This window comes from Mesoplodon bidens (assembly GCF_964165515.1).
Source record: "Mesoplodon bidens genome assembly, chromosome: 18".
Classification (NCBI taxonomy): domain Eukaryota; kingdom Metazoa; phylum Chordata; class Mammalia; order Artiodactyla; family Ziphiidae; genus Mesoplodon; species Mesoplodon bidens.
The window spans coordinates 40,181,716-40,253,563 of NC_138175.1; the positions used below are offsets into that span (position 1 = coordinate 40,181,716).

Genomic DNA, 71,848 nt, shown 5'->3' on the forward strand with positions numbered 1-71,848 from the left:
AAGAAAGCTGGAGGAGCAATTCTCATATCAGACAAAATAGACTTTAAAACAAAGACTATTACAAGAGACAAAGAAGGACACTACATAATGATCAAGGGATCAATCCAAGAAGAAGATATAATAATTGTAAATATTTATGCACCCAACATAGGAGCAACTCAGTACATAAGACAAATACTAACAGCCATAAAAGGGGAAATCGACAGTAACACAATCATAGTAGGGGACTTTAACACCCAACTTTCACCAATGGACAGATCATCCAAAATGAAAATAAATAAGGAAACACAAGCTTTAAATGATACATTGAACAAGATGGACTTAATTGATATTTATAGGACATTCCATCCAAAAACAACGGAATACACATTTTTCTCAAGTGCTTATGGAATATTTTGCAGGACAGATCATATCTTGGGTCACAAATCAAGCCATGGTAAATTTAAGAAAATTGAAATCATATCAAGTATCTTTTCTGACCACAACGCTATGAGACTAGATATCAGTTACAGGAAAAAATCTGTAAGAAATACAAACACATGGAGGCTAAACAACACACTACTTAATAACCAAAATATCACTGGGGAAATCACAGAGGAAATCAAAAAATACATAGAAACAAATAACAATGAAAACACAACGACCTATGGGATGCAGCAAAAGCAGTTCTAAGAGGGTAGTTTATAGCAATATGATCCTACCTTAAGAAACAAGAAACATCTCAAATAAACAACCTAAACTTGCACCTAAAGAAATTAGATTAAGAAGAACAAAAAACCCCCAAAGTTAGCAGAAAGAAAGAAATCATAAAGATCAGATCAGAAATAAATGAAAAAGAAATGAAGCAAACGATAGCAAAGTTCAATAAAACTAAAAGCTGGTTCTTTGAGAAGATAAACAAAATTGATAAACCACTAGCCAGACTCATCAAGAAAAAAAGGGAGAAGACTCAAATCAATAGAATTAGAAATGAAAAAGGAGAAGTAACAACTGACACTGCAGAAATACAAAGGATCATGAGAGATTACTGCAAGCAACTCTATGCCAACAAAATGGACAACCTGGAAGAAATGGACAAATTCTTAGAAATGCACAACCTTCCGAGACTGAACCAGGAAGAAATAGAAAATATGAACAGACCAATCACAAGCACTGAAATTGAAAATGATTAAAAATCTTCCAACAAACAAAAGCCCAGGACCAGATGGCTTCACAGGTGAATTCTATCAAACATTTAGAGAAGAGCTAATACCTATCCTTCTCAAACTCTTCCAAAATATAGCAGAGGGACGAACACCTCCATTCTCATTCTACAAGGCCACCATCACTCTGATACCAAAATCAGACAAAGATGTCACAAAGAAAGAAAACTACAGGCCAATATCACTGATGAACATAGATTCAAAAATCCTCAACAAAATACTAGCAAACAGAATCCAAAAGCACATTAAAAGGATCATACACTATGATCAAGTGGGGTTTATCCCAGGAATGCAAGGAGTCTTCAACATACGCAAATCAATCAACGTGATACATCATATTAACAAACTGAAGGAGAAAATACATATAATCATCTCAGTAGATGCAGAGAAAGCTTTCAAGAGAATTCAACACCCATTTATGAGAAAAACCCTGCAGAAAGTAGGCATAGAGGGAACTTTCCTCAACATAATAAAGGCCATATAGGACAAACCCACAGCCAACATCGTCCTCAATGTGAAAAAATGAAACCGTTTCAACTAAGATCAGGAACAAGACAAGGTTGCCCACTCTCACCACTATTATTCAACACAGTTTAGGAAGTTTTAGCCACAGCAATCAGAGAAGAAAAAGAAATAAAGGGAATCCAAACTGGAAAAGAAGAAGTAAAGCTGTCACTGTTTGCAGATGACATGATACTATACATAGAGAATCCTAAAGATGCTATCAGAAAACTACTAGAGCTAATCAATGAATTTGGTAAAGTAGCAGGATACAAAATTAATGCACAGAAATCTCTGGCATTCCTATACACTAATGATGAAAAATCTGAAAGTGAAATTAAGAAAATACTCTCATTTACCATTGCAACAAAAAGAATAAAATATCTAGGAATAAACCTACCTAAGGAGACAAAAGACCTGTATGCAGAAAATTATAAGACACTGATGAAAGAAATTAAAGATGATACAAACAGATGGAGAGATATACCATGTTCTTAGATTGGAAGAGTCAACATTGTGAAAATGACTCTACCACCCAAAGCAATCTACAGATTCAATGCAATCCCTATCAAACTATCAATGGCATTTTTCACAGAACTAGAACAAAAAATTTCACAATTTGTATAGAAACACAAAAGACCCCGAATAGCCAAAGCAATCCTGAGAAAGAAAAATGGAGCTGGAGGAATCAGGCTCCCTGTCTTCAGACTATACTACAAAGCTACAGTAATCAAGACAGTATTGTACTGGCACAAAAACAGAAATACAGATCAATGGAACAGGATAGAAAGCCCAGAGTTAAACCCATGCACATAGAGTCACCTTATCTTTGATAAAGGAGGCAAGAATTACAATGGGGAAAAGACAGCCTCTTCAGTAAGTCATGCTGGGAAAACTGGACAGTTACATGTAAAAGAATGAAATTAGTACACTCCCTAACACCATACACAAAAATAAACTCAAAATGGATTAAAGGCCTAAGTGTAAGGCCAGACACTATACAACTCTTAGAGGAAAACATAGGCAGAACACTCTATGACATAAATCACAGCAAGATCCTTTTTTGACCCACCTCCTCCTAGAGAAATGGAAATAAAAACAAAAATAAACAAAAGGGACCTAATGAAACTTAAAAGCTTTTGCACAGCAAAGGAAACCATAAACAAGACCAAAAGACAACCCTCAGAATAGGAGAAAATATTTGCAAATGAAGCAACTGACAAAGGCTTAATCTCAAAAATTTACAAGCAGCTCATGCAGCTCAATATCAAAAAAACAAACAACCCAATCCAAAAATGGGCAGAAGACCTAAAGAGACATTTCTCCAAAGAAGACATACAGAATGCCAACAGATACATGAAAGAATGCTCAACATCATTAATCAGTAGAGAAATGCAAATCAAAACTACAATGAGGTATCATCTCACACCGGTCAGAATGGCCATCATCAAAAAATCTACAAACAATAAATGCTGGAGAGGGTGTGGAGAAAAGGGAAGCCTCTTGCACTGTTGGTGGGAATGTAAATTGATACAGCCACTATGGAGAACAGTAGGGAGGTTCCTTAAAAAACTACAAATAGAACTACCATATGACCCAGCAATCCCACTACTGGGCATATACCCTGAGGAAACCATAATTCAAAAAGAGTCATGTACGAAAATATTCTTTGCAGCTCTATTTACAGTAGTCAGGACATGGAAGCAACCTAAGTGTCCATCGACAGATGAATAGATAAAGAAGACGTGGCACATATATACAATAGAATATTACTCAGCCGTAAAGAGGAACAAAACTGAGTGATTTGTAGTGAGGTGGATGGACCTAGAGAGTGTCATACAGAGTGAAGTCAGTCAGAAAGAGAAAAACAAATACCATATGCTAACACATATATATGGAATCTACAAAAAAAAATGGTCATGAAGAACCAAGGGGCAAGATGGGAATAAAGATGCAGACCTACTAGAGAATGGACATGAGGACACTGGGAGGGGGAAGGGTAAGCTGTGACAAAGTGAGAGAGTGGCATGGACATATATACACTACCAAACATAAAATAGATAGCTAATGGGAAGCAGCCAAATAGCACAGGCAGATCAGCTCTTTGCTTTGTGACCACCTAGAGGGCTGGGATAGGAACGGTGGGAGGAAGGGAGATGCAAGAGGGAAAAGATATGGGGACATATGTATATGTATAGCTGATTCAGTTTGTTATAAAACAGAAACTAACACACTATTGTAAAGTAATTATACTCCAATAAAGATGTTTAAAAAAAAGAGTGCTTGTTAAATGAGTAAATATTATTAATGATGATGAAATTTTTGTCACTGTCCTCTGCAAACTCCTAGAATTTGTAGAACATGTTCATGCATTTCATTGCACCTGAACATACAGCATCTTCCCCAGCCCCCACAGTGTCTCTGGGACTCAGGTGGGGCTGCTGGCCTGGCGTTCTTTCCACAAGAAGAATGAGGGCTGAGGAAATTACCCAGCCTTCTTTCCTCAGGGACTGTCATTTTTTGTGTGTTGATTGAGATGTCTTGGAGAGGCCCGTTCACGTTACTAGAGAGCCATCTTTTGGACAGGTGGTGCCCGTGCCTCCTCAGAGAGTACCCCCTCTCCAGGGTCTCCCTGAAGATCTGGTGAGGCACACAGGCACCCACTGATGTGGGGCTGCTGCAAAGCAAGGCAGGCAAAGCATCGGACATGTTTTAAGAGTGAGATGGAAGTTGTTAGCTCCCATTTTAATTTAACAAGCCCAATTTTATAAATAAGAGTAAATTTTCCCAGGCTATTATTTCTAATTATGCATTTACATCAATTCACATTATGCGGTTGATGAAATGTTAATACCAAAGGCAATTTTCTGCTGACGGGTGGCATGGAGGAGAGCTTTCTTCACATTTCAAGTCAATATTTTTGGAAATAATTACCGAGTTGCTCACCAACGTCTGCACTGACTAACCCAGTAGCTGCGTCTACACAGCCCCCAACTGGAGACACTAAGAGGGGAAATCCCCCAACGGGGAAAGGAGGAGGAGACCGTGGACACGAGGAGCTGAGCCAGGGACCCTGGACAGCTCCAATTGCTGGCCTCTGCTGGCAGAACAGGCTTCCCTCAGCTCTACCGGATACCAGAGCTGTGCACTTGGCTTATGTTACTAAATCGCTCCAGAACTCAGACTTTTCATCTGCATAATGGGAATGATAATAGTAACTCTCCCATAGGGTGTTAACGCATTCATGCCTTCATTCATTTATTTGTTCAGGAAGAATTTATTGCAGATCTACTCTCTGTTGGTACCCAATAAATGGTAAGAATGATTATGAGGAAAAGAAGGAAACACACTGGACTTCCTGACAGACCAGGCTGGTGGGTGCCTCTCCGTCCTAAGTGACAGCACATCTCAGGACTGACAGAGCCTTGCAGGAAAGAGCCAGAGGCCCACCCTTCAGCACAAAGCCCCAGCAACTTCACAGAGCTTCTTTCACAATAGAGGCAAATGCTAGGTGTGGGAGACCTCAGCATGGTCCAGGGATGGCCAGGCCAGTTACTGAGACAGAGATGACCACCAGGTTCACAGCAGACCAGGCTTGTGGAGGGAAGTCATGAGCCTCAGGTGGACATCATGAGGATTCTTTGTGACATCTACATGGAAGCCCACAAAGACAAAGGACCGCCTCCATCTGGGCCAGAGAAGAGGGCCTGGGACCAAGTTCTGAGGACTCCAGCTCAGCAGCTTGGCAAAGATGAGCAGCCAACAAGGAGACGGAGGGGGTGTGGCCAGAGCAGTGGGAGGGAAGCCAAGAGATGGTGTCGCAGAAGCCAAGGGAGCAAGTGCTTCAGGGAGAAGAGCATGCCCAACCATGCTGAATGTGCTAGAAGGTCCAGATTAGGACTAAACATTGTCCCTTACACTAGAGAATTTTGAGGCACTGAGGTACCTTTTTGGGAGCCATTGCAATGAAGGAAGGGGGTGAGGCCATGCTGAGAAGCACGGACACAGACACAGAGCTGCCCCAAGGAAGGGAAGAGAGAGGTGGATGGTGGCCTCTGTGGGCCTCTGCAGAAAGGCCTAGGAACAACATACCATCTGCCCTCCCTAGCCTGAGACCTTCCATCCCAGGAGCGGGGGGACAAAGCAGGCAGTGCAGGACCTATAGGCCAAGTTCCTCCTTTCTGTGTGTGAACCCAGCTTCCTCATCTGTAAAAGGGACAGGAATTCTAGACACAGGGTTGCTGGGAGGGTGAAACAAGGGAACAGAGCCTGACTGGCACCAGCTGCACTTCCCACCCCTCCAAGGCCACTGCTTCCCTGCAGCCAGCACCTCCCCAGACAGTCTTTGGGCTCAAACACTCTGGCGCCAGCACAGGTAAGAGACCTAAGCAACTGAAAAAATAAAAAAAGCCCGATTCAAGAATAAAACATTCTCACCTGAACTTGAAATGGACAGAAAATTCAGGTGAGTCCGAAAAATCCACGAGTGCCGTACCTCACAGATACCTCCGGTCTCACAAGTGTCCCCACAGCTGGCACAAGGGTGTCAGTGTCAGTCCTGCGTCAGTGTCTCCACAGTTTCAGTGGGAGGGTGAGGGCCACATCCAAAGTGTCTTGCCTCTGGGGCCTCGGCTGGGACTGCTAATGAGGCAAACTGGACCCCGGGGTCAAATTTAGCCTGAGGACCCCGTAGGGTTTATTTTTGTTGTGAAATCAACTTTTAAAACTTAGATTTTTTCATAAAAACCTGGATTTCCAGCTTCATCTAAAACACTAGAACATCAGGCCTCTCAGGGTCTGCACTGAGCAGTGCCCCCCACGGTGGGATGTAACAGCGAGGGCTGCCCTGTCCTGGGTACTCCCCAGCACCTCTGGGACCAGCTGCCTCGCCCCTTCAAACGTCTGCCTGGCCCCGCAGGCTGGAGAATCCACATGCTGAGCTTCGGGCCTCCAAGAGAGGCCTGGGACTCAGCATGAGGGATGAGGGAGTACCCATGCTCTGCGGGCAGGTGGGCCCTCTTCTGGCCACCCCGAGCCTGTCCAGAGTCCCCATCCACTCCCCCAACCAGAGCAGCCAGGCACAAGATGGAATGGCCCAGAGGAAGGAGGAGGAAGGGAAGTTGGCTCAGATTTGCGGTCCTTGGAGAGAGGAGATCCATTAAAAGGAGAGGAGGAAGGAAGAAAGGAGTGAGCTGGAGTCAAGGGAGGGAGAGAAAGAGGAGGAAGTGAGGGCGGGGGAGGGGAGGCAGGACAAGGAGAGCAGAGTCTCCTGCTTCCTGTTCACCAGCCCCCTGGCCACAACTGGCCTCCCTGCCTATGTGTGTACCACACACATGCTCCACCTGCACACACTGTGCACACACTCTCTGGGCATAGGCACACCGTTTACACACACCCATGCTGTCTGCTCACACCAGCTGTCACTCATCCAGGCAAACACCGCCGGTGCACACAGAGGGCAGGCTGTCCGTGCACAAGTGCCCCATCCACACACACAGATACACACACATCCACCCTGCACATAAACACACTCAGCACGTGCCTACCACCCATGTCCTGAGGGCGCAGCCTGGGACTCCAGTCCGTGGAAGAAGGGTTGGGGTAAGAGGTCGGGCCCATCGGAGACTTGTGGAGAGAAAGGCAGTAGGATGCGAGAGGACGCCCACAAGCGATAGGGCCTGGCCATGCTGAAGGCGGACGTGGGGTGCGCTGCCGCCCCAGTCTGAAGGCCAGGCCCAGGACTGCAGGCAGGTGTGGGGAGAGCCACGTTCCTTTGTCACCCCCCCGGGGTTACTCCAGGTGCAAGCTGCCATTCTTTCTTACCACGGAGCACTGCCAGCTGTCACCTTTCACAGCTGTACCAGCCCCTCAACCTGGCCACCCTAGTCTCCCTCCACCACCCTCAGCCGGTAGGCTCTGGAAGCCCTCCTACCTCAGAGAAGGTCCACAGTGGATGCTGCTGTGCTCCCGTGGGGCCAGACCCCTCCGCCCCCGCACCAGGGAGCTCCACACATACTCAGAGGCCCCGTGCCTGCTCCTCTTTGACTAGGCTTGATTTTCCCTCACTGGGCCATGCACACAGCAGGTGCTCACTAAACGCTTGCCAGGCTGAGCTGAGTCTCTAAATGCCATCTCTCTAAATGCCACGGCACAAGATCAAAACCTGACAACAATTCTTGCACCCATACTCCACCCTGGAATGAGCAGGACTGGAGAGGGCAGGGGCCAAGCCAGAGAGAGGAGGAGAGGGACACAGGCTAGTGAGGGTCGGGGCCTGGAGTCCCCCCAACTCAGACCTCTTCCCAAACCGAGAATCTCATTCAACAGTTTTTTTTTTTTTTTTGGAAAGAGAAAAATGACATTTTGAAACATTACTGTGAAAAATTAATTCAGGTCTGAAGCATCAAAGACATTTTGTAAACAAAACCAGGGCATTTTGTGGCTGATCACTGCCTGAGTTTAAACCCCCAGGCGCCTTGGCCCAGCCATGAGTCCCCACAGGGAGAAGCAGCCGCACCCATCCGAAACTGCTCTCCTGGGGAAAGTGTGGCCTGACTCCAGAGCCCAGGGGTACAGAAAAGTAATCACACACGTTCGAAGCCATGGCAGTCCCCTGACTCCCCAGGCAGGGTGTCCTTTTGTCAACTTCGGACAGTAACACAAATCTACCTACCATCAATCTGGATTGGCCTTGATTGGATCAAAATCCCATCGGAAAACAGGGGTGGGGGGACAATAAAACCTCCAGAATCGATATTAAACCACTGACATTTCACAAACCGAGCAGCACTGGCAGCTGCCAGTCTAACGGCAGGAGGGACTCTAAAAGGGCAAGTCAGGCATGAAGGTGACCGCTGTGCTGTGGAGCCTCTCCCAGGCCCAGGCATTAGCACCGAGGGGGCAGGGGCCTAGACGGCCAGGGTGGGAGCCCCTGCATGACAAATCTGTCCCTTCTGGACCCTCTCCGTGCGCTTCCCCAGGTGCACCCGGGCAGGGGACATGAGCTGACCTCCAGAGTCTCCCAGACCAGACGCTCTGAGGCTCTGAAACCAAAGATGATGTTGAACTCAGAACTTGTGCCCGTTCCCTACTGTACCTACTGTAGCCCCAAAGTAGGGAGGAGCCACCATCTAGTATGAAACCGGGAAAGGTCCTTCAAAAACAGCCTAGCTCTGAAACTCTCCGCGAGCCGTGCAACTGCCCGAGCTTCCTGCCACATGCCAGGCTAAGTGTCCAGGCAGGTACAGACAAGCGTTCTTTTTCTGCAGATAACTCCACTTGGGCAGGAGCAGGGAGGCAGGCTGAAATATGGTGCCACCAGGACCCTGGCACCTGTCCCTGCCGCTACAGTGAGCCCTCCGGTTCACTCCCAGGCTCTGCCACCCCCAGGCACAGACCTTCGTGTGCTGGCCTTGAGGGGAAGCAAGAAGAGGAAACTCTGTCCAGAGATCAGGGAGCCCAGGAATCCACTCCAGAGGTGGCATATACCCTGCTCCCTCTCAGCGCCCCCATGCTGTTGGCAGACGTCACCAATCCATGACAGCACGCTTCCCTGCAGAACCCGGCTGTGCACCCCTGCCCTCCTCAACCAGAGCCCCAGCAGGCACCACCACCTCACAGGAGTCAGCCTGTGAGATGAGAGCAGGTGTAGGCCTTGCTGAGAAGAGAGCTTAACCCAGGCACGAAGGCCGCTCCAAGTGTAGGACAAAACACAAGGGCAGCCAAGGGGGAGGAAGAGACCATGAAGAAGGCTTACTGGAGGAAGAGGGTCTGGCTGGCTGGAATCAGCCAGAAGAGTGGGGCGGACAGGCAGGTGAGCAAGCCTGAACTGCTCTGGCAGGACCACAGGGGGCTGTGAAATGGGACTCGAGTCAGCATCCTGAGCTCAGCCTTGGGGCTTCTAGGCGGGGCCAGAAGTGAGCCTTCCCCCAGACCTGCAGGGGCCGCCTCAGCCCAGGACGGTCTCAGTGGATGGAGAGCCTTGCTGCCTCCCCTCACCCTTCAGAGCCAGTCACGACCCCAAGTCCAGCACCACTTCAGCCCACCCTGCAGGGAGGGAGAGGGAGCCACCAAGCGCCCGGGAGCCTCCTGTGGGCCACAGTGCCTCTCATTGGCCCCAAGGCCCCCATAGGGATGCTCTGGGCTGGAACTTCTAGGTGGTGGCTCAGAAGGATGTGGAAGGAAAGATGCCAAAACCTTAGGGACCTGGAAATGAAGCCATCTGTAAGCCCAACTGGCATTTCCTCAGTGGCTCCTGAGACCCAGAAATGCAGAGGATACAGGACCATAATCATCAGCATGAATTCCCCACCATGACAATTCACAAAGCTACTTCCCAGACTTCAGTTCATCACTTCCCACAGCAGCCCCAGGAGGTAGGGATCCTGGTGCCCTCTGACAGGGGGAGCTGAGGCTCAGCTCAGCATGGCAGAGAAACAGCCAAGATTCCCAGCTTTGACCCTCCCATCACGGCCTCCATAGCACTGTGCCCCAGGCCTCTGGGCTCTGTGCCTGCCTTGGTTCCCTGACCACATGACGCCGACTCTTCAGAAGGCTGACTGGTCCAAGGTACTGGGAGGTCACCAGAGGGGTCACCTCTGGCCCCCAACAGCATCTCCAGGGGAACCATCAAACAACAACTCGCCAAGGGGGAGATTCTCATGGGTCTAGAGAAAGCATTGGAGCCAGAGACCTGGCCGGCCCCTGGTCATCATTAGCCAGTGCCATGTTTTCTAATCACCATCCTCACCATGAAGGTAAAGAACAGTCATGGGGAAATGAGCATTTTTTCTCAAGCAGATCGATCCACTCAGATCCATCTGCCCCAGCCTCTTAATTCTCCATAATGTCAATGCAACTTTTGGTTAAGTATACAGTCTGTCCTGTACTAAATTAAACTAATAGATCCAGTGGGAAATAAAACCCCAAGTGTATTGCAAATATTAAAAAACACACAACTCTCCATGGGTCTGTAAGATTTACTCCGGCAAATAATTATGTACATAACACACACAGAGGCTATAATAAAATCCATTAGAGGACACTCAGCTCTACTTATCACCTCCCCCAATAACACCATCCCTCCCAAGTGCCCAGGCTCAAGGAGAGCCAGTCAAGACGCTGAAATCCCCCATCCAACATTGTCATAACACCGAAGTCAGATAGGCATGCACTTTAAAATGTGAACTGCTGCCGTTAGTACTACATCCCAGGTGCTGAGTGATCTGTTGTAAACACTTTATCTTAAAATCAATCCTTCTATTCACCCTCTGCAGTCAGCACAGCTGGTATATCCTTTTTACAGATGGGAAAACTGAGGTTCCGAGAGGCCAAGGCAAGACCAGGATCGAACCAAAGTCCATCTGACTCCATAGCCCTGGACACCACCTTGCTCTGCTTTGTTTTGTTTTGCATTTGTCTTAATTTTCCATTGAGCAATGGATAGCCCAGGCCATGAGGATGATGCTCATCAGAGATGGTATCTAGAGGCCCCGGAGCCTGCCCACATACTACTATTCCTGCCAACCCTGGCCTAGCACCATGGGCATCTCCATGGAAGGTGGGGGAGAGAGAGCAGATAGGGCAGAAATTAGAACCCATATTGCAGTTGGAGAGCCTGGGGCTTGAGGGCTTTCCCAACCAAGCCCAGAGGTCCAAAGACCTCAGCAGGTCAAGGACCCTGGAAGGATAGGGTGAGGCACTCTGTTGGGGACTCGGGCACCATGTGGTTCACCTGAAACCCTCACACCTTTTTTGGGACAGGTGTGCTGCTGTTTTGTCAGAGCCAGCTCTCAAGTGCAAAGGGAGTGGAGAGAAGAGAACAGTGACAGGTGAGGACTCATCAGAGGCCTCTCCTTGGAGCTGCGTCCAAACAAGGAGCGGTCTGTGGCAATTGCCTTGCACCTGCTCCCAGCTTCCAGACCTTGTGCATCTTTGGGACCTCCAGTTTCCCTGTTCCCATCCCTACCTCATGCTGCCATCAGGGTCAGATTTCCTCCTTGTCACCTCCAAGCACAAAGCCTTGGCCTGTCCTGCCCCTCAACTCCACCTGATGACGCTGTCACTGGACTCTTCTCTTTGTCCCCAGACCTGTCACCTCCCACCCTTGCACAGGCAGCTACTTTGGGATGCTGACGCACCCAAACCCTGCCCCCACACTCAGTCAAAATCCTGCTCTGCGCTCAGGGCCGAGGAGTTCAGGAAGTCTTCCCAGGTGGGATCCACCTGCCACCTCCCTGAAGGTCCCCTGCCAGGGCTGGGGTCACTCTGGACTGGATTTGTATTCCCACTGGGCTCTGAGCCCCACTCTTCTAGGCCCAAAAATCCTTACTGTGGCTACAAGGCCCCGCATGCCCTCACCTGCCGGCCCCGCCTCCTAGCCCCACCTGAGCCCCTCACTCACCACGCTCTGCTGCCTCATGCCCTCCAACCCCCTTTACCTACCCTTGGCCTCGGCATTTGCCATGCCTTCTGCCTACAGCACCCTTCCGCTCCCAGGTCTTTGCCTGGCTGACACTTCACATCTTCCCTGACCACCAGGACTCCCACTGTGTGTGTGTGTGTGTGTGTGTGAGCATGTTCGTGTGCGGGCTGTGGGCTGCACGTTACACATCACTGGCTGAGAGGATCAGGCTTAGTTTTTGTTTCCTCTTTGCGGGTGTGTCTCTGCCCCCTTCTAGGCTGAAATGCAGATTCTTTGTCGGCAGGTTGCTGTGGGCTCTCCAGCACTGGGCACACGGTAAAGTTGGTGCCCACAGATATGCACTGGATAAATGAATGATGAGGTTCTCAGGACACGTTGGCTAAATAAATGTTTGAGGTGAAAACAGGCTCTGCCTGGAGTTTCTCTCCCTTATTCCATCTCTCCAGACAGTCTCCAAGTCCCAGCAATCCTGTCTCTGACAAGCAAACAAATAGCCCCAGGCTCAGGAAACGCAGCCTGGTGACACTGACACAGCATTCATGGGCCAGACCCTGGGGCCTGATAGCTATGGGTCCCCAACTGCTGCTGACCCAGCACAGGCTGACTGCAAGTCAGGTCCACTTTGCGGTGTGCACACAGGCAGGGGCGGGCTCACCTCCCTGGCGGCCATGAGGCCTGTGAGAGCAGAAGGCCCTCTCTTGCCTCTGTGCCATGCAGGGGCTGACGCCCCACTGTCTTTCTCCTGGAATGCAGGGCAAAAGAGGACAACAGGAACCCGAACTGCGAGCTTCCCCACTTGCCCTCCCCGCCTCGGAGGCACTCCATCATCAGCTCCCTCTCATCATCCAGGACAGAGACCACCAGGGCACAGAGAGGGCCACGCCGCTGCCACCCCCACCACCCCTCAGCTGAAGCAGCTGACCTGAGGCGTGCCCTTGGAGGGGAGTCTCCTGGGGCTAGACTTCAGGCCTTTATCCCCTGACACTAATGGCAAGTGAATGACTAAACTGGCCCAAAATAAAAGTCCCCATAAATCTGATCTTTTCCTTTAAGCTGTAGGGTACACAGAGTGTGGCCGGGATTATTGATAGAAAAGTTTATGGATGGACTGCATCTTAAAATCAAAATACATTACGCAAAATCAATGTTGCTGTACGTGGTATGGGGAGGACAGGAAAGGTCAGCCGAGAGAAGACTGTCGAAACCAAAACTCCAAGAGGGCCTGAACATTGAAATAAATTTTGAAAGTGAGTTCCAGGAAAACCATTTACTCAGGGCTGTAATTTAAGGGCGCTTTCATGAGAGGCTGGGCAGTCTTTCTAACTAGCACTTTTGAAGTATCTTTGAGAGTCCAGTGAATTCATCCACAAAATGGTTTGACAAGTACTGCATACCTCAAGTCACAGCCCGATCAGAACAGCGTGTGCTGACAGTGGGCGTGAGTTAGAGAGCTGAGGATGGGCACAAGCAAGCCCCCCGGCACTGCCAGACCGTGGGTCAGGTGGGTTGAGTGCCTATTGATCACATTACAGGAGGGCTCACCTCCAAGTCCCTATACACAGCGATTCTGCAGGCATTTCAGAGCCTGTGGATGGAGAGAGGGAGGGAAAAACCTTGTAGCCCAAAGGATGGTTGTCACTACCTACTGATGGGCACTCAGGACTGGCGATGCAACGGTTCTGAAACGCTCTCTCACAGATCCATCCGTGGGAAACCAGCTTCATTTCACATGGCCAATATTCCCTCCAAACAGGGCATCTTTGTGGAAACGCAAGGGACACTGGCAGTTGGTAGGGTTGAGTAGCTGTGTCCCCAGAGAGTAGTTTTCCTTTGGAGAAGCAACACACATGCTCCATCACAGATGCCTTCCTTAGAGCTTCCAACTGAGACCACATCCCACCATGACTCAGTGAGAAGGAACGGGCTTCCTTGCAGGAGCGGGGGCCAGCCAGACATCGGCAAGGACTGGTGGGGGCTGTCGCCTGGTTTCAGCTCACCGATCCTCCAAATGGCCAAAGGGCTAGGTGAAAGAGACAGAAGTCCCTGCCCTGCCCATCAGGAAAGCCCCAGGAAAGGAGGAGCAAAGCACCCCTTCTTGACACTTCCTAACAGTGCTCCTAGTTCCTACATTGACGGAGCCCTACGTGTGGGTCAGCCCCAGCTGGGAGTTAAAGACACAGAGAAGAAAGATGCAGCCGTGGCCTCACAGTCTACGAGACAGGACAGAAGAGCAAACAGACCCTTTCGATACGGAGCTGCTGTGCACCTCTGAAAAGCAGGGAAGAAGATGCACAACTAGCTCAGGCCTCACCAGGCTGCCATCAGTCAAGGCAGAGGGGCCTTACCTTCTATAGCAACTCCAGGTACAAGGACCACAGTCTCACCTGGGGTAGGGGTGTTTGGGTTAAGAATTAGGACCCCAGAGTAAGACAGACCTGGGTTGAAGCCTTACTTAGCTGTGTGACTTTGGGCTAATTCCTCAAGCTCTCTGAGCTCAGCCACCACATCTCTAAGATGGGTAAAATCACAGTGTCTACCCACTGTTATAGGGTTTCAATGAGCTCATTCATTCACTCCACAACTATTTATTGAGTGCCTACTGTATGCCAGACCCTATTCTAGGTGCTGGAGATACATCAGGGAACAAAGCAATCAAAGAGCCCCGCCTGAGTAGAATCTACAGACCACAAACAAGAAACACTATAAATAAGGATATTGGATCGTATGTTGGAAGGAAGTTAGTGCTAAGGAAAGGAGAAAAAGAAGAGCAAAGTGAGGGATTGGGAGTGCTGGAGGTGGGGGGTGGGAGAGTGCAAATTGCAATATTAAAATGGTGGTCCCAGTGGGCCTCATTGAGAGGTGACTTCTTAACAAAAATCAGAAGAACGTGACAGAGTTAGTGAACCAGGTATCAGAGGAAGGATCATCCCAGTCAGACGAAACACCTGGTACAAAGGCCCTGGGGGTGGGAATACACCATGGGAGTGGTATTGTAGGAAGGAGGCCAGTGCGGCTAGAAGAGTGTGATCAGGAAAAAGACAGAAAACATGAGATGAAGACAGAGGAGGTGGAGGTGGAAGACAGAGGAGGTGGAGGTGGAAGGCAGATGGTTTGACCTTATCAGCCACTGCAAGATCACTGATATTTGTCCTGAATGAAAAGGGAGCCACTGCAGGGCTTTGAGCAGAGGAAGAATCATCTGAATTCTGTTTGAGAAGGATTGCTCGGTTGTCATGTTGACAACTAATGCATGGAAAGCGCCTGGTACATGAAGAGTATGTAAAAAAGTATAGCTATTATTCTTATTAATAATAACACCAACTCATGCAGTGGGAAAGAAACACCTTACCCCACAAGGTGGTACAGGTTTACAAGATTCACAAACCTTAAAGTAAGCGAGGTATAACTCCCTCTAGCTGCAGGAATTCTCCCCATGTGCATCCCTGATCACTGGCCATCCAGCCTGACTTGGAGCTGGTACCAGGACAGGAGATGGCTGCATCTCCAGGCGGGCCACCGCACGGTAGGCAGCTCTTGCCAACATAACCCTGCTTGGAATCAGCCCCCAAATGAATCTGCTTTCCTAGAATCCCACTGGTGTCCTGAGTCTGTGTAGTACAGTGCAAGTCTGCCCCCTCCCTTTAGAAGTTGAGGACAGCAATGGGGCCCTGCAGGGTTTTACATTAAGCGATCCAAGGGTAGTTTCTAAAGGAAGGTGGAATTATCAAGGGAAAGTCCCCTCTTGGGGTGGAGGCGGGGGAGTTGAAAAGGCAGAAGGCAGCTGGCAACTGCTTCCTTGGGGCACCTGGAAAGAAACTGTAGGAAGAAAAGGAAGGCCCTAGACATTCCTCCCTTCCTGGCCAGAGACCTTGGCTAACAAGGGCTCAATAGATGAGCCACAGCGGCCTGAGGAGGTAGGAATGACTCCTTGGCCACAGATGAGATGCTGAAACCCAGGCCTAGGAGGGGTAAATGGCCTTGCCCAGGGCACCCCGCTGGTAAAGACATAGCTTAGAAAGGGCCTGCGGCTTCTTCCCCACCCCCACCCCCCCGCCCCCCGTGAGCATCCTGGACCAGGTCAGCTGCTGGTAAGTATTTGCCCAGTCGTTTTCCTTCTCCTTAGTTCTTGGGGAGCCCTCTGGCAGAGCCTCCAGGAAGGTTAGTGAGCAGGGATAGCAGCCTCGTGAATCTGCAGGGGCTCCTCTCACCCCAACCTTAGGTCAGAGATAAGAGGTTAGAGACCAGGGATAGTGACAGAGATACTGAAATCCACGGACTGGGGTCTCGCTTGAGGAAGGGAAGCAAGAGAGGGCCAAGCTGAGGTGTGGGAGTCGCCCCTACAGCAGCGTGCCCCTCCAAACCACAAGCCCGCCCGACGTTTCCCTTTGGGGACCAGACTGCACCCCCGCAGAGGGCTGGGGAGGGAGAAGGCTCCGGGTGAAAGCTGTGAGAGGTACGGGTTGCGGGGGGATGCGAAGCCGGGGGATGGGCTCCGGAACGCGGCTGTGGACCCGACCTTTGCCTCCTGCCTCTTCGGATACCCCCCTGCACCTGGTAAAGCGAGGGCCGCGACCCGCGAAGAACAAGTGGGGACGCAGGGGCCAGCGATCAAGGTGCAGGAGCCCCACCCCCGCCCGGAAACCTCCGGGGCCTTGAGTCGTGCCGGGCGCTCCCCCACCCCCACCCCCACCCCACCCCCGCCGCCTCTGCCGTCACTCACGGCTGCTGCTCTCTGGCTCGCTCTTGCGCTCTCCGCGCCACTGGCACCTGCTCGCCGGGCGCTCTGCCCTCACTTCTCGTTCGCACACTGCAGACTCCCGGCGCTGCCGCCGTCACCCAGCCTAGTCCCCGGCCCAGAACAGCGCTCCGCCCTTCTCCCCGGCCCACAGCGCCCACCCACCCGCCATGGCCTGGGCCTGGGACAAAGAGCGGGGCAGCTTATTGCCCAAACCGGGGTAAGAAGTTGAGGGCCGGGGTCTGCGGAGAGGGCCTCGGGACCCACGGGGCGCAGGGATAAGCGGCCGTCTCCGGCTCTGGAGGCTGGAAACAAGCAAGGGAGAGTTTTGGTGGGAGGACCCCCAGCCAAAGCGGGTGCGGGGCGCAGCTGCGCTCCAACCAGAGAGACTGTGGTCCCTCCAAGCGACCGGGGGGGGGCGCGCTCCGGGGCGGGGGCGGTGCCTGCTGTGGAAGGGGAGAGGAGGGGAGGAGAGGGGAAGGGAGGGGAGGGGAGGGGAGGAGAGGGGAGGGGAGGGGAGGGGAGGAGTGATGCAGCGGTGGAGGTGGCACAGTGCCCAGCCACTGACAGCCCCCTCCCTTTCTCCTTCCCCTCCCCCACTCCTGCCTCTCTCCGGCTCTGGGTCGGCCACGCCGGACCCTCTCTCCCCGGCGCTGCGCTGGGTCGGACGCCAGGTCTGCGCGCCGCGGCTGAGCGCCCACTTGCCTTGCGGAAAGAGCCGAGGAGGGACCGGCGAAGGCGACAGCGGGAGGGCTGGGCGGGAGCCGGAGGAGGTGGCAGTCGGGAGTCAAACCAGAAGGAAACTGAGAGGCAGAAGCTCTCGGCTCCGAGGCGCACACTCTCTTGGCCAGGGATGGGTCCCGGGGCGGCCCAGCCCCTGACCGGCCCGCCGGGCAGAGACTGAATTGCGGGTCCCCATCGGTCCAGCGTATAACCAGAGAGAGGGAGGCACGGACCGATCGCCAGTAGCCTCCCGGCGGGACCTCGCATTCTGCGCACCCCGAGCAGCGCCCCCAGCCGGAGCCACGCCGGGCAAGCCGGCGAGGGAGCGGGGCTGATTGGCGGCCGCCGGCGGCCGGGGGAGGGGGCGCCGCGCGGGGCCATGGCAGGCTCGGAGGCGTCCTAGCCCGAGCCCGAGCCCGAGCCGAGCCCGAGCTGCCGCCACAGCCGCCTCTCCGCGCCCGCTCTCCCGTCGCCGCCGCGCCCCCTGCGGGAGATGGAACAGAGGAAACGGCTCGGTGCCCCCGGATACCTGCCGCCGTTGTTGCTGCACGCCCTGCTGCTCTTCGTTGCCGACGGTGAGCGCGGGAACTTTGCTGCCGCTGGGGGCTCGGGGGTCCTTGCCGGGGCCGCCAGAGCCAGCCTGCCCTTGTCGCCGAGGAGGAGGAGGAAGAGAAGGGGAAGGCTTCACAGTCTCCAGCAATCCCGGTGTGCAGCCCGGGCCCGGCGGGGTAGGGGGTGGAGAGAGGCGAAGGGTCGCCGCATCGCTGGCGCCCGCGCCCGGGTCGTTCGGAGCCGGACAGGGGCTCCAACTGCGGACAGGCGGCTTGCGGGGTGCCGGGAGCTGGCGCTCCCCAGCCTGGCTCTGGTAGTGCGGCCAGGCGCGGGGAAGAAGCTTAAGCCGCCCCTGCTGCCCCTCGCGATCTGGAGGGAAGCAGCCTGCAGCGGTAGCCGGTTACCCCTGCGGCCCGGCAGCTGCTCGACCGAACTTTGCCAGCGCCTGGGCCACACGAGTAGCTGGGGGGTGGGAAGCACACGGCCAAGCGAGCCGGGGACCGACCGTCTCGCCTAGGGTTGCCCCAGGCCTCCGCCCCACAGCTGGTCACGCCTCTCTCTTCCCCCGCCCCCAGCTACATTTACTGAAGTCCCCAAAGATGTGACAGTGCGGGAGGGAGACGACATCGAAATGCCCTGCGCGTTCCGGGCTAGCGGAGCCACCTCGTATTCGCTGGAGATTCAGTGGTGGTACCTCAAGGAGCCGCCCCGGCAGCTGCTGCACGAGCTGGCGCTTAGCGTGCCCGGCGCCCGGAGCAAGGTAACCGGCCGCCCACGCGGCGCCAGTGCTCATCCGGCCCGTGTCGGGCGGCTGGGGTAACCCGGGCGAGGAAGGCAGGGCGCCGCCCTGTGGTGCAACCCATTTCCTACCCTCCCCATGCCCACAGCACCTTCAACAGCCGCATTTGTTACCCCCAGATCCCGTTAATTCACTTCCTTCGCCAGAAACCTCCCCGAACTCCACGCCTAGCCCCTAAGAAGCCGCACCTCATCTAGTTCGCCTGCTCTTGCTGGCTGCGGGCCCAGAGGCTGATGGGTGCTGGGTGTTGAAAGAAGACCCCTTGCTGGGGCCGGGCTTTCCCTGCCCTCTGCCACTCTGAGGTCCCCAGGGCACAGGGCCAAGGAGTTAAGCTCCTCTGGGCTGCGTTCCAGAGGCCGGCAGAGCACGGTGTACAGGTTACCTCCAGCCCCCGCAGGATCAGAGGGACTTCCCACACTGCCCATCTGCCTCTTAAACCACAGTCTCTAGCACTGGCTCTCTCTCTCTCCCTCTCTCTCTCTCTCTCTCTCTCTCTCTCTCTCTCTCTCTCTCACACACACACACACACACACACACACACACCACTTACCTACCCTCTACCCAGAGTCCCACCCTTAGTTACTGCTCACATCTCCCACTGGGTCCTGTCCAGACACACCGGCCCCTCCATCCAGCTTTTCAAGGGGTTTAGAGAAACACGGCAGGGAATGAGGATGCTCCTCCGGAGGGAAATTGGCCTTTCTTCCCACCGGGTGGCAGTCCAGCCTCCCCTCTTTGGCAGGCAGGTGTGCTAGGGCAGCCCCTCCTTGGCCGGGCGCCATGCTAGCTGCAAGCCCTGCTTCCTTCGGGGTTAAACTGAAAATCCTGATGTCCTTCGTGCCCTCAGCTGTGGCTACCTTCCGAGCGGTTTCGAGTCCCAGCCCGCCTGCGGAGGATCCTCTTGCAGGAGGCTCATCTGAGTTCCCTGAGCCTGAAGGCCGACAGCCTAATATCTCTCTCTCCCTCTTTGCATTTTAGGTAACAAATAAGGATGCAACTAAAATCAGCGTAAGTGTGGAGCCCAGCGCGGGCCGCGGGAGACCCCTTCTGGCCGCTTTGCGCCCCGCAGCTTCCTCCCTTTTAGAAAGGCTCAGCGGCTGTGCGGTGTAGGGCCGGCTGCTTGGCGTGTCGAGGCGCCATCTGGTAGCGGATAGGGTTCTCTTTCGTGTAAATCAAGGGTTCCAGGCCTGAATCTCCTTCCTCCTCTGTACATTCACCTGTAAAACTCTCCTTCAGTCTCCTTGCCCTAGCCGCGACCGGTGCTCAGACTTGTGGCCCCCAGTCGTGCCCCGCACACACCCGGCGCCCAGGCGGCGCCCTCCGCTGCAGCCCTCTCCTCCGCCTGGGTTGCGGGTCTCGGTGCCGGGTGTTGTGGGCTGGCTTGGGGAGTTGTGGTAGGGGGAGGAGTCTTGCCAGTGTTGGGGAGGAGACGTGCCCAAGCTTTCCCAGCTGGAGCGTGGAAGTATCAGGGCCTGGAGACGACCAGGTCTTATGCTCGGTTCAGAGGTGACGGTTCTCTGGGAGCTCGGTGAGGGCTACAGAGCTGTTGCTCCCCGGCGTCTCCACCAGGCCGCAGGGAGATGAGCTTTGTCCGGAGCTTCATGCTGCTGCGGAGAGGCAAGTTCCTAAGTAGCAGGGACTGAGCGGGTCCCGCAGCAGCCTCTGCATCACCTGCCTCCTTGGGAGTGCGGAGGGTTAGCTGAGAAGGGCTGGATCCGGGAGCAGGTATATATGCGCACTCTGAGGGCAAGGCGGCTTTCCTACGGACACCACCCCGGTCCACCGGATTCTAGAATTAAGGAACGTTAGTGCGAGTAGATGTGGAGGACCGGACGTAACGCCATGCCTCACAGTGGATGCAGGGCCGAGCCTGAGGTTTCTCCAAGGTGCCAGAGGGAGGAAGAAGGGGTGGGTTCTGAGGCTCTGAAGGGAAAGTTATGGGAAGACGCGAAGGTAGGTTTGTATGAGCAGTGGGTGCAACCTGAGGCACTCCTTTAAGATATGGGGCAGCTGGAGACTCGATGCAATGGGCAGGGCCACCCACCGAGGGTCCACTCAGAGTTGGGAGCTCCATACCACTGGGGAGCCACGGGGGTGAAGGAAACCTGAATCGTGATGATGGGCAGAGCCGGGTCTGAGAGGTGTTGGGGTGCTGTGGCCTGGGAGCGCCCTGCGGGGCTGGGCACAGCTGCACTACGCTGGCCAGGAGCGCGGATTGCGGGCCTGCCCATCCCGGCCTCTGACCCCAGCCCCCGCTCTCTTGCAGACCGTGCGCGTCCAGGGCAATGACATCTCGCACCGGCTGCGGCTGTCGGCCGTGCGGCGTCAGGACGAGGGCGTCTACGAGTGCCGCGTGTCGGACTACGGCGACGACGACACGCAGGAACACAAGGCCCAGGCGCTGCTGCGCGTGCTCTCGCGCTTCGCGCCGCCCAACATGCAGGCCGCCGAAGCCGTGTCCCACATTCAGAGCGGCGGCCCGCGTCGCCACGGTCCCGCCAGCGCCGCCAGTGCCAACAACGTCGGCGCCGCGGGCCGCGCCACCTCGGAGCCCGGCCATGGCGACAAGAGCCCGCCTCCCGGGAGCCCTACCGCCGCCCCGGGTCCCGGAGTCCCCGAGGCCGCCGCCAACTCCGCGGCCCACGCAGCAGCCGCCACCACCGTCGCGGCCGCGACCGCTGCTTCGTCAGCGTCGCCGCCACCCTGTGAGGCGGTCCTTCTGCGCCAGAGGCACGGCTCGGGTAAGGGCGGCGCCGAGAGGGCGCGCTCGCGCGGGGGTGGCTCTCGCCGGAGGGGCGGTCCAGCTCGGGTCGTTTGCGGATGCACAGTCGTTGGTGGTTCATCTGGGTGCGCCCGGGAGTGTTTTCCGCAGCCTCGCTTCTGCGCTCTTCCTGCTGTTTTCCTGTCTTCACTGTTGGCCGCTTGGAGCATTCAGGACGTGTGTTTATGAGTGTGCGGGCTGCCCAGCCGGCGACTTCCCGCTACACACGGGCTGGAGGGAGGGGAGCCCTCCTTGCGTTGGGAGAACTGAACCCCCGCGAGCTGCACTCCGTCGGCGGTGGGCCTGCTTTTCTCCTGGAACCCTTAGCGCCTAAAGGGTGGGCACTAGCACCCAGTCTAGAGTGAGAGGAGGTGGTTACAACTCAGGTCTTGTAAGTCCGGCTGCTGCCTGACTGGACTGAACAGACAGACTTTGTTCAAACCAACACGGGTGGCCTGGCTGTGTAGGCTCTGCTCTGCTTGGCTACCTCCAGGCTGGTCCTAGACACAAGCTCTGCTATAAATCGCCACTCCAGTCTGCTTTAGGCCCTCGTGGTGGGGGGTTGGGGGTGAGGATGGAGCCCTACTATTGTTAGAAGGGCACCCAGAGGTTAAGGCCTGCTCTCCTGGGAGCTGAGAGGGTTGGGGGAAGGGGAAGGGAGTGGTGGTGAGATGGGAGTCAGAGAACAGAGAGTAAGGACAATGGACTGACTGCAGAGCAGGCAGCTCTGGAGAAGGAGGGGCTGCTTAGCAGTGGTGGGATTTTATGGAGGGTGCAAGGGCCTACTTCCCAATGTGCCCTTCCTCCCAAGGCATCCCCCTCTCCAACTCAAAGATGGGGCCTCAGAGATGAGCTCAGCCCCAGTGCTCACTCTCTGTGTCTGACTTTAGGCTCATCACTCCCTCTCAGTCTTGTGTGATGCGTAGTCCCATAGAGAGCATCTCTACTGTCCTTGTGTCACTGGGAGGCTGGGCTCTGGGACAGTCGTATATAAACCTACTGGGGGTGGGGGGGAGCACACTGTCATGCCCTACTCTCATGGTTCTTAAAGTGCAGACCACCTGCCACCAGCATCAGCACTTTATAAGGATGCAGGCTCCTGGGCTCTCCTGCTGAATCCGAGGAGACAGGCATCCTAGCCTCCCTCCCTGGCTGATTCTTAAGCCTTCAAGCAGTTCAGACCCTGCCAGTTGTCTTCCACATCAGTTCAGTTGTTTCTCACTAAGTTATACTCCCTGTGGGAGCTTCTCCATGTGGCTCAGACTGCTGGCTACATCTGGAAGCCTCGTCCCTCTTAGGCTCCACATGGCTACCCACAAGACCTTCCCCCAGACTGTGGGGGAAGGTGGGTCAGCTGGGAACCTGTGGAGGTCCTCTCCCCAAACTCCCCCACCTGTCTTGGAGCTTTCCCCCATATTAATTTAAGATGATACCAGTTGCTGTGCAAAACATCAAAATGCCAGAGGCTTAACACAATTCGAATGTATTATTTCTGGTTTACATCACTGGGGGGGTGAGGGGGGGTGGGGGGGAGGAGTGGCTCTGTTCCATGCAGTCATTCAGGGACTCAGGCTGACAGAAACTCTACCATCTTTAAGAGGCGGCTTCCAAGCTCACTCTAGGCATCAACATACAGCCCACAAACAAGGGAAAAGAGAATGGAAGCAGCCCTTCTTAACCCACTTCCCTGAGCAAACCAGGCCCTAGGGCTCTAAGGCACACATTGCATGTGATGAATTGACTTCTTTCTTATGCATTTAGAATGGATCTAGTTATCTGTCATTCTTGTAAGATTGAGAAAATGGCCACTCAGATCATTGTGGTAGGGCTTAATTCTCTCAGAGAAAAGCTGATATGGAGAATGGCAAAGGAAGTTTTTAAAGGCCAGGCCTAGAAGTGGTAAATGTTCATTCCACCCTCATCCATTGGCCAGAACTCAGTCAGATTGTTCAACAGATGCAAGGCAGGCTAGAAAATGTCCTCGGCTTGGCAACTGTTATCCAGCCTCATCTCTTCAGGGTGGAAGAAGAGCCTGAATCACGGGGTACGTAGCCATCTCTGACTAGCACACAGTACGTATACTGGAAAAGCGCTTACTCACTTGCAGGGTGACTGGCTTAGTTGATGAAGAAAACACCCTTCTGCCCCGTCCTCTTGGGCACTAGCAAGTAAACATGTGTGTCTTGAGCTGGAATATTCCTCTGGGATATCCCATAGACCACGAGTAGAGCGGCAAAGCAGAGGATTTGGAAGGCCAGAAGCCCAGATATGCATTGTGGCTCCTTCATTTACTGGCTGTGTGACTTTAGGCAAGTGGCTTACCATCTCTGAAAGTACTTCTTTCAGAAATACTTTAGTAATCCCTTACCTCAGAGGGAACTCAGAATGGAAATTGCTGTATAAGGTTCATTGTTATCACCAAGGCCATTATCTGCTCTGGCCAAAGAGGAGAGGTTGAGGGAGATGAAGCTGAGTGGCTGGTGGTTGGCAAGCTGTGGAGGGCCTTGAACGCTGAGTGGAGCAACAGGGATCATTAAAGCCTTTGGTCAAGGAAGCGCTGTGTGAAAAGGGATCATTCCTGCTTGAATCTCCCTTGCCCCCTGGCCAGAGCCTGACCCCCTGAGCCTAACCAAGGCTGACCTGACTATGCCTGCCATGGCTGGTCAGATGTCCAGTCTCTGGGCTCGACCACAAGGAGGCTCCACGGTAACTCATCACTATAGCAGGAACCCAGCCATGGAAGGTGGCATGGACAGTGCCCTTCTTTCTGGAAGGTCCTCAGGTTAGCCCAGTTCTGATGGCACCTGCCAGCCACAGGACAGCATATTAATGCCCACACGGATAAGGGCAGCAGCCCAGGCAGGGGACTCCTCTGCCCTCCCTGGAGTGGGAAGGAGTGTTCATTTCCCTCCAGAAAGCACAGCCAGCTGGGCTCCCACCAGGGCTGACAGGGCAGCGCAACTAGGATAGTGGTATGGTGGCCCCTAAGGTCTCTGTTGCCCAAAACCATTGCTAGCTCCTGAACAGGCCAGTAACCATGCAGACATATCTCAGAAAGAACCCCAAATTTCTCTCCATCTCCATTTTGGAAGGCCAGTAAGGTGGGGCCTTCAGCTGGAAGACCAAAAGGCTTGTAACCTCCACTCTCCAGGTGAGGTCTTGGGAGAATCACTGTGCTGTGGGCCCCTCTGTGTCCCACTCTGGGCATGGAGAAGTGGATTAGAGGACTTCTAATCCACAAACATACCTGAATGGCTTGATCCCAAGGAGGGACCCATACCATCCTAAGTGCCCCATCTCACCTCACCACTCAAGGCTGCCAAGCCTGTGGGCTGTGGACGGAATGAAGACTGCAGACTGTGTTATGAGTCACAGCATTAGTAACCTTTCTATAGGGCTGTGTTGTTGAGCAGCGCTTGGGCCTCCCGAGCCTCCCTGGGATGCAGCAGGCCAGCCAATCACTCAGAGCCACCACCAGCATGAGTCAGAAAGGGAGCTCGAGGCGGTGACCTCAGGCTTGCTCCCCCCCACCCACTGTCCCCACTCTCCTCATTCCACTCTCAGTTCTTGGCAGCTTAGAGGGGAGGGGACGAGGAAGGACTATTGCCACTTGGTTACCAGGCAAGGGTGTTTGCAGAGTATAGCAGTGAGGATGCTGGCAAAGCAGATGGCACACTCAAGCAATCATGGAGGAGAGGCAGTGAGAATATTTTTTAAAGGTGTGAACAAGGTTAGGACAGCTAAGGATGAGAACTGGGCCCCAGGGCTAGTAACACTGAGAGCCACTGGCCAAAAAGGGCCTGAAAGGGGCAAGGGGAGGGAGCAATTAGCAGAACCAGAGAGGTTAGCTGGATGGAGAGGCCTCCCTGAAAGAGCTGACGCCTTGGGAGAGGGACACAGCCGACCCACAGTAGCCCAGCAAGAACCTCGCTCTTCTCCTGCCCTCCAGTTCCCTGTCAGGGCCTCCCATTGGCCAAACCTTCCTGGGCACAGAGGGTAAGGGTACCAGGTGATGCAGGCTATACAGGCCAGCTTCCAGGGGCTCAAAGCAGAGTGGAGAAAGCCGACGGGTGGATCTGGAGGGACAAAGGGAATAACTCAGCTCTCAAGGGAGGAAGATGAATTCTGCCCCACCCCAACTCCAAGACAAACCCAGAGCTGAGTTTCTAATTAAAGAGGTCACATAAGGCCTGGGTTGAGTGGATACACTAGCTGTTTCAGATTGGCAACCTCAGAGATGGTCCCAGCCCGCCTCCCCAGACAGTCACCTGTTAAGCAATTGCTCCTGGGAGAAAGTCAGAAGCCCCAGACAACACTGTGTTGCTGTGTTTTTTAAGCAAGACTCTTTACTAATGCTAGGAAGGGATGAGGGTACTTACTCAGAACTTCATACTTTAGCTACTGCACAGCCAGGCCAGAAAAGCCTTCCTATGCTCCATACATGCCCAATGTAGCCAAATACATATTTGCACTAAAGGTTTATGTGTAAAACTCATTCACTTCACATCTCATTTGTCAAAAGACATTTTGATATTTGTGCTTAAAAATAACATGGGCTAGATTAGCACAGCAGAGCCAGCACAGGAGATTGGGCTCCTTCTTAGCCATGTTCATAAATCTGACTCCTAATTAATCTGAACACTGAAAATATTTCATGAACACTTCGTTGCTGGCTGCCATTTCCAGGAAAAAAAAAAAGAAAGAAAACAAAACGGTATCTTCCAGATAAACCCTTCTAGCTGGAAAGTTGCCACAGTGAAGCCAAGTGTGGCCTTAACAGAATACAGTTTGCAACTGAAATGGCTTGTATGTTGGCAAGAGGTTCCCCTCTGCAGGGACCTGGGGATCAGCTCTGTGGCGTGTGAACCTCTAATTAGCCTTGGAGCTCCGGCTTCGAGAAGAGCCACCATGGCCCCTACAGAAAACCAGCTGGATGTGGCAAACTGCTGCCTGGTGCCCACACAGAGAACCGGCTCTCAATATTTCAATTAATAATGAGAGAAAGACAACCAAGGCCATAGGTGTGATGGCTTTAGAGAAACTGTTACTGCTGGGAGCCATCAAGAGGAGCATCCTTGGGTGTGGCCATGGCAACCGTAAACCATGACCGAAGGGGACTGTGGATAAGGTGAAGGCACTTACTCTCGACCCATGCGCCTGGTGGATAACAAAGCTGGCGGAAACAATGCCAGCGTGACCAGGGAGAATCTCCAACTAGGCCAGCAAGCCAGGCGACAGTCACCTGGTCTTCCCATCTCCCTAGGCCCACAAGGACCTGAAAACCATCACCTTAAATAAACAATCCACTCTTCCCTCAAGCTCTGATGTGACTCAAGGATCATAATTAAAGAGAAAATAAATGTGGCAAAAGTTGTCCCAGAGAAGAGAAAGTGAGGCTCTCTGAGCATCCTGAAAGAGAAAATTAAAGGATTTCATAAAGGAAATGGCTGAGCCTCACAGCTGACAGGAGGCACCCACATCAGTGGCAAACGTGTGTGATTATCAACTACATGGCATCCCCTCCCTCAGCCAGTCCCATGGTTGCCATTAGCAGGAACCAGTGATGGCAGCCACAGACTCAGCTCAGGGCATCAAGGGCACCCATGGAACTCCAGGACAAAGCTGTCTGTGTCAGTGGAAGTCCTGAGGGACAATAGCCCCAATCCAGCTGAGGCAATCAGAGGAGGCCTCCTGTAGGCAGTGTGTGATTTCAGGCTTGAAAGAAGCTCCTGGGGCTTTGTCCTCCTGCTTAGGTCAGTCGTGGGGAAGTTTCTGGGGGCCTCTCTTTTCCTCCCCACCCTGTGGCCCATGGATTGAGAAAGTCACACCAAATGGAAGTCGGCTCACTGTGCAGCTGTTCTCTCAGCATCAGGGAGACCCCAAATTAAGGATGGAACAGCTGCACTAAGGATTGTAATAATGATAAATATTACTTGCCTTTCACTGAGTACTTAGTGTATGCCACACACACGTCTCACTGATGTCCCCCCTTTCTGCAGTTCTCCATGACTCTTTCTGCACCACTTCATCCAACAGTCCCCTCCCCAGAGCCCAGACCCTTTCCTCAGCCAGGGTGGCAGCCCCACGGGAAGGGCGGAGAGCCAGGCTTTCTAAATGTCACTGGGAACCGAACCCACCAAGGAGCTTCTCATTAAATATGCCAGGCACACATTTTAAAAGCTCTGAATATTAAGGATTCCCCAAGCATCCATGGGAATAAATGAGGTCAAGAGCTTTTGTAATATGATATTGATTACTTCTGCCCCATGTGGACAGAGGCAAGGGCTTGGCTGTGGGCTAAACTTCTAGGCTTTACGGCAGATGCCGACTTGGTTCTAAGACACTTTTGCAGCACAAGAGAAAAAAAAGCATCATCTTTTCTATTCCCCCATGCTTTGCTGACTGTTACTAGGCATCTCTTGGAAACTCCAAAGCAGTGAGAAGCTTCACTTTGTATTAGGTAAGGGCTGCAGGAGAGTTTAGATTACAACCAAACAGGCCCAGCACCTGCAACTACTGATCCCTACCTTTTCCTTATGAAGGATGGAAAACCTCCTCCCCTGGGATGTAGCTTCTGGGGGAAACAGCCTGCTTGTTGGTGGTTTTGGTGTTCTCAGGGAAGGTGTGCTATAAATACAACATGGATTACCCAGTTCGGCCTCCTCTGGGTTAGGGTTTAGCTGCCATTGAACAGAGAGCCGTGCAAGCGGCTGCCAGGGGTGCTGAGCAGCAGTGAGGGCGTGAGGCCGGCCGAGACCTCACTCGAGCCTCCTCTCATGCCACGCCCTCCATGAGACAGCCTTTGAGAGGCAGGCCATGTGAAGCCTTGTCGCTGCATCAGCAATCCTGGGTGAGGCTATTTCTGGAAAGTACTGGTTGTTCCATTCCATCATTACCACCCCCCAGGCTGAAATAGCAAAGCTACTCTGGACTGGCTTCTGGTCTTTGTGGTTCAAGGAGAATGTTTTGGGGGGCCCACCATTCACCCACTCAACCACGCCCTCGGGCTCGGCTCCGTCCATCTCAGAAGTGACCACCCTTCCAGAGGGCTACTCATGTGTGAAGGCCAGCTGTGAATAGAGCACCTCCCAAGTGCACCCAGCTGGACACCCAGCACTGTTAAGGGGGGAGACCATGGTCAGTCAGGGCCTAGACAAGATCTCTTAAAGGAGCTGCCCATTATGGTGGAAAAAACAAAACAAACCTGAGAGAGGCTGACAAGAGTTCAGGAGAAAGTGTTACCACTTTTCCAACCGCTTAATTCTTCCTCTGCATTTCACACATTCAGCTAGCTGTTCAGCTAGCTGGCTAGTAGGCAAGCCAGGGTTTGAATGCCAACCCATCTCCCTATTTCTGGGACTTACAGAGCTCCAGCCACCCAGAAGTCACAGTACATGCCTCATTCTCTCACCCTTCGTAAGTACTATGCTTCTCATTTTCCATGTGAGTCCAGCTGCTTGCATTCGAATCCTGATCCAACGCTTCCTGCCTCCCACGTGCAAGTTCTCACGTCCGTTATCATCTGGATGGCACCAGTGCCCCATGCCAGAAGGCGAGGGGCAGGATCAGAGGAGATAATCCACAGGAAGAGTGGAGCTTAGCACAGAGTCTGGCACCTAGAAAATGCTCAGTAGATGCTGATTCTTATTATCAGCATTATTCGTGGGAATGGCACTGACTGTCCAGGGTCGCTTCATGAGGCCTGGGGGCTGGCCTTGGGGTTCCGATCTTGAGACTTCGCTCTGAGACGAGTCTCCCTCCGTGCACTGTACATGCCATGGGGCTAAAGGTGAGGAGAGGAGCTGATGGAGCTTCAGAACAGAAAATGGCCTCAGATTGCCAGTGGCTCAGTGAGGTGCTATTTTTGTCCTTTCTCTCTCCGTGCCATTTGGAGGGGGGAGGAAAGGAAATGGGGATGATGCCACGTCCTCATCCTTGTCTGGTTGCAGCTATTTTGCATGAGTCAGGAGCTCCTTGGTGAGCAAGGACAGGTTCACGATGGTTCCTCGTGTCCCACCTGCACATTGCACCATCACATCTGTGCACCTGGCCCCCTAGTGATGGTCAAGCAGCCAAAGAGCCTCCAGGGCCGGCCTAAGTGGAGAGGAGGTGCCCAGGGTCCTCCTCACTGGGACGAGATGGAGCCACTTGTGTGGGGAGGCCGGGTGCCCCGCAGGGATGGGCGTGTCAAGTGTCGGGGCTCGGGCCACTGTTGCAGGCTCAAGCCTGCACTGTCTTCCACGTGCTCTGGCATTTTGTCTTTCATATCCATACCTTCCTGGATCCCTTCGCTGTGGCTCACAGCCTGATGACTGCCAATAAAGGTGCTGCTTGGCACCCAGGGACCAATGGGGAGAGGGTAGGATGAAGAGCGGGCTGCATGCAGAACCAGGAAGCCAGGTCCCCTTCAGGCCCCACATGAGCCTCCCTCCCACGCAGCACTGCAGGCTCATCAAGAAGGAGGTCTGCCTGCTTTTAACCGATGCATATAGCCAAAGATCCAGAGCCCCTCCCTCTCCTGCCCCCCACCACCGCCCCCACCCTTCGGCTCTCCTCAGGAAGGTCTCGGTTTTCGTTAAGCCAGGAAAGCCCAGCTGCAATGTCAGTCCCGGTACAGTGACTCTTATTACAATTGATTATCACACAAATGCCGCCTAGCCCAGAGAAAAGATCCTTAATAAACCCCCGGGGAGATGGAGCTGACATAGTTCCACGGCTCATTCTGAGCTGGGGTAGGGGTTCCTAGCTAACTATATCTGGTCTGGCTAGGGCCAAGGGGTGGGGGCTGCCCAAGGCATCAGGTAGACCCCACCTCTGCCTCAGGGAGGAGCTGATGGCCCAACAGTGGTGGCCAGACTGAGCAGCAGGTACTCTGAGAATGAACTCAGGGCTCAGCTGGGACACAAAAGGGGCTCAGAAAAGGTGCAGCCAGGGTGGGTTGGTAGTGGGGGATCACTCCACAGAGGGAGGAAGTCTTCCTGACCCTGCAGCCCAAGGGGTCTCATCCAACCTGAGCACTCAGAAGGGCCCCACTGCTCTCTTAGGCCCCCAACGTTTCCCTCCTGTCCTGGAGTCAGTGCCTGACTGAGCACCCCATCCAGACTGATGCCCTGGGAAGGCAGGCCCAGTTCTTTTTCATGTCCGTATCCCTACCACCCCACATTCACGTCCACTGGGCCTGGCACTGGTTTGTTCAATCATCCATTTACTCGTTCATTCAGAAAATGTCCATTGAGCATCTTATGTGCAAGAAATATGCTAGGCACTGAGAACACAATGTGAAAAAGACCAACAAGGTCCTGGGAGTCAGAAGACAGAGAGACAGACATTGATCAAACAGTCACATAGCAAGTAAAAATTTGCAGCTGTTGCTGGCACTCTAAATGAGGGACCCATGGGCTATGGGAACTAAGAATAGGGGGACGTGACCCAGTCAGGAAAGGGTCCCTGAGGGAATGACACTTAAGCCATAATCTGGGAGATGATTAAGAGTTGGCTTGAGAAAGAGAGAGAGTAGGGCCTTCCAGGAGGAGGGGACAGCATGTGCAAAGATCCTGTGGCAAGGCCTGACAAAGAGTTACTATGGCTAAGGCAGAGAGAGCAAGAAGGGTTGCAGGGGGAAATTAAAGTCAAGAGTAGTTCAGGAGTCAAACCCCATGGAGATGGAGGCTTTGGCTTTTGGCAGTGGATGGGGAGCAAGTGGCTGGCAGGGCATGATGCTTTTTGAAATGACACCCTAGCTGCAGTTGTGGAGAATGGAGAGGTAGGAGCAGAGTGGATGTGGGGAGACCACTTTAGAGCCAGTGATCCAGCCAAGAGATGGCAGGGCTTGGACTAAACGTTTGGATGGATGAGTGACGGGATGGATGGATGGGTAGCAAAACAAGTATCTGATGAGTGAGTGAAGGGAAGGATGTGTGACTGGATGACTGAGGTTGGGGGTGGGTGGGAGGAAGGATGAATGGACATGTGGATGGGTGGATGGATGGAAGGAATGTGTGGGAAAAGGGTGTGACTGGGTGGATGGATGGGTAAATGGGGGATAGAAAGAAGGATGAGTGGATATGTGCATGAAACACGGATGGGAAGTTGAGTGCATGCGGCATGCAAGATGGGCCTTGCAGGAGGAGTGGGGCTGGGGCTGCAGACGCGCCTAGGGCTCACATTTCCCACACCTGCACTCTGCACACTCAGTCCGCGTCCTCCAGGAATGGGAGGCCACAAGGAGAAAGGTCCCAGGTGGTGGCATGGCACAGACTGGCTAGGCCCAGAATTTCATGCCAGGTCATGCTTCTGCCTGCCGTCCCAGGCCACAGAAAGGATGGGTAGAGCAAGGGGACACAGCCAGTCCCCAGCCTGCCCCAGGTCCCCGAATCCCTCAATCTTCAGAAGGTACCTCTGTCACACGCTGGTGAGGGGCAGGAGCAGGGGACCCCTCCTTCTGCTGGACACCGGGCACTCTGGTGGATGTAGCCTGGCCAAGACTTGATGATTATTGGCCATGTAAAAGTTAATATAGATATATTTTTTCAAGCATTTAAAAAATCATACCTCCAGGTGGGCAGATGAATAACTGTAGTCATGTTAAAGACTAATGTAACAAAAAATACACAAGGCAATAATTCATAATGCATTCTATTCTACAGAGTCATATTTTAATGCGTGACATATCCTGGGCAGCTCCTCTGTGCTAATTTTATTTAATGAGCACATGTTATAGAATTTTCAGAGCACTATCCCTGGGTAATTAAAATGTGTTAACCTTTTCAGTTAAATTGTGTTTCCGAAGAAAAGTCCTCAGTGTGAAACAGAAAGAAATATCCAGGTGTCACCGAGGTGGAAGCTAGAGGAAGGAACTGCTGTTGTGTCCTTGCTGTGCTGGCCTCAGGGACCTGCAGCCCTTCTCCCCTAGCCTTGGGCTTCCAGTCTGTCATTCCTGCTTTTTTCTTGGCCAGGCCCAGCTCCACTGAGTGGGACAAGGGAGCCTGAGGCCTGGACCCACACAGAGAGAAGGCTTCACTGAGCAGGCATTAACTGAGTGTTCACTGTTTGCCTGACCTGGGGAATTTGGGGCACACTCTGCCTCGAGGGACATAAAGGCTATGGAGGGGACAAGTGGGATTTAAACAGGGCTGCAATGCCCCAAAGAGGGGAAGGGACCACTCACTTGAAGCCCTGACAGGTCTCCCTTTCCCCATCTGTGTAATGGGCACACCAGCACTCCGGCATCTACAAGTCCATGAGTTTTAGGTCTGGAAGGGGCCCTGGAGAATCTCTAATGAGTGGTTCCCAAACTTTGTTCCTTGGAACCCTGGGCCCCCAGCCCTACCTCCAGCTTCAACCAGAGAGTTCTGCCTCTATTTTTTTTTTTTGGGGGGGGCCTGTTGTGTGAGTATTTTTCCACACCGCCCGGCATGTGGGATCTTAATTCCTCAACCAGGGATTGAGCCCACACCCCCTGCACTGGAAGCACAGAGTCTTAATCACTGGACCGCCAGGGAAGTTCCCCCTCTAATGGTTTTAAATATTGGGGTTCCATGCAGCATTTAGCTTGAAAAAGGAGTTCCACTGTTTTTTTGTTTTTGTTTTTTTTCCGGTACGTGGGCCTCTCACTGCTGTGGCCTCTCCCGTTGCGGAGCACAGGCTCCAGACGCGCAGGCTCAGCGGCCATGGCTCACGGGCCCAGCCGCTCCGCAGCATGTGGGATCTTCCCGGACCGGGGCATGAACCCGTGTCCCCTGCATCGGCAGGCGGACTCTCAACCACTGCGCTACCAGGGAAGCCCCAGGAGTTCTACTGCTTTAAAAGATTTTAAAACACCTGATTTACACCAAATATTTATATATATATATATATATATATATATATATATATATATATATATATATACACACATACATGCATATAGATAAATATATAAATTATACAAAATATACAAATACATTTTTATATTTTTATGTAATTTTTTTCTCCTAAGGGAAAAATTTGAAGTGGTTTATAAAGCTGCACGTGGCATAATAGAACAAAAATTATTTAATGAGCAAATTGGAATAAAGGGAAAATGGTGAAATTCATTTGAGAAAAGGTAGACAAAGAGATGTGTGCACACAGTCTTGGGCAGTTGAAAGGTCAGATAGCGATGGGCCTCCAGCCCCAGTGTGTATTTGAAGATACAGCTTGTGTTTAAGATGACAAACATGAAACATTTGGCTGATGCCTGGCGCACATCATGCCTGCTTAGACTGCTGGGGGAGTCTAAGAAAGACTCCCATTCATTCGTTCAACAAACACTTTGTGAGCACTGCAGGTGTGGGCAGGGTGCTAGGTGATGATGGGTTTACCCACTGGCAGAGGAGACAGGAGTCGAAAGGTAAACCGCAGTGGCTGCCCAAACACAGCCCAGCATAAATGTGACTTGCTCCAGAGCCCATGGGACAAAGGGAGCCTCCAGCAGGGCCAAGGAGGACGTGGTGTCTGAGGGAGCCCAGTGGAGGGGAGAGGCAGGTGGTGAATGAGAGGACAGTGGGTAAGCAGTGTGGAAGGATGCTGGACCCGGAAGGGAGAAGTAAGGGTGCAGGGGGTGCTGAGGAGGGACCCAGTGAGGAATTAGGTCATCAGCCTAGATGAAGCCTGTAGGGGTTTGGCGGGGTGGGGGTATGATGTGTACTTTGCATTTGAAAAGGGCACTCTGGCCTCTGGCTAAGCAGTTGCCTGGCTAGTTGGGTTAGTGGCTGTGGAGAAGCCAGTCAGGAGTACTGCGCTGCCCACCTGAGCGCTGATGTGGTAAGAGGGAGGGTTAGAGGACCAGGGCAGGGGTGGGCCTGGGGCAATGTGGGTCGGTGGGGGTGGTGAGAAGCCGACAGATTAAGAGCTGTCTTGGAGGTCACCTTGTGGGTGTCTCTGGGCTGAGCCTCGGAGGATGGGTGGGCTCTGGGCAGGAGGGAACGGGAAAGGGCTATCAGCGCCAACAAAGGCCTGGGGGGCACGAAAGTGAGGGCACATGTGGCCTCTGTGCAGCAGCCCAGTTTGCCTGGAGCTTGGGGCACCTGAGGCAAGTGTGGAGGCAGGTGAGGCAGAACTTTCCCCGAGGGTAGGGTCAGGAAGGCATCCTGGACTTGATTCAAAAATACCAGGGAGTAAACTAGAGATAACTCCTCTACTGCCTACCAGCTGTGCAACCTTAGGCAAGTCACTTTACCTCTCTGTCTCACCTGTGGAAGGGCATAGTGGTTCCTACCTCCCAAAGCCTCCTGAGAGGGTTAAAAGAAAGAATTCTCTTGGCACCAAGAACCAAGAACCACAGGCCTATTTGCATCCCGCAGCCTCAAAGTTTAAAGAATATGAATGGGCAGGTGGGAGATCCTTCCCTGAAGATGAGGCTCAGAACTGAGAGAGACACCCCACACCATCCCTGCCTGGGAAGTACCCTGATACTATGGTCAGGGCTGCCCCTGGCCCTGCAGACACCAGCCGACTAACTGTAGGGAAAGGCCTGTGAACCATTTTCATTAAGTGACACCATTAAAGGATCATCTGGGGCAAGACTTCATTTCGAAGGAATTAAGAAGCTGGAAAGGAGCTAGCAACAAAGCTGACCACATTAAAAAGCCATTATAAATGTTAAAATACAAAAAAAAAATCTCATTCCCATGCTCTCTCCCTTAGAAGCAGCCTGGAGCTGTGGTCTAGCCGAGACACTGTGGGAAGAAGAGTTCTGGCTCTTCATCCCTGAGAGTTGGTGTGTGTGGTAGTTAGGTATGTGGACAGAAGCCAGATTGTCTGGGTTCATGTTGCAGATCTGCCATTTATTTTAGTGTGGCCTTGGTAGTGCTGCTAGATTTAGCAAATAAAACTATAGGACACCCGGTTAAATTTGAATTTCAGATAAACAGTCAATAGCGTTTTAGTATAAATACGTCCCATGCAATATTTGGGATTAACGTATACTTAAATTATCAGTTGTTTATCTGAAATTCAAATTTAACTGGGCATCCTGTATTTTATCTATCAACCCTAGGCTTTGGGCAAGTCAGTTTACCTCTCTGGATCTCAGTTTTCACATCTGTAAAATAGGGATAAAATAGTAATTCCTGCAGTAAAGAGAATGGGATTTCAAATAACATGCTTGCCACAGTGCCTGGCCCTATCAGGAGCTAGTCAGGTTTGCTATCATTATCCTGAAAGTGCTTGGCTTGGTCTACTTGAGCCTTGGATGTGGGTGGGGCTGCTTGCTGGGGGCAGAGGAGGGGAGGGGGCCTGGGGCCAGCCCTCTGGCACGTGCGGTTCCACCATGGCTGGAGAGGTAGGATATGTGAGGAAGCCGTTTATGGGGCTGGGGGAGAAGGGGACACGGGCAAGGGCCACATGAACACAGACATTCATTTCTGCCAAGCCCTCTGTGTCTGGGTGCTCAGAAAGGGCTGCCTGGAGGAGGCGCACTTGTTCCAGGCTTGAGGTACAGGTCAGACCCAGACAGAGGAAAAGGAGGACTCAGTGGTTCTGCAGGGTGAGCCTGGAGTGCACTCGAGGTGCTGGCAGGGAACAGTGGATCAGAGCGCAGGACTGGTGGCGGAGGAGCAGTGGGGGTGAGGTTGCTGGGGAGGATTATGAAGCAGCCCCAGCTGTGGCACTGACATGGTAGCGCTTTCTCCTGAGGGCAGAGAGAACCCACTGAAGGTTTGCCCCTTAGGGATAGTTATCCAGGTGCGTCAGAAGGTGGGAGATAGGCACGGGGTGGCAGTTGAGGCCGGAAAACACTTTAAGAGGTCACTGCTGCACTGGGGCCATGGCAGGGGAGAGGGCACAGTGAGGCGTGGCTAAAATAGGCGCGACCCCTGTGTCTGCCCCCTTTCAGCCCGGGAGCACTCAGGCTCCTCCCACTGCCTAGACAAGGAGGCTGCCCTGTGGGCATCACTCCCAGTAGACATGCTGTCACCCACCAGGAGGACAGCTTGTTCTCAAACCCAGGAGCCAGCTGCCTAAGGCTGGGGTAGGACAGGCCAGCAGAGCAGGGTCAACACAGGACTGAGGGACCCACATCTCATCCCTTCTCTTGCATCTCCACATCCCACACTTCCAATTTCCTTTAAAACCCAAGGCCATTTGTTGCTCCTAGTTTTTGCCCTAGTTACCAGCGCACATTAATCTTATGGCAGAAATTAATTCTGTCTAATTCCGTTAGTGCTTGATTATTCCTTGCTGACTCCCTTTGAATAAATATCCATGAAGAGGCTTAAATTAAAACATCAACAATGGACGTAGCCTCTTGCAAGGTGGCATCTTCCCACCCAGCTGTGGCTGGGCCACCTGGCCTAACCAGCACAGCGTCCAGGGGACGGCAGAGAGCCAGAGTAGGATGGGTGCAGGTGGCCATCAGGAAGCCAGGAATGTCAGGGCAAGGAGGGCTAGCTCCCCGTCATCACACAGTGGTGTAGGGATGAAGTCGGCTGAAAGCCAGGCCCCCTGGATCCCACACCAGAGCTGGCTCAGAGGTTGCAAACTCAGTCAGCCACAAAGGGCCAAGTGTGGGGGATGGAGGTGAGTGAGGCGGGTTGGGAAGGGAAGCCCGACTGCACAGGGGGCCAGGGAGGTAACTGGCAGCCTCCCTGTGCCCAGCTGGGGGTCAGGAGAGAGCAGTGAGGAGGAGATTCCTGCAGAGAAGACAGCTGCTTGTCGTGTAGCTTGGTGACTAAGCAGACCCAGAGCTGCTGTGTCTTGGGCCTTTCCAGTAGACATTCGGATCTGTGCTTTTAGGTAGAAGTCTCCCACATTTTACATGTTGGATTATAATTTACAATTTTTAGAGCTCTGTGTGCACCAAGTCAGACCCTTCTGCAGTCCAGATTGAATCCTCAAGTGGCGACTTGGTGCCTTTCTCTTGCCCCTGGGCTCTGTGACCTTACGCATCTCCCCTGCAGATAACGGCATGGTGCTTAACCATAGCCAAGACGACTCCTAAGAGCTCTCTCTGTTCTACTCCACAAGCCCCTGCAAACGCACAGAGAGACTCCTTGTACCCTGGCCCCAGGAAGCTCCAAGGGGAGCCTTCCTCTTTGGCTGGGCTTGGCCACCACCACACTCACAGTGTGGGTCCAGGATGGAGCTGGGTCAGGGCTGGGGGTGCAGGGCCAGAGATGGGAACAGGGTGTAAGAGCTGGTCTGTTCCCAGCTGCCCCAGGCAGACAAACCGTGGTCTCCATGGTAAGTGGATGTCCAAGTCCACCCCATAAAGGCCAGCCAAGCTCAGACTGTTGCCGCTTGGGAGGTGGCCATCTTCTCTCATTCTCAGATGGCAGCAAAGGGGGAAAGGAATAGAATCCAACATCCACGCTGAAAGAACCTCATCTAGGGCACTCCACTTGGTTTTCTAGCATTTTTAGCCAAAAAGCCCTTATTCAAAAGACATGTCATGACAGCACAAAATGCTGAATGGACGTAAGTGGGCTTGCTCTTCTTGACACAGAGGAGGGATCTGTCCTCCAGACGCTCATAATAGTCCTGATGTTAGGAAATCCATGCTAACGGGTGGAGTGGCTTTGTCCACTGAGACTGGGCTAGTTCTTTTCTGGCTACCTGTACTCAACATGGGAATATCCTAGAGCAGCGCTGGAGGGGGCAAGGGCAAACCCACAGAGTGAACCTCCAAATTTGCTTAGGTCACAAGAGCAGAATCAGCCTGTTAGCCATTCTTGCATGTAGAACCAAACCTCAGATGTGTCTTAGTTTTACTTACTCTTCTCAAACCTGAAATAAATTTTTAGTTTTTAAGCTATAGCTAAAACAAGCAAAACAAAAAAATACAGGCTTTGAGCAACACCAGACTCTGAGGGGCACTGTTTTCAAACTCCTGACCCAGATTGGCCCCTCGGCTGCAGCTCCCAGGCCTGCAGTGGGGAAGCGGAGAGGTTACAGCTCTCTCCTATCCACAGTCTGCATGACAGGTGCTGCAGACCACAGCCGGGACAGAGTTACCCCTGAGACCAAGAGAACCATCCATGATCCTAGAAGCGTGGGCTGGGCAGGTGGAGGGAGGGCAGTGTCTGTCCTGGCTAGCCATCCCCACTGGTCAGCTGGGGAGCAGCCCACCATGATCCTGATGCCTGCAGAGTGGGAGTGGTCCCCTCAGTGCCCCCAGGCCTGTAGGAGTCCAGGCCAGAGTGGGTGTGTCCAACTACCACCTCTGCATCCCCCCAGGAACCAGACTCACAGGCTTGGCCTCCAGACAATGTGGGCAAAGTGAGGATCCCAGAGGGTGGCTGGAGCCAAGCCTCCTCCTTCACTTTCATCACTAGGTGATAAATGGCCCCAGAGGTTCCCTGTTGTTTTCTAACATGGTCTTTGGAGTTTTGCCATTGCTGGGTAAATAGAGAAGCAGGATTTTCCAGTGGACGCTGCTTGGACTGGCGCCTTTGCTGTGCCCATGGGTCTGGGTGAGCCCACATTTTGGGGAGCTCCTTTTAAATGGCTCTGGCGTGAGTCTTATCCCACTCACCATCCACATGATAAAAGTTAATATTCACAGAGCAGCTTTGATTTCTTTAAGAATGCTTAACAACATGGTGATATTTGTTTCATATAAAGAGTGAATCAGCTACTACTCCATCAGGTGCTTCCCTTACCTCTCAAGCAGCCTGATTTTCCAGCTTAACCGTGACATAAGCAAGCTTCTGCGTGTTGTAGAGCTGCCCCCAGTACTCCTTAGGGAAGGAGGCAATAGATAGATTGTTAGCAACCAGTCATCACAGCAGCCTCCATGTCCTTAGGAACACCAGGAACACAGACCTCTCCATGCCGCGTGATAAAAGAGGCCAAGATAGGAGGTCCTGCCTCAACTGAGGAGCCAAAGGCACCCTCCTGGCCCCTGCCCTGGAGGGTCGAGGTGAGCCCTGGACAGCAGTGGGCAGTCCTAGCTTGCTCCAGGAAACAGTGAGAACAGGGACGAGGGCAGCAGATGCTGAGGGGTGGGGGGAACAGCCAGGTGCTAGACAATTGTCAATGGCCCTCCAAGTGGATAGTATGTGCGGAGGGGGACAGTGGGCTGCCAGACTCCTGCATGCTAACCCATTCTGATGTGAAGACCCCTCTTCCTCCAGGAGCAGCCTGGAAGCCTGTCTTCCTTGGTCTGTCCTGGCTCATTTGGGTATCCGATGAGTGATGTAGCAAGAGGTTCCAAAACCTGAGTCCTCCTTTGCCCAGAGGTCCAGGCATGCCGGTCGGTCTTGAAAACAAATGCTTGCGGAGATAGTTTCCCCTGCTTATTCTATCTTGGAAGATGTTTCTCTTAAAAGGAGGACAACCCTCAAAAGTGGTTCTTCTCCAACACTTTTCAGAAAAGGAACTGTGTTGCCTGTTTCATTGACATTTTATTCACTTCCAGGCTGTTTGAGGCCCTTTTGTTTACATGATTGTATCTATCAACGAGCTTTTGTTGTGTAGCACAAGACCTAAAACTTGGTGGCTTTGGTGTGACACCACAGTCATCCGTTTATGTTATGATTCTGTGGGTCAGCTGGGTGTTTCCCCTGCTGGTGTCTGTCAGGCTCATTCATGCATCTGTGGTCATCTGCCCTTTCATTTGGGGGCTGGTTGGTCTAGAGGGACCTCTGCTAGGATATCTCCTAGCTCTTATCCTGCAGCAAGCCAGCCCAGTCTTCTTCACATGGCAGTGGGTTCCAAGAGCCACAGAGAAAGGGCAAGCCTCAGTGCACTTTTCAAGCCTTTGCTTGTTTCACATTTGAAACTATTCATTGGCCAAAGCAAGTCCTGTGGCCAGCCCCAGCGTGAGTGTGTGAGGGCATTATCATAGAGTGTGGACACTGGGGGCAAGTAGATGAGGGAGGATGGGGCATTTGTAGCCATTTTTCCAGTCTGCCACTGCGATCTTGCTAATCTGGACCCCAACCTGGTGAGACATGCCCTGCACATATTCGTTTCATGGAGCCATGCATATGCACATGCCCATTTTATGGAGTGTGCCACAGGACCCAGAGAGGTGAAGGGTGTTGCCCAGGTCACACAGCAACCTGGCCTGGAAGCTGCCCTGGTGCCAGCCCACTGCCCCACACCACCTCCCTTAGTCCCCTCTATGGCGATGCTGGGTCAGAGAGAGGATGAAGTACCACCCAGGAGCCAAACCTAGCTCCCCCCACCCCCAGACATCCACCAGCAGAGACACTGAAGACCCTGGTGTCCACCCTCCCCAGATATTGGCCTCTGGGAGCTACCAGTCCCATCCTCCAAGCCCCGGCTGCTTCCCCCTTGGCCCAGCACAGTGGCAGGCTGGTTGTTTCAATCCAGGGTCTTTTAAAAGTCTTGTGGGGGCTTCCCTGGTGGCGCAGTGGTTGAGCGTCCGCCTGCCAATGCCGGACACATGGGTTCGAGCCCTGGTCTGGGAGGATCCCACATGCCACGGAGCAGCTGGCCCCGTGAGCCTGCGCGTCTGGAGCCTGTGCTCCGCAACAAGAGAGGCCGCGATAGTGAGAGGCCCGCGCACCGCGATGAGGAGTGGCCCCCGCTTGCCACAACTAGAGAAAGCCCTCTCACAGAAACGAAGACCCAACCCAACACAGCCATAAATTAAAAAAAAAAAAAAAAAAAAGAGCTGGTGACACGTACGTGCGCCGAGACAGCGCGAATTGGAGAAAAAAAAAAAAACCTCAATAGGTTACCAGAGTAATTCAAGGTAAACTACAAATAAAGGATAATTGAGACAGAATTTTAAAAAAAAAAAAAAAAAAAAAAGAAAAAAAAAAAGAAAAAAAAAAAAGTCTTGTGCAATTTTTTAACATTTTATATGTGAGTAGGTGAGATTGTAATAGTGGGAAAGACAAGTCAACAGTATTTGGAGGCAAGTTAAAATTTCTCCTCCCTTTTCCTGTGCCCACGGTTCTGCAGTGTTCACCTTGCCTGGCTCGCAGCCCATTTGCCATGCCTCCTGCCCCTGAGTGCCTTGAGGATCTGGAGTTCTATTGCACACATACATCTGCTTTTAAATGCCTCACGTGCTTGTTTCTGTCTCGCTTGCACGGGCCTGAGTGTCAGGGTTTGCAGGAGCAAAAAGATCGGCACCAGCAGATGTGGAAGCCAGTGGGCCCGGTCTGGCCACGTGAGCCCTGTGTGCCCAGGAGCCAGCGCTCTGCCAGCTGCATCCCTGTGTGCATGCATCTGAGCCTCGGTGAATCCACCCAGGCATCTGGCCTTCCATCAACTAGTCTGTCATTGCAGCCACCCTCATCCTTCCCAGAGACACGTGTCAGGGAAGAACAGCAAAAGAAGACCCAGGTCTTTGGAGTGACCACACCATGGTCCTCCCCAGTGACAGATGGCAACAGGCAGGATGTCAACTCGGGCCAAGCTGCACGGAGGGCCAGGAGTGACGACTGTGTGAAAAATTAATACCCCAAGGGAAGGTAGCACGTTTGGATTCTCCTGTCCTTGTGCTTCTCAGTGGGGGCTCAGAACTATGTGCAGAAATGATTGACCTTGGATAAGACAGGCACAGCGGATGGCCTATGCCCTCTTTTATTTCAGATCTTCAAACACAACCCTTGTTTTTTGAAAATGAACAGATGGAATCCTGGCATCTCAAGCCAGAATGGTCCTGGATCATTGGTCCAACCCCCCCTCCTTGTACAGAGGGGAGACTGGGGCCCAGGACACAAGAGTGATTTGGGATTGAGGGAAACACCTTGGATAGAAAAGACAAATGGCTCTTCCACCTGGAAAGGGGAGGAAGTTGTGGGTTCAGGCCCAGCCTTGTCAGGGAAGCCACAAATCTGGCCGGCCTGGCAGCAGCTCCTGCAGGCGGCTAAGTGGAAGTGGCCACAACCTCTGTACCATCTGCTTGGCACAGGGAAGGGCCTCCTGTGTCTCTCCTCCCAGGTATGGAGCTCCAGCCCAGCTGGCTAGGTGGGGTGAAGGGAGGAGAGGCCTCTGTATGTTGCAGGTGAGCAGGGCGGGGCTGGAAACTGCTTCCACGGATGCAGCCCAATTCTATGCAAGTTAGTAGTGATGTCCCCAGGGTTTGGGCAGTACCTGGGGCATGCACGGTGCTTCTACACTGGCTCCTCTCAGTAACCCTGGAGGCATCATCCCACTCCCAGGTGAGAAGCCTGGAGTTCATGGGTAGGCTTTCGCCCAGTTACACAGGAGGCCTTCCAACCAGATGAAGACTTTATGACAGACAGATGGGGAGCTGAGCAGGCAGCCCAGGTGGGGAGGATGAAGACACGATGTTACCGTCCCAGTCGTGGGCCAGAGGCTTGGGTTAGAGGCCACACTGAAGGAGCAGATGGGAGTGACCTCCCACCAGGACAGTGCTTGGGTCACTCCTGGGGGGCCCTGGCCCACCCACCTCCACCAGCCAGTGATTGCTGAGCGCCCCACTGTGACCCCAAGGGCTGGACTGACTGACTGTGGAGAGGACTCACGCACAGACATCAGGATGCCCCAAGCGGGATGTTTGTGAATGCAAAACTGTGCAGTTCAGGCAGGAGTTGGAGGGACTGGAGTTGTGTGCAACCATGGAGTCTCTCTGGAGGAGTGGGGAGCTGGGCCTTAAACACTGAGGCCACTTTGCAGCGTAGTCTTGCGGGTGGGGGTGGAGGGGGAGCATATTGTCTTCCTATTCAACTAAAATAATGTTTGGGTTTGGGATCTACTATCTAGCGCACACCCCTGAGGCAGGGGCACCCCTGTGTCTGACTACGGTGAGCTCCTGTGCGGTCGGTAAATAGGAAGAGAGCGCAGAGCAGCTGCGTGCCAGCTGAGTACCAGCTGGGTGCTGACATCAAGAGCCCAGCCGGGGGAGGGCTTATCCTCCCCCGTCTGTGCATAGACCGCTGGGTTCTGGTGAATCAAGTGTTAACCCTGTGCCTCTCTCGTCCCCTGCAGGCACCGGCCCTAACTATGCCACAGACCCGCTCCTGTCCCTGCTCCTGTTAGCTGTACATAAGTTCCTCCGCCTGCTGGTGGGCCCCTGACAGACTCGCCGTCCTGCACTCCTGAGTGGGCCCGCGTGGCTGCCCAGTCCCTGGGTGAGGACTACGTCGCCAGACAGTCACAGACAGACTCAGAGAAGCATGACCAAGTCCATGTGGAAAATAAATAAATCATATTTTTGGGGAAGTTACACAAATGTAGACCACCTAAGATAATGCATCTAGTTTCCAAATAAGATGGAGTTTGCACCATGCAGTATGCATGGGATCAATGATTTCTCTATTTTAATGTATTTTTCCTTTCTAAACTTTTCCTCCAAGTCTTCATTTTGCACGAACTGTCGAGCAGTTACCTTTAGGATACTATGTAAAAATGTTGGGTCAAAGCCTTTCTGACAAAGCAAAATATTTTTAGTAGATTATTGTGTTTAGGAAATTTTTAATTTACTTTTTCCTTTGGGGGCTCTTCTCTTTTTTTATTAAAGTAAATTATTTCTTTTGAGACATTTTGATTAAAAAAAAGATACATCTTATCATAATTAAAATTCACTGTCAATAATATTTATTTTTAAATAAAGATTGGAAGCAAGGTCAGACCCTTGTTTATAAACTGTATTGTATAATGCTGAATAACAGTTGAATAAAAAACAACTTTGAAATAACCTTTCTACAGACATGTGTGAATGTTAAGCCTTGGTGCCCAAAGCAGCCCGAATGCTGAATGCCGTGACCTCATGGTCTTTGATGCCAGCTGCACGCTCGGCTGGCTGTGGCCCAGCCTGGAGGGCAGCTCAGGGCACCCGGCCAAGGCCACACTGAGTAGACCGGAGTGCTTGCCCAGCCTCTGCTAGGCACAGGGAACCTCATGGAACCAGGAGTGAAAGGCACCCCCAGCCTGGGTCCTGAAGGAAAGGAGCTCCTGGGAAGAGGTGTGACATAGATCAAGAACCACTCTTTTCCCTTTTGGCTTAACTCTTTGTGCAAATGCATTTGCCCAGTTAGAGATTACGCACCAGGTGTGATTACTGTTGTTGGACTCACTGCTAGTTTGAGGAGAGAATCTGGGGAGAAGGTGGGGCATTCCACACTCTTTCTTCACGCATCCAGAGATTGCTTTGAGCCTCTGAAATGTGTGTGTTTGGGGCAGGTTACACATGTCTTAAAGAAATAGACAAGCCCTGGGGGCTGTTATTCCTCATTCCATGACAAGATCACATTAAATTGCCAGATCCCATGGATTCGTTTAAAACCTAGCCGGTTTTTAAACAAATGTGCTTGTCACTGATGTTGCTCAGCAAACATTTCTATCTCTTCACTGGCTGGCACGTGATTAGGACTGTGCTTCTTGGTATCCTGCGTGGGATACCAAGAAGGTGGGGCCGTGTCACCAGCTCTGGCCAGCGAGTTGTGAACAGAAGGGGCATGCATGATTTCCAATCCCAGACATCGGTTTGCTAATGCAAGAAGCATTCTTTTACCCTGATAGGGTGACGGGCAACTTTCAAGACAGTAAATGCTCTGCCAGCCAAGGTCCCAAGTTTCTGTGATGGGCAGAGCCTCCTCTGCTGGCCAGCACTGGAAATGCAGCACGATGCGGTATCAACCTTGGCTGTTTCAAGCCACTGAGCTTTGGAGTTGTTTGTTATTGCAGCATAAGCCTATCCCTACTGATTTGGCAAGGTACTGCCATATTTATGTGAGAGGAGAGAGAAAATAAAAGTGAGTTTGGACATGTGCAGAGAGCCCCAGTGTGGAGCTGACATACTGGGATACCTGTGAGAAGACAACCTTGGGCCTGCTGTTTCTGGTGGCTACATTAAGCTGTTTCACATTTCATTTATATTGATCAGCACCAGTTGAGTTGTAAATTTAATCATTTTGTCTGGCGGGTAGTGATTCTGTCCAGAAGGATCATCTCTGTTTATAGTTAACTCAATACTGCAGCAGGCTGTCATGTTAAATACAGGCCCTCTGTGCTTACAAAGAAAAAGGAACTTCCTGGAGGCCAGGTTGAATGGAAGCAATGTGTCAGTGATGGGCTGATGTTGTGCCAGATCACGCTAGGAGCCAGGAGCCAGGGAGCCATTTTCCATCACCAAAACCAGATCCCTCTGCTTACGTGCAATCAGCCAGGTTCCTGCCTGGAAGCAACTGGTCCTGGTGTGATGCGTGTGGGAAAGAGGAGGCAGGTGTGCTTTGGGGAACTGCTCCCACGGGCTGCCCCTTTTCAGCACAGAGAGGCAGTGTCTCGCACCCAGAGGAACAAGCCCTTAAGTCTCTCCTTGGCGATCAAGCACTTCTGGGAAGGAAGTCATGACGGGGCTTGGCAAGTTCCCTAAAGTGGGAGCTTAACTGCCCCCCGCCATAGATGAAAATGGAAGTCAGACTGAGGAGGAATGAGTGTCCATAGGAGGCAACAGCAAATCCCTCTGACCCTGGGACACCCATGGCCCAGCATCCCTGCTAGTTTAGTGCCCTGGACTCAAAGGAGGGAGAAGTGAAGTGTGCCCCTGCAGATCCACAAAGCAGACAGATGGAGATCTGGGCACATGCTCGCTGGGGTCCTTTATGCCGCCCTCCAAGATAAGGACAAAGACCGGATAGCGTGCATTGAATTTTATGGGATGCATACAAACCAGGAGAGCCAAGCACCACTGAAAAGGGAAAAGGTGGGATTGGACTCACCACCCAAACCACCTTTTCCTTTGGATTTTGGGTCCAGCCCAGGACAGATAGGGGTCCAAGGACAAGGCAATTTATTTCAGTTTGGGAAGGACACACTGTGGGCGATTCAGGACCTATGGTCCCAGCCTGTGAGGACTACCCACGCTGCTTGAAGGGACTGTCAGCATTGCAGCCAACACCAAAATGAGGGCGTGGAGGCAGGAGGGAAGAGGAGGGAGGTGATGGCAGGGCAAACTCCACCCCAGCCGGAGGCGGAGCGAGAGCGGGGAGGAGGGCAGTAGGGGAGGTGAGGGGGGAGCCAGGCAAGTTGGGGAGCAGTCCCCGCATCTACAGCTGTAACAGTACTTCCTGTTGCTGGCCCACATGGGCCCTTCAGACAGCAGGCAGCATTTCAGGGCACAGCCTTGGGGGAGGGGCAGGAACTCTGTCTGACAGGAGATGATGTGACCAGAGCCAGTGGCATTCTGAGTTTTGATCCTATCGCCACCCCACAATCTTAGTTACAGCTCTGAGTCAGAGCAAAGAGCTCTGTCTGACTGATTCAAGACTGGCCTTGGTTGGAGTATAACAAATCAAGCCATTTGTGAGCTGAGCTTGTAGCTAAGGTGCTTCTTACACAGGCAGGCAGGGGTACCCGTTCTTACTTATCTTTGCACTGCTTCGCCATACAGGCCCGCCTCCACATCAGACAACATTGGCATCCATTTTGCCAGGGTTCAGAGAATGCAACCCCTTCTTTCTCTGGATAACAAGAGGCAAGAAGCTCAGTGCATCTGCTCCCTGTGTCCATGCACGTGACTGCTTAGCAGTCTGCTGCTCTAAACACTTTCCTTCCAGAGGGAGGAAGGAAAGGATGCAGCAGGGGAGTGACCCACCCTGTGCACCAATTCAGCCAACCTGGCTGCACAGTGATGCTGCTGCCCTGCAGAGCTCCCTGCCTTCCTCAGCCCAGAAGAAACTTTATCTCGTCCCTGGGACTCCAGGGGCCCTAGAATGCATGGAAAACCCATGTACCTTAGGAGGGACCCATCCTATTTTGTGGCTGCAAACACAGCACGAGGTAAAGTCTAGAAACAACACTGGCAGTGACCCCTTTCAAGTGAGAAAGAGCCATGGAGCACTAAAACTACATTTCAAGTCAGAAAATATGACTTCACACCAAGTCTAATCTGCCAGCAGCTAGCAAAAAAACCAACAAAAATCAGATTTGTTCCCTGGATCTAATTTTTTTTAAGGGGGAAGTGATAAGTGATAGCTCTTATCACTAAGTAATACTCTTGGAAAATATAGATGATATATCTTTTAGAGTTTGAAGTCAGGGAGGATTTCTTAAATAAGACATCAAAAGTGGTCACTATAAGAGATAAGATGGATAAATTTGACTGCATTATAATTAAGAACATTTCTCAAAAGCCACCGTAAAGAAAGTGGAAAGGATTTATGAAATACAACCAACAGAGGATTAGTATCAAGCATGTATAAAGAACTCCTAGAAATCAATAAAAAAGAACAAATAATACAATGGGAAATTAGACAGGAGACATGAACCACCATATCATGGAAGAGAAAATACAGCCAGAAAATATATAAAAAGGTGTTCAGCCTCAAAGTGATAAGAGAAATGTGAATCAAAGCCACAATGATTATGCCCACTCAATTATCAACAATTTAAAAAGTTTGACAGTACCAAGTGTTAGAGAGGATGTGGATCACAAGATCTCTTACTCATTGATTGTAGCAGGGTAAATTGGTCTAACGTCACTGGAAAACACTTTGGCACTAATTCTTAAAACTGAACATCCACATACCTTGTGGCCCAGGAGTTCCACTCCTAAGTGGCAAAAACTCTCGCTCAGGTCTATAGGCTCAGGGAAGATGTAAACAAAAGTACACGGCAGACTCATTCACATAACCTGGAAACAGACGAGTCCCCACAGGCAGGAGAATGGCTGAATCTGCTGTAGAACACGCTGATGGCATATTACACAAGAGCCAAAGTGGATGAACTACATCTCAGCATCTATTAGTTGAAAAAAATAAATTACAAAAGATTACATATAGTATAATACTCTTTTTATAAAGTTAAAATCCGGCTAAAACCAAGAGATAAAGAATCTAAGAAGGAAAGTAAGGGAGTGATGAATATGGATACCTTGGTGGAGGAAGGCAGGAAGTGGGTAGGGAGAGAAGAGCCCACAGGTGGACGTAGCTGATTCTCATGATCCTAGTTTTCGAATTGAGTGGTGGGGTAGGGAACTTACTGTATTATCTTGAATGAACGAATGATGCCATACAGGAATCAATGCTGAGAGCCTATCATAAACAAGGACAGACCTTCTGTGCAGGTGAAATTAAAAACAAAAGAAGCAGAAAAGACTGAGACCTATCAGGGATTTACATTAAAACCAAAAACAAAATAACTTTCCCTTTCCAAGCCCCCAAGACAAATGTACATCTTAATCTCCCACCCGGAGGTTGCAAACTGGCAGTTCGTGGGCCACAGAAGGATGTTTGGCCTGCACAAGGATTTTTATTATTACTTTACAATATTAGGAACTCTCATGTAAAAATCAAATTTCTGGCTTCTCTTGAAAAAAATCATAATATGTGGCCACATGGGGCCCACATTCCCACATGGTGAATGTGTGGGTGCCAAGCAGTAGCTGTCCCCTACAAAAGGACAGTCTCCCCACTTCCCTACAAGCTCTACCACTCCCCATCACCTAACGCAGCCTGCTGTATGCAGATACACAGTCTGTGAGCACCTGAAGGAAAATGAGTGTGCACCCAGGTCCTTTGCCATCTCCATCCCGCCTCTCCCCTCAGCAGCCTCTGACAGCTGTGGTCACTGACAGGACCAGAAAGCAGCCATTCAGAATGCTCCTCAAAGAGGCTGAAGCAAGAGAAGGTTCAGGGTTCACAGGAATCCCATTCCCAAAGCAGGTAATGGATGTTTTCAAGTACCATGTATCCAGTTTTTTATTTAAGCACACAGCAAAGTTCAATTGGATTGCAGATAACCTGAGTTTTGTTTTCCTTGCAAATGCTAATTTTTCTGTGCCTCTTATTTTTAGTAAATTCTAGTATACAGAATTTTCCATTTTGCTTTGGAAGGTCTGCGGTGTGTCTACAACACAAGCTACCAACATACTTTATGTAACTAATTCGGTTTGCAGCTGAACAGATTCCTGCTCCTTGAACACCAAAAGCCTTGGTCTGGTTATTCCAGCTCCCTCCACTCACCCAGCTCTAAGCGCTTCCACGGTGAAAGTTTGATCCCTCCACCACCTCCTTCCACAGCTTCCCCGAACTGGGCCCTCACAGATCATCGATGCTTTTAACTAAGGCAGAGCACAGTCACTTTTCAGAACGTTAATTCCCATAAAATGGAATGTCAGTTTTACACAGAAGGCTCTCCTTTATCAGCAAAAACTGATTCCATTTGACCGATTAATTGTCCTGAGAACTGTCAAGGCTTCCAGACTAGAGGTGATGGCTGGGAAGGAGGCGGCCACGCAGTGTTGTGATGTGGGCACCCCTGGACTGGGGAAGCCAGGAGATTACAAATGCACAAATAATTAATTCAAATCAATACAACGAGGGGTTCAGGCTGAGAGACATTCAATTATATTGTTCAAAGAGAAGATGCTCATCTTTAGCTGGTCTGCTCCATGCTGCAAATGATAGAACATTTTTAATTTGTACGGCAGGGATGTTAATCTTTTGCCGTGTAATCCAGTCCTTGGGGCACACCATGAATATGAGGCACTGAGTGCATGAGGCTCCCTGAGGAGGGCACTCAATCAAGCCAGCGCTGGCTTCCCTGCCTGTTTTTTATCTCAATCTCTCAACACTCAGTTAGGAAATATACAATAAGCTAATAGATGATGGATGACGGATGGATGGATGGACGGATGGATGGATATGGAGGCAGAGATAGAGATAGATATTTTCAAAAATTATCAGACACAAACCCCCCCAACCATAAACAGTTTATGACTTCCAGATTTTGCCTGATCCAGTAGCACAAATAAATCCCAGAGGAATTATTCACATCCCAAAAGGAATCACTTTAGAATTCCTTTAAATAGCAAGCTCCTGTAGCATGTTTAAATTAGGATTTGAACCCCAACTTTATTACACAGAGAAAGTGAAGCACACTGCAAATATTACGTTTGGAAGGTTATACATCAAGGAGTTAAAAGTTCATGTCTCCTTGGTGGGTGGGATGATGTATAATTTAATGCCTGACTGTGAGGTTCAACTTTTCTGTGATGAACATTTATTACTTCTATAATAAGATAAAAGCAATAAAATATTTTTAATTAAAGAAAAGACAATTTCACACACACACACACACACACACACACACACACACAGGAAGATTCAATTATGAAGGTGTAACTTCCCAGTGGTTTTCAGAAGAACGTTTACTCTATGGAGAGGCTCTGCAGGAATGTAATTTTTCTCACACCTGGCTCCTTGGTGGCTGAGAGTGGAGCAGATAGCTGAGGCAGGGAGCCTGAGGCACACCTGGGGTGGGTGATCTACTACACCTGCCACCGCCAAAAATGGATCTGTTTGGCCTAAGCAGGGGAGAGGTGGCAACCAGGACTCAGAGGAAGGGGAGTTTAGGGATGTGGGGTGTCCTGGGGGCCAGGGACCCACAGGGTCTGCAGGGCCTGGACATTAGCTACTTGTATTTGTTCAACAAACATATTGATTATTATTCTGTAAACTGCCCCACATAACAGAAAGAGATGACTACGGAAGCATTCACCCCCACCCCATAAAGGAGCTGGTGGTCCAGCAGGAGGGATAACACATCCACAGTTAACTGGAATTTAAGTTGGACCATGATAAGCACAGAAATGGGGTAGAAAGGGGCCCCGAGGGAGGAATAATTAATTGCGAGGAGGTGTGGGGGAGGGATAGCAAGGACTCATCAGACGTTAGTGGAATTGAGTTGAAGTGGCATTTGAGCTGAGACTTATGAGGCCTCCCTCCCTCTCCCCAGTGCTTGGAGAGTCCTATTAGACCAGACACAGCTGGATTTCCCCTACCACCAGAGCTGCTGTCATTTGGGCAAAACTCAGTGCTTTTTCACAAATGGCTGTCACCAGAAGTAGAGGCCTTATTACATCTCTTTCCAAGGTGTGTTGAGATATGGAAACAAGAACCAGTGAGTCTCAGGGTGTCTGAGCAAAAGGCAGCCATGTGGGGGTCTCAGAGCCCACTCATGAGCCTGGGTCTGGACAGGGCTGTGACAGGCAGCAGGTGCAGAGTTGAGTCAGGCACAGGGAGTGGGACCCGTTCTGAGCCATTCCAAGCAGGCGGTGCCTGGGAGAGACAGTGCTGCACCGCGTGAATCAGAAGGCACCTATAATGATGCAGATGTGGTGGAAGCCAGGCACACCACAAATCAAAAATAACAAGGAAAACTCCAGTCAAATAAGACTGAAGGAACGTCAGCTCTTCTGTTCTTAGCTCTGCCAGAGCTGGCCAGTCTGTGCACAGAGACTCACCTGGGAAAACAGACACATGAGCCACGTGGAAATTTTGCAAATGAATAGGCAGATCCAGGTCCAAAGGATGTATTTGTTGTCTTTGTAGAAAACGAAAATCAGTCAAATAAATGAGAAATTTGCCACTTCCCTCCTAAATTTTTTAAGACAGGGACTAAGAAAATGATCTATCAGGCAGGAAATATTTTAGCAGTTGGTTTTTATTTATTAAAGAGCTGCACGGTGTTTGGCATGCTACAGTGTGCATTTTCTACAAAATAGAAATCGTAGAAAGAAGTCCATAAAACCGGGGAGAAAACTCAGAGATTTTTGTCCTTGCTTGTTACTATACATAAGTTCTCAATTTCCCAATTTATGCCATTGGTAAAGATGAAAAGGGAAGTTTCGCTGGAAGATCATTTGCAAATTCCACTTGAGGTGATAATTTCAGCCATTCCACTTTGGGGGCATCTAGTACGTTCCCACACCTGGGTTACTTAGGCACAGAGGGGATGGAGATGTGACTGTCAGTGGGTCCTGACTGTGGCGGGTACTTTCTGGGTCACGTAGGACTTTGCCTCAACCCTCTCCGACTTCACACAGCTGTGGTGGATGCTTCCAGACAATGACTGAGGCCCCACCTCAAGGTGCAGCCTGTGCTCTCTGCTTTTCTACCAAGGGCTTCCTCTAAGCTGTGGAACATGTTTCCATCAAGAGCAGACACAGTAGAAGCACACTGGGGGTGGGCAGTGCCCTGGAGGATCCCATGGGTGAATGCCCCTGCCTCACCATCCTCAGGCGGATCATTCCGGAAAGCATTCTGCCTGCTTCTCAGTGTACAGTCAAGCTACGCATTGTCAAACACATCTGCTTGTCTTCTCTACCAACTGGTTCCCTTTGCTCAGGGCCCTGCAGCTGGTGAAAGTACACCTATTATACATCCACTTACCCAAGGAGAAGTTGTATCCTCGCCCCCGTCTCTCTCTCTCTCTCTCTCTCTCTCTCTCTCTCTCTCTCTCTCTCTCTCTCTCTCACACACACACACACACACACACACCAGTCCTATTCCAAATTCCCAGAGAAGGGCTCTGATTGGCAAATCTTAGGTCAGATGACCAGCCTTAATCTAAGTGAATGTGACAAGGAGCTGGGGTCATGGTATCCAGTATGGCTGCCAGCCCTACCCCATTCTGCTGGTGAGGGAACAGGCTGCCACTGTGATCTGGCAAGATATTACAATGGATCCGTTATTTCTGTGCTTCTCACACTTCTCTGTGCCACAAGCCACTGGAGAATCTTGTTAAAAGGCAGGTCTGCGCCTGGAGGGGTGGGATAGGGAGGGTGGGAGGGAGACGCAAAAGGGAGGGGATATGGGAACATATGTATATGTATAACTGATTTAATTTGTTATAAAGCAAAAAATAAATAAATAAATAAATAAATAAAAAAGAAGGCAGAAAAGAAGAAAGAAGGCAGACAGATACTTGGAGAGAGAGAAAAATAGGTTAAAATCTATTTGGTCAGCATAGCATAGGGAGATCAGCTTGGTGCTTTGTGACCACCTAGAGGGGTGGGATAGGGAGGGTGGGAGGGAGGGAGACGCAAGAGGGAAGAGATATGGGGACATATGTATAAGTATTGTTGATTCACTTTGTTAGAAAGCAGAAACTAACACACCATTGTAAAGCAGTTATACTCCAATAAAGATGTTTAAAAACAAAAAGGCAGGTCTGGGGTAACAGGTGGTACTAATGTGAGTGCACAGCCGTAGCCAAGAAGGACACACCCAGCCCTCTGCAGCCTCACTAAGTAAGGGGCACCCTCCCCACACCCAGCAAGAGAAATCTCTTTGCTAAATAGCAAAGGCAGAAAGGAAGACTTCTTACTGTTGAGATATGGTAAGAAGTGAATTGTCAATGCCATTTTAATGGGCCTTGTTTTTACACAGGCACATTTAACTCAGCCTACAAACCGAACCATGAAACTTATAGCCAAGTAATTACTTTTACCAAGTAATGATCAACTCAGATGACATCAGACCCTAGGCCTGAGCCTTACTCCATAATCTGCCAGGGACCGTGATGGGCACATCGCTGATTAATTAAAAGCAGTGATTTTACATTTCAACATGGCACTTTTGGTGCGGTCACATCAACCGGCCAAGTCAAAGTGATCTGCTTCATCTGTCCCCTTCACCCAGCCCCTGGAGCGTTCTCAGCTGTCCATGCTGGCCCCAGCCTCTGGTAAATCTCATTCCCCTACAGCCCTCCTTTGCCTCCATCTGCATCTGTTCTATCCTGCCCTGTCTGTGGCCTCAGTGACAACCAGTACCAGGTGCTCCTATTTCGCCTGCTCTTCTTGGCTGTGGCCACATGCCCCTCACAGCCCTTCCCTTTTTAATAGCCAGTCAGGAGGTGGCTAAGTTCTCTGGCCAAACCACCATGGGGTATAGGGGGTGCCCATTTAGGGCAGCAACACAATCTCAGTGGAGAGGCTACCACCCGAATGCTGCAGAGCCTGTCTGTAAGGCTCCACAGGGGCCGGGGAGGACCACCCGGCACTGTGCCCCATGGGTGAGGCTGCAGGAGCAGCGCGGCCTTGACCCCTATTACTCAACATTTCACATTGGCCCCGTACCCCACCTTTCTGTGCAAACTCTTATATACCTCTCTTCTAGGAAAGGCCACCAAAGGCAAGTTTCCCAGTTCATAGAGTTTAATCTTTTGTAGGCCTGGCACCAGAGCCAGGAGTTTTCTTCTCAGTAACCACACCCAAGAGTAGCCCACCCCTCCATTAAGAAAGCCATTTCTGAGAAGGGAACCCTGTACTGCCCCAGGGAAACCCTCTTCCCAGTTCAGCAGCTTGGTCAGGACTGGTTCAACTGCAAGTAACAGAAAAACAACTCATGTGATGAAAAGTGCAGGCATGACCTAGGGTGAAACACCATTACCAGGCCCTATGCTCCCTCCATCTCCCAGCTCTGCCTTCCTTGAGGCTCACATGCATCCTGGGCAGGCCCCTCTCCATGTGGTAACTCCTGTGGCTCCCAGCCTGCATCGCACTGCTTTAGCAACCTGTGGAAAGAGACCACCTCTTTCCTTAAAACTCCAGCAAAAATCCTGGGGTTGCCTCTCATTGGTCTGGGTTGGGTTATATGCCAAACCTAGAGCCAACTACGGTGGCCAGGAAGATGTGGCACTCTCACTGGCCAACATGAGTTATAAGCCTCTCACTAGAGCTGAGGACAGAGGGTGGGAGAAGAATGTTCCTGAAGGGGAAGTTGAGGGACTGCTCCAGAAGAAGGCAAGCGCATTATAATTTGGCTAAAGCAACTAGACCTCTGGGGACAATGCATAAGTTGTTATAATTGTAATTATTTTACATAATGTTATATAAGCCATTATCCAACATGCCCAGGAAATAGCAGGTCACGGATAATCCTATATTTCTCGTTAATATGTTGGGACCACACACACAACATCCCCAGATTACAGAATGTCTTAGTTTGAGCCACCCCAGATTCAGCTACTGGGATAAAGATGTGAGCAAAAGTAGTTTGTTTGGGAGATCATGAAATATCTATAGGGGAAAGGGAAAGTGAAACAGGGAAGGAAGGCTGTCGATAAAGGGTAAGTTATCAGGCTAGTTACCATGATGGGAGATTGAAATTAATCTCACTGGGGAACTCTGGAAGACAGCAAGTCACACCTGAGAGTTATCCCACCCAAGGAATGAGGGAGCTGCGGGCTTTAGACACCAACTCCTGTTATTGTTGAGAACTGCTCCCGGAGCTCTTCTGGCTTCCGGCAGTGCCCAGTGACAAAGGAGTCCTCCGGGAAAGAGATGCAGGCGCTGGCTACTGAAAACGAGGCTCACATGCACTAAAGTGAGAAGGGTAACAGGACATGAGCAGGGAACCAACAACATCCGCAATTTCCAAAGGCTGACTAGACTGAACTACATTGTTTTGGAGGTACTAAAGTCACTTGAGAATGTTTCAATTCCTCCAGGTCTGTAATAGTAATACCATGTACCACTGTATCAGACCCTTTACAAAAACATAGTTAGTAGAGATTTTTCATAGGTAGAATGTTGAGTAAAGTCACCTTATGAGCTTTAAAAGTTAGAAACGTCTTCCTGAAAAATGATACTTTTTTCCTCTTTGATATTATTCTAAGAATTTCAAAACATTTTATAAATAACATGGTCTCTAAGCCACCCCAAGAAGGGAAAACTGAATTTCAAGGTTTTTTCTAAAGTCAGTTTCTTTCTTTTTTTTTTTTTTTTTTTTTTTTTTGCGGTATGCGGGCCTCTCACTGTTGTGGCCTCTCCTGCCGCGGAGCACAGGCTCCGGACACGCAGGCTCAGCAGCCATGGCTCACGGGCCCAGGCGCTCCGCGGCATGTGGGATCCTCCCGGACCGGGGCACGAACCCGTGTCCCCGGCATCGGCAGGCGGACTCTCAACCACTGCTCCACCAGGGAAGCCCCAATTTCTTTTTTTAAAAGATCCAAACTGGTTGCATAATCTTCTGGAGACAATGTAACTGACAGATTGATTTTTGCACTTTTAACCCAGTTGTTCTGACTTTTAATGAGATGCCACCATAACAGATACAGAATTTAGCCTCTTGCAGACTACCTGGGCTAGTCCCCAGAGCTGGGCCCCAACTGTCTTCATCCCAAAGAGGTAAAAACTGGAGTTTAAAGAAGGAACACATTGCCCCCCAAAAGTCCAAGCCAAGCGTTTGATCATGACACCTAAGAATCTTCCCAGCTGTAGGCCATTAACCCACATGCACAGGGCACTTTACCATTTAAAAGGCATGTGACTTGTGAGATGGGAAGGACATGGATTGTGAGTTCCACTCCACAGACTCATCCAGGCAAGGGAGTTACCAGGGTCCGTGGAAGAAGTAGAAACCAGACTCGACTCTAAACCCACCCAATCCTGGCATATAGCTCTTTCCAACTACACCATGGGGCCCCAGATGTTTGGATTCCCAAGCGTTAGTAAAATTATTAGATTGAATCATCCAAAGTTGCCATTCTTATTGGTCAAATGATGAAATAAAAGCAAATTTGCCATTTTTATAGGTCAAAACAGTCAAATATTAGCAATTTCACATGATTCGACTGAATACAAAACAATCTGGGTAACTGACTTTAGTAAGCAAGACCATTGGGGAAAAAAACTCCATTTCAAATAGGTAAGACTATTTTAACCAAAAATATAGGAAGGTTTCTGTCTCACAATGCCATGAAGCACTTGCTGTGCTGTCTGCACTGTGCTCATCAGACAAGCTTTGGGAGCCAGGGACCCACGTCACTCTGGAGTCTCCAGGGCCGACTTTCTCCATCTTGACAAAGAATGCCAGGGAAGCCCATCCTGGGGCCACTGCCATGGAAACTCTGTGCTCCAGGCATAAAGCTCTGCTTTAACGGCCCCTCCTCCATTGCACTGACTCAGCACCGCCCTCCCCCACCTCCCCAGGAGAGGGAAGAGGGTAGAAAGTACAAGGTAACTGTCATTGGGTCCCCAGGCACTGCATGGCAAAGCATCAGAGGGGCTGCACAAGTGGCAAGAGACATGATCTGCCTGTGGAACCACCCCCACTGTACTGTGGGGACAAGCAAAGTGGACACCACGAGGGCGAGACCCCGATGCATCTCACAGCAGAAAGCTGCCGGCTGAACAGAAGTGATGACTCATAAAACCCACAACTGTTTTGAGACAAATTCCTGTTTATGTAAAAAAAAAAAAAAAGAAGAAAAAGAAAAAGAGAATTATGTCTGTTTATTCTTTCTCAGCACTGAGCTCAATATTTAAATGAAGCATTTTTATGAACGAGCCCCACAGATCATCATCTCTGCTGCATTAGTTCTAATTGCAGTATTGCTTAATTGCAAAGCAGTAGAGTGTGTAATTTGGGAGCTGTAGTGCCTGGGGGGCCAAGAATGATTTAACTGTTCTTGCAAAGTCCAGAGTTGGGAACACTGTCCTGAGGACAGCACCGAGAGTCCAGCATCTCTCTCCAGCTGCCTCATTGGACAGTTCAGCTCACTCCACATCAGGGAGGTGGCAGAGAACAAAGATCCCTTGGATCGTACCTCATGCTACCCTTGCAGCAGAACCTCATGAAGGGATGCAAAGTGTGTCCACTGTATGCCTGCTGCTGGGCTGCATGAGCACCTGGGATGCACAGATGAATGTGGCTTAGTTCCTGTCTGCAGGAGAGTCAGTCCAGTGAGGGAAAACAGACATGTCAACAGAGCCACTCAGTGATGGAGACGAGCTGAGGAGGTTTCTTCACGAGGAGAAGCCTAGACCTGAGTCTCCAAAAGAAAAATTTAGGTAAATAAGGAGCTGTGAGACTGAGTAGGTGCTCACCAGTTCTTGCTTCTCTTGAATGCAATTGATTTGTTGAAAATATGCTGCTGAAGATGCTAGCAAGGAGGTAGGGGGGAAGCAGGGTAGAGAAGGGGAGAAGGCAAACAAGAATGTGATTGATGTGACTGCACATGAAAGTTCCAGACTCAGCCTGACCCATGGGAAGCTCTGGAGCATAAACTACATCTTGGAGTTTGACCTGCCTCAAGGCAAAATGCTGGTCTTTTCTTCTCCCACAGCAGTCAGTCATGTCTCATGTCACACAATATTCTCTAGATATATGGGAGGAGGTTCTGGTAAACAAGAGCAGCCCACAGAAGGTTGCAGGTGCCATCTGTAAGCAGAAAACAGACAGATGCTCAGGGATAGGTGCATGAAGTTGATGAAAGTGACCCAAGAGGATCAAGGTGGGCCAACACCCAGTCTGTAACATGAAGTGACTCGACTATGGCAACAAGATGTGGATGGAAGGAGATTTGCCAAATCCAGCCTGGCCATAAAACTCCAGGCACAATTAGCCATTTATCTGCTTCCTTTCCAGTTTGTGCAAGTACTCCAACTTTGTTCATCCTTTTAAGAATTATTTTAGCTATTTTAGGACCTTTGAAATTCCATACAGATTTAAAAATTAGCATGTTGGTTTCTTTAAAAAAAAACTTCTGTAATCTTGATTGAATTTTTGCCATGTTGAATCTATAGGATCAAGTTGGAGAGAATTAACATCTTAACAATACTGAGCCTTCTGATCCATGAACATGGTATATCTCTCCCCCATTTATGTAGGTCTCTTAATTTCTCTCAGCAGTGTTTTGTAGGTTTCAGTTTACAGGCTTTGCACTTTTTTTTTGCCAATCTCTAGGTGTTTCAAAATTTTAATGCTAATGTAAATTATATTATTTTAAATTTAAATTTATGATTATTACTAGTATATAGGAATACAATGTACTTGCTAGAAGTGAATAGAAATGAAGAGAAGTGCATAGAGATAATAAGAACGGACGTCCCTGTCTTGTTACTGATCTTACAGGGAAAGCAATTTGTCTTTCACCATTAAGTATGATGTTAGCAGAAGGTTTTTCATAGAAACCCATTATCAGGTTGAGAAAATGTCTTCTATTCAGCTTACTGAGGATTTTTATCATGTTTGTGGATTTTATCAAATTATTTTCTACATCTATTGAGATGATTATATGATTTTCCTTTTTAGTCTGTTTAAGGTCAATTACACTGATTTATTTTCAAATGTTAAACTGCTTGCATTCCTTAGATAAGCTCCACTTGGTCATGATGTATTCTTTATGTTTTGTTGGATCCAATTTGCTAAAATTTTGTTAAGAACTTTTGCATCTATGTTCATGAGAAATCTTAATTTGCAGTCCCCTTTTCTTGTATTGTCTTTTTCTGCGTTTGAAATTAAAGGTAATGCTGGCCTTACAGAATGAATTGGGAAGTGTTCCCTCGTCTTCATTTTCCAGAAGAGTTTGGATAGAATTGATATTATTTCTTCCCTAAATGATTGGTACAATACCCCACGAAAGCCATCAGGGCCTGGAGTTTATTTTGTGGGGAGGTTTTTAACTACAAACTTAATTTCTTTAATAGATATAAGGCTCTTTGGGTTATCTACTTTTTTTTCTTGAGTAAGCTTTGGTAATTTGTGTCTTTCAAGAAGTGTGTCTATTTTATCTATATTGTGGAATACTGAGTATTTTTCCACTCTGGCCACTGGGAACATGACCTATTCTGTATCAGTTCTAGAGATTGTTCTACCTGTTTCTTCCTGGTGGTTCTTCCAGTGGCCTCAAGTACTTTCCTCACATTCACACACTGACCAATACTCAACTAAAGACTTGAGCAAATTTCCAGGGCCCTCTATCATGCTCTCCCCATCTCTTCTCTGGTATTCTTCCCGTAAATTCTAGCTACTTTGCCTCCCTGAATCCTCCACTCAGCCTTTCAACTCAGGGAAACCACTGGTCTCTGTGTGGACTCTGTCTCCCTGGAAACACACTCCACGCAGGGAGCTCAGGCAATCTGGCCTCACCTCATTTGTCTCCCTTCTCTCATAGATCACTGCCCTGTGCTGCCTTTTATTCAATGGCTGAGAGCAGTTGTTACATCCATTTTGTCTGTTTTTTTGTTTGTTTGTTTGTTTGTGATAAATTCAGTCCTTTTGCTCTGTCATGGTCAGAGGCAGAAGTCCATTTTGGACATTTTGAAATTGAGGTTCCTGCAGAATACCCAACTGCAGATATCTAACCAACAGTTGTAAGTAATGGGAGAGGTTGGGACCAGAGATAAATATTCAGGAGCAAGCACATAGAGCTAGTAACTAAAACCATGAGTGCCACTGGAGAGAGTCTGTAGCAGAGGAAGGACAGTATCTTAAAGGCAAAACCCACAGAGGCAGGAACACAAAGGAGACCATGAAGTAGAGAAGTGGAAGAAAGAGAGAACTAGAAGAAAACTCATCAGAGAATGAGGTCATGGAACCCAGGGCTTGGAGAGTTTCAAGTAACTGAAGGGCTCCAAATATCCAATGCTCCAGAGACCTACACACAGGCACATACACAGAAGGGCATACACAGGCACAAAGCCACCCACGCCTTGAGTACATTATGTGCTGTGGTTTTGTGTATGCTGTTTCCACTGATTTTGCCAATATGGCAAACTGGTCCCCTTTACCAGAGAAGATTGCAGTGGGGGTGAGTGAATGAAATGGGAGGAAGTGGTATAGACCATATTTTCAAGAAACTTGGCTGACAAAGGAAAGAGATTAGTAGCTAGAGGAAGTCAGGACCAAGGCCAGGGTAGAGGACACTTTCTGCTCAGTATCCAAGTCTTCAATCTGTGCATGGGAGGAAAAGGCAATTAACAGGTAGAGCCTGAGAGGTGGAAGAAAGGATAATTGGATGGAGCAAGATCCCAGACGTTGGGAAGGAGAAAGGAGGGAAGAATGGGTACCAAAGCAATGAAGGTTTAAGACTAGAGAGAGAACAAGTCTGCAATCCAAGTACCACTCTCCCTGTTTGCCAAAAGAGGTTGACAAGACACAGACAGGTCACATACTAGACTATGACAGCCTGACCACAAACCTCAGTTTTGTTTCTACCCGCCCAAGCCTACAATTCTGAGACCTGTCCTCAAGTCTGGTGGCAGATGTCCCATAAATGCATGGATGCAGTGGACATCCATGCATGGTACTCAAGACCACAGTTTAGGACTATCTTCGGTCACTCAAATGGTGTGACATACAGACACTAAAGAAATCCATTCTCCACAACGCCTGTACCTGAAGCATCAGGTTCCACGTAGGAGAGGTGGACCCACCTGATCTCTAAGAAGTAAAAGTGTATCATATTGACCGAATATGGCAATCCAAACTTGTTCAAGCCAAAACAGAATATATGGGCTGGATGTGGCTGCAGCTGGGTCCAGAGCACAGAAGCATTAAGGCCTGTCCTCTTCTTGCTGTCTCTCAGGTCTGCCTGATGCACAGGTGGCTACACATGGTGGTGAGCCCATGGCAGCAGGTCCACCAGCTCAACAAAAGTACCGGAGTTGGCCTGGCCTGGATCGTATGCTCATTGGAACAAATCGCCAGGGCCAGAGGGACTAAAGGTGCTGGTTGGGTGAGCCCAGGATGGACTCCCCTTCACTGGATGCACATGGGCTAAGAGCAAAGAACAAGTAAGTTATTCCAAGGAGGGAGGCGCATGCTGGGAGGCATAAATAACTAGTGTCCCCTACAACTAGAAATCTGAAGGGGCCTATTCCAAAGTGTCAGCTCTGGAGGGACTGCTCCAGGAATGGAAAACACAGACACAAGGAGCCATGGCCTACACATGCATCTGTGATGGAATGTAGTCCTCGTAGGATATGTGTGAGAAGGAGAAAGAGTAAGCCGCAAGCTTGGAAAACAACAATGTCATTCTAGAAACACTGCATTTTTCAGACTGTGCGTCATATAGCTTAGAAAACAGTGCTCATTAGCTTCTCCTCAAACTTTGAGCCTGCTGCCCCTTTCATTTCACTTCCAATGAACCCATAATCCCATCTCGAGAATTCAACTGGAACTAATTCCTTTATTAAAAAAACTTCATTTGGGGGCTGACTGCCATGGATCTTGGGAGAAAATGCATCTTGCTTTCGCAGAGACCAATCTAGGTCAGCAATGCAAAAGCTTCTTTTTTAGAGAGGTGAACCTCAGCTTAGATGAAGGGCCGAGGAAGCTTCCACACTGACGGTGCCAAGTGAAGAAGAGGGAGTAATCACATGGAAGCCAGCTCAGGGGGCAAACAGAGTGCACAGCCACCTGCTGCTTCCCCTGTGCCCTCCAGGAGAGCCCTCTGAAGCAGGGACATCTGTGTTCCCGAGCAGGCACCAGCAACACCTCCAGGGCAGACTCAGAGCTCTCCCCACTGGCGGGGACCTGAGGCAGAGGTTCCAAAAGTAGTCCCTGCAGAGGCTGTCAGTTTGATCAGGAGTAAGAGTAGACAGGGATGAACCAAACACTTAAAAATGGTTAAAAGGGTAAATTGTATGGTATGCGTGTTTTATCATTAAAGTAAATAAATAAAAGAGAAAAAAATAGACAGGGAAATTGAGGGCTCGGTTCTCCAGTCTCAGTGCCTCTTCGGGCAGGAGACAACCCTGTGACAGCCAGCCCCCCAGATAGTCCCTAATGACCCCTGTCTCCTGGTATTGAGTAGTACTGGCTTGTGCAGTCAGTTCATTGCAGAAAAGATGACGTCCTGGGAGGGTAGGTCATAAAAGATACTTCAGCCTCTGCCTTGCTCTCTCTTGCATCATTCACTCTGGGAGAAGCCAGCTGCCATTTTGTGAAGAGACTCAAACAGCGAGTGGAAAGGCACACACAGTGAGGAAGCAGGGACCCCCCCACCCATATCCATGCGAGCCCTCCTGGGAGCAGGTCCTCCAACCCGAATCAGGCCTTCAGATCACCGAAGCCCTGGCTGACATCTGGACTGCAAGATGAGAAACCATGAGCTAGAACTCCTCAGTTAAGCCACTCCCAAATTCCTGACCCACAGAAACTGAGATCATAGATGTTCTTTGAAGCCACTCAGTTTGGGGTACTCTGTTACGCAGTATTAAGTAATATAACTCGACTTCCAGTTGCAGGCTAACAAGTCTGGTCTCCTTGCTATCTGTCTCATGTTTGCAGGACTTGCTCTCCCTCAGTGCCATGACCCCTCCCTGCTGGATGGACACTTCTGGAGGGCAGGGACCAGGGTGTCATTAATGCCCTCTGCCTCGCTACATCCCCAAGTCCCCTGTGCACTGTAAATGCTCAATAAACATGTACTAGATTAACTTAAATTTCTATCTTTCTCTAGGGGAGAAACCCTGTGAGCATAGTGTTTCCTTCTCCCAGCAATCCCTTTCCATAACTCAAAATGAGAAATGCAGCTGTTTAATTAACAGAAAACATCTGAACCCAACAAGTCAGATCTCAACAAATTTGATGTGATTCAGGGGCTGCATCTTGCAGAGACAACAGCTGCTTGCGAAAGAATCCACAAGTCAATGCAATCAATTTCAGGAAATTGTGTCCAACCAGCAACTTCAATACCCCAAGAAGGACCTCACTGCAGCACAGATCAGCAGCGCACGTCTGCTTAACCGTCCCTGCCAAGTCACAAGCTTCAAACAGCCCATCAATAAGGACTTAACACGTTCCCACCACCACCTGCCACACCACCAAGGTGTCAACGCAGAGCCCTTGGGAGAGATGTTGGGAGACAGTTCCTCATGGGCTTCTCACATTTCTGCACATCTGGTGACAAGAGACCTTGAACTCCAGGTTTTACCCTGCTGGTTCTTGAGCAGGAAAATTACATATGTCTTCAGCCATTGAAGAGTGTCACTGAGAGCATAGGAAAGTGTTTTGATAAAGGGTCATTGATTGATTGGTTTGGGTTTGTTGGGGTTTTTTTTTTTCCCAAGATAAACAGAAATCTCAAGAAAAAAGTTAAATTCCTTGCATCTTTTTTCTTATCAGGAGTTAGGTAAGAGTCTACAGGGCAGAGGGGGGAGGAAACCTGGTGTGCCCAAGCAGAACTAGAGAAAAGTGCCCGTGACTGTGAGCCCACTGAAGTCTCCAGGACACCTGCCTGGAGGGGTTAATCAAATTTGCCCAACTTCCAAAATAAAGAGACTACTGACCAAATCACCATGTTCCTCTGCAGGCGCGGTAGTCTGAACCTTTTTGAGCAGTATCTTAGTCTGCTTGGGCTGCCACACAAAATACCATAGACTTGGTGGCTTAAACAACAGAAATCTTCTCACAGTTCTGGAGGCTGCAAGTCCATAATCAAGGTGTCTCCATGGTTGGGTTCTGGTGAGGACCGTCTTCCTTGGCTTCTAACTGTGTCCTCACATGGCAACAAGAGAGGGAGCAAGCTCTCCAGTATCTCTGCTCATAAGGCTACTAACCCCATCATGAGAGCCTCATCTAAACCCAGCTGCCCCCCAAAGTCCCCATCTCCAAATACCCTCACACTGGGGATCAGGGCTTTGACATATGAATGGGGCGGCAGGGTGTGTGTGTGTGGGGGTGGAATTCAGTCCATCGAAGGCAGCCTGAGGTCCTGATCCCCAAGAGCTCCCAGGACAGCCTCACAACTACTGATTCATCCTACAGCACTCCTGGACCCCTCAAGCCCAGGGAACCTTGAAAACCACCTGTCACCGGGTGGGGAATAGCAACATTATCTACAGTAGGTGGCTGGTTATTCCATTTTTTAAATCTCAAGGGAGCAGGAACCCTCCTCACCTTCTCTCAACCACTCAGTGTGCCCTGATGGTCAGATTGGTCAGATCATCTGAAGACATTCCCTTTTGTTTTCATCTAAACCCAATTTCCTGACATTTTGGTCTCACTAAAAAAAAAAAAAAAACACTTGGTTATTCTAACAATAATTTATGCTTAAAACCCCTCTAAATTATTTTAAAGTCAAATAGGCAGTTGGAAGAAGGAAATGTGAAGGCCCCCCCCCATGACCAAGAGTTGTAAGCCAGTCTGCCATTATAATTCAACATCAGGCAAAAGCAGTAAAGAGGTGAGATGTCACAGGAAAGGAACTTACTCAACTTAGTGTCTGAGAATCCAGAAACTCCAGCAAAAACCAGGGACCAGAAAAGCTACCATAGCAAAGGCCAGGCTGGACTAGAGTCTTCGAGTCAACTGGGCCCGCCGTCTATGGCAGTTCCCCCTCCGTCACAGGGTAGTACAGTCACTCCATAGCAGAGGCTTTGACACTTGAGATTCCTAGAACCCCAGGGAGACAATGCTTCCTGATCCACTTCCTGGCCAGCTGTCTAGAAACGTTGCACCTTCACTCACGCGATAACAAGCATTTCTCACAAAGGTGAAAATAACTCGGGTCCACCTTCAAGACCAAAATACAAAAAAAATGACATTAAAAAAAAGCGATAGGTCAACACTCAGACTAAAACCCTAGAAGCCTTGACACAGTTGTCATCTTTCGCAGTAAAGTTTTCTCACAACGGTTACAAGATATGGGGCTTAGAAAATGAAACGTGCTGGAGGAGAAGAAAGAAGAGGCTCATATCTGGGGTAGAAGGAACAAAGGCTTTCCTAAGCTCTGCTATGTCATTTGTCCGTCTCAGCACTAGAGGATCGGAATGGCCTTTCAACTTGTCTTCAGAGTCCACCTACCATTTTATTATCTGATGAATAGGTTGGTAAAGTCAAATCTGGACACCCTTCAAGGGCGGTTTACAGGCCCCACCTGGTGATACACTAAACAGGTTTATCCCTTCCAGTTAGCACCTGATGCGGGTATTGATGTACTGAAAATTAACATCACTGATCTTCAACCAAGAATATGGTCAACAAGGCATAATTTCTTCTGATCAAAGCTGCTGATCAATGACCTAATGAAAGGGGGTAAAGAGGAAGGGCTTCCTTGGCATCAGAGTGAATTTATGTGTCTCCCATGCAGCACTTATATACCTCAGGACTGTTCTCTGCTCAGGATTCTGCCTTAATAACAGATGACTTTTCAAGCCCGATGAGAAATTTGTGCTGTGTGTTTCCAAGGAAATCATGTGTGTCCCCAGGAGGGAGAAGAAGTCAGCACCTCCTGAAGCAACCAGCCTCGGGGCAAACAGAACTTCAGGCCTGCCACTGCTGGGTAAAGCAGAGTGGCCCACGGTACAGATGAGGCAGGCACTGCTGGCCCCCACACCTGCCCCTGAGTAGTCTTTGCATACCAGTAGCCAGAACCTCCATGGAGAGGAGCCCAGGGATTCGTAAAGAAGGAAAACAATTGACTTCTCCCCAGTTACATCCAAGTGAGATAAGTCAAGCTCTCAAAACGCTCCACATCAGATATTCTAGGTCCAGGTTTTCACTGTGAAGATAAATGGGCAAATCAATCGAGTGCGTGGTCAGTCCCAAGTCTCCCCACTTTTTAGCTCTTCTCTATGCCCTCGTCTCCCACCCCATCCTGACTCCTCAGTAATGGCTCAGCTGCCCCTAGAGGAGTTCACCTAGTCACCTGGCAGGGTTAGCCTCAATAGGGATATTTGCATTTCAAAATAAAACTCTTGAGAAAGCAATGCTCTGCCTAAAAGAATGACTCTCCATTGTTGGAATTCCAGGCACTCTGGTTCCCTGGGGGCAGGAGCTTGTTTGTTACCACACTGTTGGGGGTGGAAGGGTGGTATTTTATGGTGCCCCTGGAATAGCACTGCTTAGGAAGCCACCTCTTCGGCCTAAGCGTGAGGTGGCCCCTCTCTGTGCCTTTCAGTTGATTTCAGACATTCAGTCATTCGTGCCTCCTTCCACAAATGCTCTCAAGTGCCGCGTCCAAGCACTGTGGATGCACGAGATCCTGACATGCCTGTAGGCCTCTCCTCCACAAGCGCTGGCTGTCCCTTGATAAGAAGGAGGGAAAGGGCTTCCCTAGTGGCGCAGTGGTTGAGAGTCCGCCTGCCGATGCAGGGGACACGGGTTCGTGCCCTGGTCTGGGAAGATCCCACATGCCACAGAGCGGCTGGGCCCGTGAGCCATGGCCGCTGAGCCTGCGCGTCCGGAGCCTGTGCTCCGCAACGGGAGAGGCCACAACAGTGACAGGCCCGTGTACCGCAAAAAAAAAAAAAAAAAAAAGAAAGAAAGAAAGGAGGGAAAGTTGCAATCAAGTGGTTCCTAACCCGGATGTCATGAATAAATGTCACCAGATAGTTTCTAACATAAAAAATAAATTGGTAGCAATTTTGCGAAGTAACTTCGGCTCCCTTTGTCTCAATTTCTACCTCTATAAACACAGAAAAGGACACTTTTCACATGAAATTCATGACCTCATGTCTATACATCACTGCCCAGTGTCATATTATTTGCTCCTCAGGTATGAGTGTCTCTTTCCATGGTAATAACAAGGTCACTGGGCAGATAATCATTTCATAGTAAAAGGAAAAAGGGACACCTCCAAAAACAAACCCGACAGGAGTGGTACTCCATCCCTCACCTTCCTCTAGGCAGCCCAGTCTGGAACAGGCCACAATCTACCGCAAATCCTGCCAGCGGAACCGCTCCTAGCCTCCTCTCCTTACACCTCGTTAATGAGCCATCAATTTCAGAATGTCATTGACAATCGCACGGCTTGCACAGGGTCTCAAACTTCTCTCTCCTTTAAACTTCTATCTTATTTAAACCACTTGACTGTAACTGCCCGTTCTGGCAGAGAGGGTGTTGATCAAAATCAACGGTTTACAGAGAAATAATCTTAGCTTCTGGATGTCGGTGCTTTGTAGTACCACAGGCTGCAGTTCTTTGAAGTGGCCGGTAAACCGGATTTTTAAGGGGCTTGGACTCCAAGACTTGAGGAAGAAGCGCCAGGCCACCGATTCAATCCTTGTGTTAGGCTGCCATCTAGTGACAGATAGGGATATCTGCTGCGGACTGTGGGCAGCTTTTACCTCCAACATCCTAAGTTGAGGGAGAGGGGGAGTAAACATATAAATAATAAATGCCATTACAACCTGTGATAGTCCAAATGGCCAGATTAATTTTCAAGCCATTCTTCTTCAAACGTCAAGAAACATCATTATATAGTAAAAGAGATTTCAAAGCAGACTCAATCGTTGTCAAAAGTCTGAAGTATGCCCTATCATTGGCACCTCCAGCCACCCCCTCCCTCAGGTTCTCCCAACAGTGTCAGATGGACTGAGGCCCTCCTCTTGGCTCCTATGGGCAAAGCGTGGGGGCCTCCCTCACAGCCATCAGTGCTCCAAAAGCCAAGGTCAGCAGGCTTTCAGGTGTGTGTTGGAGATGTATCCACCATCACTACATTTAGCTCCTGGGGGTCCCCACTGAATCCAAAGACCTGAGACAAAGGAGCCACTCCATGCTCACAAAGAGGGCTGAAGCCCCCCACTCCCAAGTCCTGACTGTTCTGAAGACCAGCACCGTGGATAAAGTGGGGCCTGGTCACCAATACTGCACTGACAGGCAGAGATGGAGCCTCATGAATGTGGGTGCTGAGAAGATGGAAAACAATTGAGAGTCCAGCCTAAATGTGGAGCCACTCTCTCGTTGGCAAGCTCTGTGTCCCAACCTTTCTGATGCCTGAGGCTGCTCAGAGGGCTTCTGGCCAAGTAAAGCGGCCCTCAGGACCCAGAGCACACAGAGAACCTTTCCGGGACCTGACCCCTCTAGCACCGGGTCATACAAGAGCTGCAGGGAGGCTGGTAAGAGTCCCCAGGGTTCCCTCAAGCAAGACACAAGGGCCTAGAGAGGCCTCAGGGCTTATGGGAGATAAATATTTATCAGATGATTTAAAAAGAAGGGGGTGTGTGGTCTGGGAACGTATTCTCAGTAGTTATGAAAATGTTAAGTTTGCACATGCAGGCAATCACAGTTGCCATCACAGGGAACAATGAAAATCTTTTTCAGCTCAGAGTTTCCACATCTCAGCTGAAAGTCTTCATCTTTACACTCATCTTGTCCCTCTTTTTCTCTAAGCTCTTTGATGTATTTATTGTATAATAGTATTTTAAAGGCCTTGTCTTTCAGTTCAAACAGCTGGGTCATCTACAGTTCTGTGGTAGTGACCATTCTTTTCTCTTGATTATGGTCACAGTTCCTGCTTTTTTGCATGTCATATATACTGGGTTGTTTGGGGTTTTTTTTTCACATCTTAAGCTGTATGGTGTGTATTAAAGAACAGAAAAGAAGAGAGAAGACTATCTGTCCCCTACCTCCCACAGGGCTTTGACTCAAACAATACAAAACCAGGTCTCTTCACTTTTCAGCCCATCCCAATTCCAGTTTGGGGTGATTTTATATCAGCTCCTTCTCTCTCCCACTTTCCCATATTTTGGACCAGAATGGACTCACACATATATAAACACACAGCTCTTTGGCCAGAAGCCAGCGACTGTTTCCCCAAAGTTGAGCACAGGGCAGAACAGGCGAGGAGAAATAGGAGCTGCATGTACACATGCCCCATGAAGCCTGCAGTGATTTCCCTGTAAAGCCTTCAAGTGCCTCAAGGATTACCCCATAAATCCAGTGAAGGAGACCTCTTAGGACCCCAAAGAGGTTCCTGTGCATTCAGATACTCCACCATGAAAACCAAAACCAAGTGTTTCTCAGTGGGTTCAGCTCAGAGTGAAACTTCTTCAGGGAACTGGGCAAATCTATTAGAGATGTATTTTAGACCTTGGGGATCAAGGCAGCCTTGAAGTGTGACTTCTGGATGTTGACTGAGAAACCTGGCTTTCAGATACCGCTATTTGACCACACATGCCAAGTGTGTTGCCAATAGCAACAGTCCTTGCTATTCAGAATCCTAAATGGTCGGTCTTAAACTGACTTAGAGCACAGTGCTGCCTCTTGACCATAAGGGATTGATAGGGCATCCTCCCGTAAACATCAGTCCTTTGCTTCTTGTAGCCAAAGCACCCAACTACCCAGCGGGAGAGGGTTTGCCTGGCAGAAATGTCCAATGTCAGCGCTAGTACCTTACTGCCTAGTCTCTTCATTCTGTCAGAGTGGACAGAGGGCACTATTAAGCCTGAGGAATGACTGCTGGTGCCAGTGCGTCCAGGTCCCCACCACCACCACCACCATTCCCAGCTCCCCTTGTCAGTATACCACCTCTGGACCAGGGTATAGACCAAAGGTAAAACAGGGCCAGGGAAGTTCCTAATTTTGAGCCTGAGGGACTGTTCCAGCTTTGTAAGGATTAAGATGATGATGGCTATCATCTCTCAAACTGCGCTGTCCATGCCAGGCCATTTGAACATGGGCATCATTGCACTGGATGCTCAAAGGCACCCTAGGAAGCAGGTACTGCTGTCAACGCATTACAGACGGGGCCTTACTGTTGTAGAAAAGCGGCACAGACAGCCCTTATCCCTCTTTAAGCACTTAAACACAGAAGAAAGAAAAATTTACATATATATATGTGTGTATATATCTATGTATATACACATATATATGTGTATAGATATACATATATATATAATACATACAATAACATGCTGACTTTAACTTGGAGGATTACAATTTTCATTGAAAACAAAGCTTTCCATGTTCTCATTGCAGATGTGCTGGTATTTCTTCAGGATCATTACCTTTTCTTACACTTAAAGGAATGGCAGAAAATCTACTAGAAATAATGTTTTTCTTTCACCCAGAAGTGGAGGAAAGGGAGTGCAGAAAAAATATTTTTCCACTGTATTGTCAGAGGCATTAGATAAATGATTTCTATGGATTTAGTTGTGCTTATTTATATGGAGGTCCTAATTTTCATAGATATGCACTTATTTAATAGTTGAGGCTTAATCTTTTTCACTTTATATATAAAACTTTTCTTGAGTACTCAACCTAATAGCCTGAATGTCTTAAAGCAGCATTCAAAAGAAACCTGTACAATTAAAGCAAAATGTTAATTGTATAATCTAAGAACATAACGGTGTTCACTATAGAACTCTTTCCATTTTTCTGTATATTTGAAGTTTTTGACAGTAAGTTGTTCAAGGGTAGAGGGAAGTCACCTGCAATGATACTAACAAATCTTGACTTCCCATGGAACTTTCACAAGGTCGCTAATGGGAAAACATGTGTATCCATGTTTGAAAGTTTATCACTGATAGCTATAAAAAAGAAAAAGAAATTTAAGAAAGTCTTATTTTCACTGAACGAAATTTAGAAAATAGACCAAAAAAAGAATCTCTCATAAGTTCACTTACACAGCTACAGAAACTTTCAGTATATTGTTATCTTCTTTCCAATCCTTTTTGTGTATATACTATTTGGTTTTATACATTAATATTTTGCAACCTTTTCAAAAATCGTATGTAATTTGTTAAATGGCTGTATGGTATTCCATTATATGTTATATAAACATACCATACTGTAGTTCCCAAACTTAATTACTCAACAGAGTCACCTGGGAACATTCTTTGGGACCCACCTACTAAATAAGAATCTCCAGGGATGGCAAGGAATATGAATTTTTGACGCTTACCCTGCGATTATAATGCATTTAATTAACCTACATACTTCATGTGTTTAATCCACTATTTTCAAACATCAAGTAGTTTTCAAACTGCCGCTTAAATGACAATCACAATGAT

General features: G+C 50.0%; 1 protein-coding gene across 1 annotated transcript; it reads left to right on the forward strand.

The window, feature by feature from the left end:
- Window positions 1–18,077: 18,077 nt before the first annotated feature.
- Window positions 18,078–43,676, forward strand: VSTM2B (V-set and transmembrane domain containing 2B; the record flags this gene model as incomplete). The annotated part of the gene is made up of 5 exons (XM_081217090.1): window positions 18,078–18,159; window positions 18,712–18,896; window positions 19,914–19,943; window positions 21,202–21,676; window positions 43,588–43,676. 5 exons carry the CDS (start codon window positions 18,078–18,080, stop codon window positions 43,674–43,676), a joined length of 861 nt encoding a protein of 286 aa, XP_081073216.1.
- Between the last annotated feature and the right edge of the window lie 28,172 nt (window positions 43,677–71,848).